The following is a 69449-nucleotide window of genomic DNA, read 5'->3' as shown; positions in this document are numbered from 1 at the left end:
GAGAGAGAGACAGACAGACAGACAGAGAGAGAGAGAGAGAGAGTGCGAGGGAGAGAGAGGGAGATTGAGCGAGAGAGGGAGCGAGAGAGAGAGAGGGAGAGAGAGAGGTCAATGATCGTTTGATACAGTATTCTGTAAATAACACAAAAACATTGTGAATGGGAAGTTAGTATCATTCCTTTGAGTCTGGATTTGAAATCAGTTCAATGAAATTCGAGTCAAAGTTGGCTGGAGAAGGTCAAACGTGAAACGAGGTTTACAGACAGACATAAATGTTGAAATAAATTGAAGACATCTCTAAAAGAGTATTCTAGTGTCATAAAGTAAATGATAATAACACGTTCAGTACACTGAAATGTTCTTGTGTTAAAATAATTAAGGGCGATAGGCATCGTCATCCGGATTTAAAGATTAACCTCTAACTGAAAAATGAAGGTTATTACGCTCTTCCTACAGTTCCAATTAGAAACTCCTTATAGACAAGATAAGGATCTGTCCCATTGTAATGGAAAGCTGTTTTGCACCAACATCCATGTTTTTTTCCGGGAAGCGAGGGACACTCAGTGTGAGACATCCAAGCTTCTGATTCAAGGACTGTTCCGATTTCAGTTGTGGAGTTGGCATAAAACACAAAAGTGAGCGAAAATTAGACTAGGGCAAAAAGAGTTATTACAAATATTGGATTATGCAAACATTCCAAAATTATATAAAAAAAAATTTGCATCGGCCGGGAATCGAACCCGGGCCGCCCGCGTGGCAGGCGAGCATTCTACCACTGAACCACCGATGCACATTATTCCCTTGCTTCGTAAGGGCCTATCTCCCCACCGTGTCTTTACCTTAACTGCCTAATGTCATTTATATGTCTGTGTCATCTAATTCAGTAGGCGTTGATTTATTGATTGACTGCCTATGGGGTTACAATGCATGCTGTTAGAGTAAACCGACACAACACATCTCTTTATTTGATTCTGAAACGGCGTAGATTACTTGGATTGAAGCACTTTCTAAATTGGAGACAGCCACATGATTTCTCACTTGCTAGTCTCTTCAAAGGTCTTGTCTGCTTGAATTTCATCTCACATCTATCCACAAGATGCATTTTAGTAGAAAACGGTATTCGTTTTCAAGGAGGTTGTAAATAGAACAAAGTCTATCCGGAATTGGTTTTTAAGCAAAATATTGATGGACGAATTCATAATATTTGTACAGATTTCCTATCATATCTTTAACGAAAGATGAATGTGCTGCTTAGAGAGAACCTAAAACGAACCTTGCCTAATCCACCTACTGGAATTATCTTTTTTGTTGTTGTGAAAATCAACTGTCAAATTAATGGTATGACCGTCGACTAGAATGGCAAATTTGGCTTCCATCGACATACATCAGCATGCATTCATCTTTATGCATAATCCAAGTGTCAAACGGGGACGCCGGCGAATGGAGAATGCTGTTTGATCAACGAATTGTCCAAGGGTCTATCGGCAGCAATTAATATTATGTAGATCTGAAACTCTTGATTATTATCAACAGTAAAATTCAGATGAGTTGGATTTCATTTAGAAGCATGCAAATAAAATATCATTTTAATTCTAAATATGTCTTCGTCATCGGAAATCGACTTTATCTTAAAGCATGTTAGTCTAAACAAAGTCAACTAATTACTTTTCATTTATTACCCACAACAACAATCAGCTTGATTGCATAGTTTCGGTCTTGAATTTAGAGAACCAGTCTGTGTATACAACAATGAATAATGTCATCCATAAATTACATATATTACAAAACACAATCTTCAGAGAAAACTAAGAGAGAAAAAGAAAACACTTTATAGGAACATTAAGTTCCTTCCTATCATCTGGTCTTAAATGATGCAAAGATTATTAAAATTCATTAAATTTAGTTTGATCATGGGTCATTTGCGACAGTTTTTTCTCCTTGGAAGAAGGACTTATATGTGTATGTCTCATAGATTTGGGAGATTAGCTTTGAAGCAAACTGAATAGTAAATGATATCAAAAGACTGATATTTCGAAACAATACTATTTGTGCATGAAATGTACACAAGGAAATGAAATATGTACGTTTCATCTATGATATAATCTTTTCATGTGCAAGGATCTGAGTAACAGCAGCGCACTGATATCAAGCTGTAGATAAGGTACGGCTCGTATGCAGGACAAATATAAAGGCGGATAATGGCACGATTATTTCCCGTGTGAGGCTCGTTGGTCTAGGGGTATGATTCTCGCTTTGGGTGCGAGAGGTCCCGGGTTCAAATCCCGGACGAGCCCACCATTTTGGAAATGAAAGTTAATACTCATTTTGTAGTATCCTGGTAAATGGTTGAAGCAATCTCTCGGGACAGCCATGAGTGAAATATTTCATTTTCAATTATTCGTGTAAATGCAATACTTTTGACGGATTGATTTCGGAAACGCTGGTGAATTGTCATTTCTCCAAAACTTGAAATAGGTTTTCATATAGTTAGTCAAGTACAATTAATTGGAAGTTAACTTCCCAGAACCCCATTTACGACTTCAGCTTCAGAGGATGTACGGAAATTCTTGAACAAATATAACTACTGTATGGACCAGTGGATTAGCATAGTTTTTCATTGCACTCTTATCTTCCTCTGAACAAAGTTAACCTCCACACCCATACAGAAAAAGTTTGTTTTATACATCCTTATCAAAATGTATGCTAATAATTATTTAACTTCTGCCAGTTTTGATTGCATAGTTTCATTCTTGAATTTAGAGAACCAGTTTATGTATACAAGAAAGACTAATCTTAACCACAATTACATATGTCAGAAAACACCATCGTCAGAGAAAACTAAGAGAAAAAAAAACACTTTATAGTGACACTAAGTTCCTTCTTATCCTATGCAATAATGATTAAAATTCATTAAAATCAGTTTTTCCTTTGGTCATTTGCGACAGTTTTTTTTGGCCTTGGAATAAGGACTTATATTTGGGTCATTATCTTCATTATTTGGACATAATATCGACAAGTAACTGGAGAAGAAAGCCTGGCGATGAATGTAAAAACAAAAGTAATTTGAAGTTATTCTGTCTTCTTGTTCTGAAGCAAATTGAATAGTTTAATGACGACGAAAGACTAAGATTTTGAAACTTTACTAGTTGTGTATGAAATGTACTCATTCTCAAAAAGGAGCATGCCCATCAAGATATATAGACAGATAAAGCTATCGGTCAATCGATAGATTGATATATAGATATTTATTTCATCATTCCAACGAAGGAAGATACCCATCAAGAGAATCAAAATACTTGAACAGGCAATACAATAGACATATAGGCAGACAAACAGGCAGACAGGTTTACAGTGGATTGAGATTGAAACAGACATACAGTTATACATAGAGACAGACAGATAGATGCGAATGAATCTATGTACCATAAAGGTCCCGAAGAATGTTCATTAAAAGTAAATAAATTAAATGCCTTTTGGTTTCCTCTGCATTCTCTTTATACAGTTTAAACAATACATAACATAAAACAGTTTTCGCATCATATGAACTATATTTTTAACTTTACAATTTTCACTTGTTTTAACGTTAATTGCTAGGTCTGAATTAATTAGAAACATTCACCACTTACTACCATTCGATTTACACTTTTAAAAACCAGACTTGTCGATACTCGGAAGACTGGATCTCGCCCAAAATGCTCCTTATATTTTCATTTCCTTTGTAAGCTCTATTCAAAGTGTAACTTTGAAACGCATCAGGAAATTGTTGTTGCAAATCACACAAATATTCACACAAATATTCTCTTGCAAACTTTGATTCATATGCTGAACATCGATTGAAACTAACAAATAACGTAATTGTTATCTTTTGTTGTGTAAGGTTGTAAGGAATGCAAAGAAGAAAAAATAAGAACGTCGATTAAAACCAGCAAAGAACATGTGTGCGTGTGCGTGTGTGTGTGTGTGTGTGTGATTTGGATTTTTAACGTAGCTTTAATAATTTATCAGTCATATCGCTACGATGTCCGCAGTGCGACAAATTATAGTTATGTCTAGCACTGGGGCATCATGCCGCAGACATGTAGCATGATGTCCCACCCAGTCATATTATCCTGACACCAGGCGGACCAGTCCTAACACTAACCTCTTAATGCTGAGCGTGAAGCGAGGCAGCTGTTAGTAGCATTTTGTAAGTCTTTGGTATGACTCGACCGGGGATCAGCAAAGAACGTAATTGGTAGGTTGTGATTTTTCTTGTTGAGAATCTTTATTCTTCTTAAAACATCAAGTCTCAGTTTACCCACTTTCTTGATTTTCTAACCTATTTCACGAAAAGCAACAAGCAAACATCATTAAATGTTGTTGATTGTTACAAATTGTGTGGGAGATATGTATTGGGAATTTGACAATGCTCCTGAACGTACGACTTATTGGAAAACTATTTTACGTAACAATTGATGAACCTCCTTTAAAACTATTCTAGTGTCCAGATTATGTTTTAAAGTAAGTATATGATACTAGTTTAAGATGATGCGCCAAAGCATATTCACGCCTGAATTTTCAATCAAGTGTTCGGTTCATTAGAAAGCGAAACCATACAAAAGGCATATGGTCAATTAAGTGTTTTATCGTTGCAGTTCAAAGATGAACAAGTAAGTCAAATTAGGAAAACTTTGATGTTCAAAAAAATTCACATTTACTCTGCGAATGTATGTCTGTCCATATAATCAGTAAGAATTAAGAATAAAATGTCTTCAGTTAGTTCGCTCTAAAATTGTAAGACATGTTCATGAAACTTGGTCTGTCCTTATTTCAAAATCAACAAATTTCATTTTACTCCCGTTCTCTTATTGTGTGTGTCTGAAGGTGATAAATACCGACTACCACTTGATCAATATCATAAGTAGGTAACATCTTCGGCTAGAGAGTTTATTCTGTTTCTCGGATTTTCAAATGCAACTGTTTCTGCTATAACTATGCATCACCACGGCTCCTGTTCATTCACTGGCTTCGTATGTAACTGCACGTGTTACATTTCCAATAAGTACCATGTGCTTGAAGAGGGTTTCCGTTCTTTTAAATGTTTTGAACGCAACTGATCGTGCAAAAATTGTGATAATCACCATGTCCTGGAAGAGGTCTTCTGCTCTTGCTGAGGAGTATAATGCAGTGTATGGCTTCAGACACCATGTGCGGCCAGTGATTTCTCTCCCTTTAAAGGTTTCAATTGAAATAAATAGTCGCATAATTGCGATTCGAATTCAGTTGAATATATTATAATTTTCTTCCTAAGTTATGCTTTCGGTGAAAATAATATCGGTGTTTTCTCGTTGTGTATGTGACATATGTTGGGAAGTTATATTTGTAGTTGTAGATGGCTAGATGATCAACCTGTCTTGCATTTCTTTACCTTTCAGAGATCAATCTTCAGGACTTCAATCAGCCTCAGCTTTCAAAAGTTGACAACCCTATTAAGAATAAATATGCTTGATAAAGTTATATTTACAGTTATACGGTGCAACATTTTGGAATTGTTATCTTCACAGAGCTGTAACAACAATAAGTCATCTTGCAGATGCGGAACGTCGATTGAAACCAAAAAAGAACATAATTGTTAGTTTTAATTTGTAAGCTTGTAAAGAATGTGAGAAAGAAAAAAAGATCGACTTTAACCAACAAAGAACGTACTTGTTACATTTGTTTTGCAAGCTTTTAAGGAATGTAAAAGAAAAAAAGAACGTGGACTGAAACCAACATAGATCGTAATTGTTATTTTTTGTTTTGTAAAGTTGTATGGAATATAAAGGAGAAAAACTAAGAACGTCAAATGTAACTAACAAAAAACGAAATTGTTAGTTTTGTTTTGTTGAGAATATTTATTCTTCTTAAAACTTCAGGTCTCTGTTTAACCACTTGCTTGATTTTTCAACTTATTTCTCGAAATACATCGAACAAGCGTCATTAAATCTTGTTGATGTTGCAAAATCGTGTGGGAAATATGTGTTTGGAATTAACAATGCTCCTGAACCCATGCCTTACAGGAAAGGTATTTAACGTAACAATTGATGAATCTCCTTTAAATATATCCTAATGTCCCGATTATTCCCGTTTGCAAGTTTATTCTGTTGTATAATGTCAAATTTAGGAAATCTACTCCTTATTCCATTTCTTTTTCGTTTTAATTTTAATTGATGAATGTTGGTTGTTATATCCAGTCAGGAAACTATTTTTCCTCCACATGGGTCCAAACGAGGAAACTATCCTCAATACACCTAACGTACAAAAATGGTAATTTATGGCCGTTGCACACTTTTCTTTCTCCAAGTATACAGTTTTAAGAGGCTGTAAGTTTGGTCAGTTTTTTCCAGGAAATCATTTGTATCTTTAAAATATGGATAGTGTTTCTGCGCCAAAGTGTTTCGATTAAAATAAATCCGCTCGGCAACACGCTCAGTCTGTCTTGAACAATCTGAAACAATGTGCCACTTGTCCAAACTTCGCTTGGCATAGTCCAGTTCTAGACCGGTTTGTGACTTTTCAGATAAATATAACAATACCTTGGTATTGAATTCGGAATACAGCAGTCGAATTCCTTGTGTTCAGAAATCTACCTAAACATACTTTTCCAAGACTTCGTCTGATTTCCATTTACTATTGAAAAATATCGTCTGACTTCCATGTTTTCTGCAAGTTTCCGTCTGACTTTTATTGACCTTTTCAAGATTCAATCCGAGTCCCATTTCTGTCTCACTTCAAACTGGGTTTGTAATAGGCTGATAATATTGCAAAATCATTTCATTGTAGCTCTAATTCCAAAATGTACTGATGAAAGACATTGGTGGCATTACTTTTACTAGACTTCTTGATTGCCAGAGAATTGTTTTAGCATTAATTTTGCAACTCCCTATTTTATGATTTACTGAGGTTTGAGTTCTGGATAGAAACATCAGGTGTGCTTTTGTTTCGATAGGCAGAAATGCATTTCTGCACATTCTCAGGCATACAGTTCTATGAATACTGATGGAAGACTTTAAGTTGTGGCGTTGGCATACAAAACATAAGTGAGCGACAATTAGGTTACAGCGAAAAACGCTAGTACAATTTAGGACCATGCACACATTCTGAATGTAAAAGTATCCTTTCATCGACTTGGAATCAAATGAAGGCCCCCAGCGTCTGTATATATATATATATATGGCTCTTAGATCTTTATACAAGACACATGCAAGTAGAGAAATGGTGTTCATTTCTAAGGAGGTTGTGAATCAAATAAAATCCGTCCTGAATTAGTTTGTAAGCAAGACATTAATGGACGCAATTCGCACTATTGGTACAGTTTTCCTATCCTAAAGTTTGGTGTATTGCTTAGATAAAACCTGCAATCAACTTTGCCTAATGCATCTACTGCAAATATATTTGTTTCGTTTACTATAATATTCAACGCTGGCAGCAAGATCATGTATAATACTAAAGGTTTAGTAAAGAACATGCCAAATATCTGGTACACCAGGATTTCCTGAGGAAAAACTAATGATCTGATCTCAAATCCAAATAAAGATGTTTTCATACAAAATTAATAATCTTACTTTATAATCTACAACCATATACACAATAAGCCTTCAATATGTTATTGATAAAAAAGACATTATTCAGATAGGCCCAATCTCCTACCCGCAATTAAGGAGAAACTTCAATCACACAGTAGAAATACAGTATAGATAACAGTTTGCCTTTTAAAAAAAAAAATGATTGTATGTTGTTTACACATATATGTATGTTTGCGTGCGTGCATGTTTGCGCATGAGGATATAGTTTATCTTTCAAACGGTGTAATTGTAGATATAACAGTATGTCGTACATTTATTCTTAATGACGTTGTAGAGTTTTGAAATTGCAGGCTGATTATAGTTCTATTTGTTGTCCTCTGAAATGTAATGAAACCCATGACAGGTTGATCATCTAAACATTTACATCTCCAATGATGACTTTCCTACATATGACATTGTGCAGGCATAAACTTTGAACTCTTGTGTGATTTCGAGCGAGAGAGAGAGAGAGAGAGAGAGACAGACAGACAGACAGACAGAGAGAGAGAGAGTGCGAGGGAGAGAGAGGGAGATTGAGCGAGAGAGGGAGCGAGAGAGACAGAGGGAGAGAGAGAGGTCAATGATCGTTTGATACAGTATTCTGTAAATAACACAAAAACATTGTGAATGGGAAGTTAGTATCATTCCTTTGAGTCTGGATTTGAAATCAGTTCAATGAAATTCGAGTCAAAGTTGGCTGGAGAAGGTCAAACGTGAAACGAGGTTTACAGACAGACATAAATGTTGAAATAAATTGAAGACATCTCTAAAAGAGTATTCTAGTGTCATAAAGTAAATGATAATAACACGTTCAGTACACTGAAATGTTCTTGTGTTACAATAATTAAGGGCGATAGGCATCGTCATCCGGATTTAAAGATTAACCTCTAACTGAAAAATGAAGGTTATTACGCTCTTCCTACAGTTCCAATTAGAAACTCCTTATAGACAAGATAAGGATCTGTCCCATTGTAATGGAAAGCTGTTTTGCACCAACATCCATGTTTTTTTCCGGGAAGCGAGGGACACTCAGTGTGAGACATCCAAGCTTCTGATTCAAGGACTGTTCCGATTTCAGTTGTGGAGTTGGCATAAAACACAAAAGTGAGCGAAAATTAGACTAGGGCAAAAAGAGTTATTACAAATATTGGATTATGCAAACATTCCAAAATTATATAAAAAAAAATTTGCATCGGCCGGGAATCGAACCCGGGCCGCCCGCGTGGCAGGCGAGCATTCTACCACTGAACCACCGATGCACATTATTCCCTTGCTTCGTAAGGGCCTATCTCCCCACCGTGTCTTTACCTTAACTGCCTAATGTCATTTATATGTCTGTGTCATCTAATTCAGTAGGCGTTGATTTATTGATTGACTGCCTATGGGGTTACAATGCATGCTGTTAGAGTAAACCGACACAACACATCTCTTTATTTGATTCTGAAACGGCGTAGATTACTTGGATTGAAGCACTTTCTAAATTGGAGACAGCCACATGATTTCTCACTTGCTAGTCTCATCAAAGGTCTTGTCTGCTTGAATTTCATCTCACATCTATCCACAAGATGCATTTTAGTAGAAAACGGTATTCGTTTTCAAGGAGGTTGTAAATAGAACAAAGTCTATCCGGAATTGGTTTTTAAGCAAAATATTGATGGACGAATTCATAATATTTGTACAGATTTCCTATCATATCTTTAACGAAAGATGAATGTGCTGCTTAGAGAGAACCTAAAACGAACCTTGCCTAATCCACCTACTGGAATTATCTTTTTTGTTGTTGTGAAAATCAACTGTCAAATTAATGGTATGACCGTCGACTAGAATGGCAAATTTGGCTTCCATCGACATACATCAGCGTGCATTCATCTTTATGCATAATCCAAGTGTCAAACGGGGACGCCGGCGAATGGAGAATGCTGTTTGATCAACGAATTGTCCAAGGGTCTATCGGCAGCAATTAATATTATGTAGATCTGAAACTCTTGATTATTATCAACAGTAAAATTCAGATGAGTTGGATTTCATTTAGAAGCATGCAAATAAAATATCATTTTAATTCTAAATATGTCTTCGTCATTGGAAATCGACTTCATCTTAAAGCATGTTAGTCTAAACAAAGTCAACTAATTACTTTTCATTTATTACCCACAACAACAATCAGCTTGATTGCATAGTTTCGGTCTTGAATTTAGAGAACCAGTCTGTGTATACAACAATGAATAATGTCATCCATAAATTACATATATTACAAAACACAATCTTCAGAGAAAACTAAGAGAGAAAAAGAAAACACTTTATAGGAACATTAAGTTCCTTCCTATCATCTGGTCTTAAATGATGCAAAGATTATTAAAATTCATTAAATTTAGTTTGATCATGGGTCATTTGCGACAGTTTTTTCTCCTTGGAAGAAGGACTTATATGTGTATGTCTCATAGATTTGGGAGATTAGCTTTGAAGCAAACTGAATAGTAAATGATATCAAAAGACTGATATTTCGAAACAATACTATTTGTGCATGAAATGTACACAAGGAAATGAAATATGTACGTTTCATCTATGATATAATCTTTTCATGTGCAAGGATCTGAGTAACAGCAGCGCACTGATATCAAGCTGTAGATAAGGTACGGCTCGTATGCAGGACAAATATAAAGGCGGATAATGGCACGATTATTTCCCGTGTGAGGCTCGTTGGTCTAGGGGTATGATTCTCGCTTTGGGTGCGAGAGGTCCCGGGTTCAAATCCCGGACGAGCCCACCATTTTGGAAATGAAAGTTAATACTCATTTTGTAGTATCCTGGTAAATGGTTGAAGCAATCTCTCGGGACAGCCATGAGTGAAATATTTCATTTTCAATTATTCGTGTAAATGCAATACTTTTGACGGATTGATTTCGGAAACGCTGGTGAATTGTCATTTCTCCAAAACTTGAAATAGGTTTTCATATAGTTAGTCAAGTACAATTAATTGGAAGTTAACTTCCCAGAACCCCATTTACGACTTCAGCTTCAGAGGATGTACGGAAATTCTTGAACAAATATAACTACTGTATGGACCAGTGGATTAGCATAGTTTTTCATTGCACTCTTATCTTCCTCTGAACAAAGTTAACCTCCACACCCATACAGAAAAAGTTTGTTTTAGACATCCTTATCAAAATGTATGCTAATAATTATTTAACTTCTGCCAGTTTTGATTGCATAGTTTCATTCTTGAATTTAGAGAACCAGTTTATGTATACAAGAAAGACTAATCTTAACCACAATTACATATGTCAGAAAACACCATCGTCAGAGAAAACTAAGAGAAAAAAAAACACTTTATAGTGACACTAAGTTCCTTCTTATCCTATGCAATAATGATTAAAATTCATTAAAATCAGTTTTTCCTTTGGTCATTTGCGACAGTTTTTTTTGGCCTTGGAATAAGGACTTATATTTGGGTCATTATCTTCATTATTTGGACATAATATCGACAAGTAACTGGAGAAGAAAGCCTGGCGATGAATGTAAAAACAAAAGTAATTTGAAGTTATTCTGTCTTCTTGTTCTGAAGCAAATTGAATAGTTTAATGACGACGAAAGACTAAGATTTTGAAACTTTACTAGTTGTGTATGAAATGTACTCATTCTCAAAAAGGAGCATACCCATCAAGATATATAGACAGATAAAGCTATCGGTCAATCGATAGATTGATATATAGATATTTATTTCATCATTCCAACGAAGGAAGATACCCATCAAGAGAATCAAAATACTTGAACAGGCAATACAATAGACATATAGGCAGACAAACAGGCAGACAGGTTTACAGTGGATTGAGATTGAAACAGACATACAGTTATACATAGAGACAGACAGATAGATGCGAATGAATCTATGTACCATAAAGGTCCCGAAGAATGTTCATTAAAAGTAAATAAATTAAATGCCTTTTGGTTTCCTCTGCATTCTCTTTATACAGTTTAAACAATACATAACATAAAACAGTTTTCGCATCATATGAACTATATTTTTAACTTTACAATTTTCACTTGTTTTAACGTTAATTGCTAGGTCTGAATTAATTAGAAACATTCACCACTTACTACCATTCGATTTACACTTTTAAAAACCAGACTTGTCGATACTCGGAAGACTGGATCTCGCCCAAAATGCTCCTTATATTTTCATTTCCTTTGTAAGCTCTATTCAAAGTGTAACTTTGAAACGCATCAGGAAATTGTTGTTGCAAATCACACAAATATTCACACAAATATTCTCTTGCAAACTTTGATTCATATGCTGAACATCGATTGAAACTAACAAATAACGTAATTGTTATCTTTTGTTGTGTAAGGTTGTAAGGAATGCAAAGAAGAAAAAATAAGAACGTCGATTAAAACCAGCAAAGAACATGTGTGCGTGTGCGTGTGTGTGTGTGTGTGTGTGATTTGGATTTTTAACGTAGCTTTAATAATTTATCAGTCATATCGCTACGATGTCCGCAGTGCGACAAATTATAGTTATGTCTAGCACTGGGGCATCATGCCGCAGACATGTAGCATGATGTCCCACCCAGTCATATTATCCTGACACCAGGCGGACCAGTCCTAACACTAACCTCTTAATGCTGAGCGTGAAGCGAGGCAGCTGTTAGTAGCATTTTGTAAGTCTTTGGTATGACTCGACCGGGGATCAGCAAAGAACGTAATTGGTAGGTTGTGATTTTTCTTGTTGAGAATCTTTATTCTTCTTAAAACATCAAGTCTCAGTTTACCCACTTTCTTGATTTTCTAACCTATTTCACGAAAAGCAACAAGCAAACATCATTAAATGTTGTTGATTGTTACAAATTGTGTGGGAGATATGTATTGGGAATTTGACAATGCTCCTGAACGTACGACTTATTGGAAAACTATTTTACGTAACAATTGATGAACCTCCTTTAAAACTATTCTAGTGTCCAGATTATGTTTTAAAGTAAGTATATGATACTAGTTTAAGATGATGCGCCAAAGCATATTCACGCCTGAATTTTCAATCAAGTGTTCGGTTCATTAGAAAGCGAAACCATACAAAAGGCATATGGTCAATTAAGTGTTTTATCGTTGCAGTTCAAAGATGAACAAGTAAGTCAAATTAGGAAAACTTTGATGTTCAAAAAAATTCACATTTACTCTGCGAATGTATGTCTGTCCATATAATCAGTAAGAATTAAGAATAAAATGTCTTCAGTTAGTTCGCTCTAAAATTGTAAGACATGTTCATGAAACTTGGTCTGTCCTTATTTCAAAATCAACAAATTTCATTTTACTCCCGTTCTCTTATTGTGTGTGTCTGAAGGTGATAAATACCGACTACCACTTGATCAATATCATAAGTAGGTAACATCTTCGGCTAGAGAGTTTATTCTGTTTCTCGGATTTTCAAATGCAACTGTTTCTGCTATAACTATGCATCACCACGGCTCCTGTTCATTCACTGGCTTCGTATGTAACTGCACGTGTTACATTTCCAATAAGTACCATGTGCTTGAAGAGGGTTTCCGTTCTTTTAAATGTTTTGAACGCAACTGATCGTGCAAAAATTGTGATAATCACCATGTCCTGGAAGAGGTCTTCTGCTCTTGCTGAGGAGTATAATGCAGTGTATGGCTTCAGACACCATGTGCGGCCAGTGATTTCTCTCCCTTTAAAGGTTTCAATTGAAATAAATAGTCGCATAATTGCGATTCGAATTCAGTTGAATATATTATAATTTTCTTCCTAAGTTATGCTTTCGGTGAAAATAATATCGGTGTTTTCTCGTTGTGTATGTGACATATGTTGGGAAGTTATATTTGTAGTTGTAGATGGCTAGATGATCAACCTGTCTTGCATTTCTTTACCTTTCAGAGATCAATCTTCAGGACTTCAATCAGCCTCAGCTTTCAAAAGTTGACAACCCTATTAAGAATAAATATGCTTGATAAAGTTATATTTACAGTTATACGGTGCAACATTTTGGAATTGTTATCTTCACAGAGCTGTAACAACAATAAGTCATCTTGCAGATGCGGAACGTCGATTGAAACCAAAAAAGAACATAATTGTTAGTTTTAATTTGTAAGCTTGTAAAGAATGTGAGAAAGAAAAAAAGATCGACTTTAACCAACAAAGAACGTACTTGTTACATTTGTTTTGCAAGCTTTTAAGGAATGTAAAAGAAAAAAAGAACGTGGACTGAAACCAACATAGATCGTAATTGTTATTTTTTGTTTTGTAAAGTTGTATGGAATATAAAGGAGAAAAACTAAGAACGTCAAATGTAACTAACAAAAAACGAAATTGTTAGTTTTGTTTTGTTGAGAATATTTATTCTTCTTAAAACTTCAGGTCTCTGTTTAACCACTTGCTTGATTTTTCAACTTATTTCTCGAAATACATCGAACAAGCGTCATTAAATCTTGTTGATGTTGCAAAATCGTGTGGGAAATATGTGTTTGGAATTAACAATGCTCCTGAACCCATGCCTTACAGGAAAGGTATTTAACGTAACAATTGATGAATCTCCTTTAAATATATCCTAATGTCCCGATTATTCCCGTTTGCAAGTTTATTCTGTTGTATAATGTCAAATTTAGGAAATCTACTAATTATTCCATTTCTTTTTCGTTTTAATTTTAATTGATGAATGTTGGTTGTTATATCCAGTCAGGAAACTATTTTTCCTCCACATGGGTCCAAACGAGGAAACTATCCTCAATACACCTAACGTACAAAAATGGTAATTTATGGCCGTTGCACACTTTTCTTTCTCCAAGTATACAGTTGTAAGAGGCTGTAAGTTTGGTCAGTTTTTTCCAGGAAATCATTTGTATCTTTAAAATATGGATAGTGTTTCTGCGCCAAAGTGTTTCGATTAAAATAAATCCGCTCGGCAACACGCTCAGTCTGTCTTGAACAATCTGAAACAATGTGCCACTTGTCCAAACTTCGCTTGGCATAGTCCAGTTCTAGACCGGTTTGTGACTTTTCAGATAAATATAACAATACCTTGGTATTGAATTCGGAATACAGCAGTCGAATTCCTTGTGTTCAGAAATCTACCTAAACATACTTTTCCAAGACTTCGTCTGATTTCCATTTACTATTGAAAAATATCGTCTGACTTCCATGTTTTCTGCAAGTTTCCGTCTGACTTTTATTGACCTTTTCAAGATTCAATCCGAGTCCCATTTCTGTCTCACTTCAAACTGGGTTTGTAATAGGCTGATAATATTGCAAAATCATTTCATTGTAGCTCTAATTCCAAAATGTACTGATGAAAGACATTGGTGGCATTACTTTTACTAGACTTCTTGATTGCCAGAGAATTGTTTTAGCATTAATTTTGCAACTCCCTATTTTATGATCTACTGAGGTTTGAGTTCTGGATAGAAACATCAGGTGTGCTTTTGTTTCGATAGGCAGAAATGCATTTCTGCACATTCTCAGGCATACAGTTCTATGAATGCTATGGCATGCAGTTTAATACATCCTCAATGACAAAATAATTGCTTTTGATTTTTGGATTCACGGGGCATCCATCAAACGAGGGACATTCTGTATGAGAAACCCCATCTCCTGATGGAAGACTTTAAGTTGTGGCGTTGGCATACAAAACATAAGTGAGCGACAATTAGGTTACAGCGAAAAACGATAGTACAATTTAGGACCATGCACACATTCTGAATGTAAAAGTATCCTTTCATCGACTTGGAATCAAATGAAGGCCCCCAGCGTCTATATATATATATACATATATATATATATATATATATATATATATATATATATATATATATATATATATATATATATATATATATATATATATATATATATATATATATATATGGCTCTTAGATCTTTCTACAAGACACATGCAAGTAGAGAAATGGTGTTCATTTCTAAGGAGGTTGTGAATCAAATAAAATCCGTCCTGAATTAGTTTGTAAGCAAGACATTAATGGACGCAATTCGCACTATTGGTACAGTTTTCCTATCCTAAAGTTTGGTGTATTGCTTAGATAAAACCTGCAATCAACTTTGCCTAATGCATCTACTGCAAATATATTTGTTTCGTTTACTATAATATTCAACGCTGGCAGCAAGATCATGTATAATACTAAAGGTTTAGTAAAGAACATGCCAAATATCTGGTACACCAGGATTTCCTGAGGAAAAACTAATGATCTGATCTCAAATCCAAATAAAGATGTTTTCATACAAAATTAATAATCTTACTTTATAATCTACAACCATATACACAATAAGCCTTCAATATGTTATTGATAAAAAAGACATTATTCAGATAGGCCCAATCTCCTACCCGCAATTAAGGAGAAACTTCAATCACACAGTAGAAATACAGTATATATAACAGTTTGCCTTTTAAAAAAAAAATGATTGTATGTTGTTTACACATATATGTATGTTTGCGTGCGTGCATGTTTGCGCATGAGGATATAGTTTATCTTTCAAACGGTGTAATTGTAGATATAACAGTATGTCGTACATTTATTCTTAATGACGTTGTAGAGTTTTGAAATTGCAGGCTGATTATAGTTCTATTTGTTGTCCTCTGAAATGTAATGAAACCCATGACAGGTTGATCATCTAAACATTTACATCTCCAATGATGACTTTCCTACATATGACATTGTGCAGGCATAAACTTTGAACTCTTGTGTGATTTCGAACGAGAGAGAGAGAGAGAGAGAGAGAGACAGACAGACAGACAGACAGAGAGAGAGAGAGAGTGCGAGGGAGAGAGAGGGAGATTGAGCGAGAGAGGGAGCGAGAGAGAGAGAGAGGGAGAGAGAGAGGTCAATGATCGTTTGATACAGTATTCTGTAAATAACACAAAAACATTGTGAATGGGAAGTTAGTATCATTCCTTTGAGTCTGGATTTGAAATCAGTTCAATGAAATTCGAGTCAAAGTTGGCTGGAGAAGGTCAAACGTGAAACGAGGTTTACAGACAGACATAAATGTTGAAATAAATTGAAGACATCTCTAAAAGAGTATTCTAGTGTCATAAAGTAAATGATAATAACACGTTCAGTACACTGAAATGTTCTTGTGTTAAAATAATTAAGGGCGATAGGCATCGTCATCCGGATTTAAAGATTAACCTCTAACTGAAAAATGAAGGTTATTACGCTCTTCCTACAGTTCCAATTAGAAACTCCTTATAGACAAGATAAGGATCTGTCCCATTGTAATGGAAAGCTGTTTTGCACCAACATCCATGTTTTTTTCCGGGAAGCGAGGGACACTCAGTGTGAGACATCCAAGCTTCTGATTCAAGGACTGTTCCGATTTCAGTTGTGGAGTTGGCATAAAACACAAAAGTGAGCGAAAATTAGACTAGGGCAAAAAGAGTTATTACAAATATTGGATTATGCAAACATTCCAAAATTATATATAAAAAAATTTGCATCGGCCGGGAATCGAACCCGGGCCGCCCGCGTGGCAGGCGAGCATTCTACCACTGAACCACCGATGCACATTATTCCCTTGCTTCGTAAGGGCCTATCTCCCCACCGTGTCTTTACCTTAACTGCCTAATGTCATTTATATGTCTGTGTCATCTAATTCAGTAGGCGTTGATTTATTGATTGACTGCCTATGGGGTTACAATGCATGCTGTTAGAGTAAACCGACACAACACATCTCTTTATTTGATTCTGAAACGGCGTAGATTACTTGGATTGAAGCACTTTCTAAATTGGAGACAGCCACATGATTTCTCACTTGCTAGTCTCTTCAAAGGTCTTGTCTGCTTGAATTTCATCTCACATCTATCCACAAGATGCATTTTAGTAGAAAACGGTATTCGTTTTCAAGGAGGTTGTAAATAGAACAAAGTCTATCCGGAATTGGTTTTTAAGCAAAATATTGATGGACGAATTCATAATATTTGTACAGATTTCCTATCATATCTTTAACGAAAGATGAATGTGCTGCTTAGAGAGAACCTAAAACGAACCTTGCCTAATCCACCTACTGGAATTATCTTTTTTGTTGTTGTGAAAATCAACTGTCAAATTAATGGTATGACCGTCGACTAGAATGGCAAATTTGGCTTCCATCGACATACATCAGCATGCATTCATCTTTATGCATAATCCAAGTGTCAAACGGGGACGCCGGCGAATGGAGAATGCTGTTTGATCAACGAATTGTCCAAGGGTCTATCGGCAGCAATTAATATTATGTAGATCTGAAACTCTTGATTATTATCAACAGTAAAATTCAGATGAGTTGGATTTCATTTAGAAGCATGCAAATAAAATATCATTTTAATTCTAAATATGTCTTCGTCATCGGAAATCGACTTTATCTTAAAGCATGTTAGTCTAAACAAAGTCAACTAATTACTTTTCATTTATTACCCACAACAACAATCAGCTTGATTGCATAGTTTCGGTCTTGAATTTAGAGAACCAGTCTGTGTATACAACAATGAATAATGTCATCCATAAATTACATATATTACAAAACACAATCTTCAGAGAAAACTAAGAGAGAAAAAGAAAACACTTTATAGGAACATTAAGTTCCTTCCTATCATCTGGTCTTAAATGATGCAAAGATTATTAAAATTCATTAAATTTAGTTTGATCATGGGTCATTTGCGACAGTTTTTTCTCCTTGGAAGAAGGACTTATATGTGTATGTCTCATAGATTTGGGAGATTAGCTTTGAAGCAAACTGAATAGTAAATGATATCAAAAGACTGATATTTCGAAACAATACTATTTGTGCATGAAATGTACACAAGGAAATGAAATATGTACGTTTCATCTATGATATAATCTTTTCATGTGCAAGGATCTGAGTAACAGCAGCGCACTGATATCAAGCTGTAGATAAGGTACGGCTCGTATGCAGGACAAATATAAAGGCGGATAATGGCACGATTATTTCCCGTGTGAGGCTCGTTGGTCTAGGGGTATGATTCTCGCTTTGGGTGCGAGAGGTCCCGGGTTCAAATCCCGGACGAGCCCACCATTTTGGAAATGAAAGTTAATACTCATTTTGTAGTATCCTGGTAAATGGTTGAAGCAATCTCTCGGGACAGCCATGAGTGAAATATTTCATTTTCAATTATTCGTGTAAATGCAATACTTTTGACGGATTGATTTCGGAAACGCTGGTGAATTGTCATTTCTCCAAAACTTGAAATAGGTTTTCATATAGTTAGTCAAGTACAATTAATTGGAAGTTAACTTCCCAGAACCCCATTTACGACTTCAGCTTCAGAGGATGTACGGAAATTCTTGAACAAATATAACTACTGTATGGACCAGTGGATTAGCATAGTTTTTCATTGCACTCTTATCTTCCTCTGAACAAAGTTAACCTCCACACCCATACAGAAAAAGTTTGTTTTATACATCCTTATCAAAATGTATGCTAATAATTATTTAACTTCTGCCAGTTTTGATTGCATAGTTTCATTCTTGAATTTAGAGAACCAGTTTATGTATACAAGAAAGACTAATCTTAACCACAATTACATATGTCAGAAAACACCATCGTCAGAGAAAACTAAGAGAAAAAAAAACACTTTATAGTGACACTAAGTTCCTTCTTATCCTATGCAATAATGATTAAAATTCATTAAAATCAGTTTTTCCTTTGGTCATTTGCGACAGTTTTTTTTGGCCTTGGAATAAGGACTTATATTTGGGTCATTATCTTCATTATTTGGACATAATATCGACAAGTAACTGGAGAAGAAAGCCTGGCGATGAATGTAAAAACAAAAGTAATTTGAAGTTATTCTGTCTTCTTGTTCTGAAGCAAATTGAATAGTTTAATGACGACGAAAGACTAAGATTTTGAAACTTTACTAGTTGTGTATGAAATGTACTCATTCTCAAAAAGGAGCATGCCCATCAAGATATATAGACAGATAAAGCTATCGGTCAATCGATAGATTGATATATAGATATTTATTTCATCATTCCAACGAAGGAAGATACCCATCAAGAGAATCAAAATACTTGAACAGGCAATACAATAGACATATAGGCAGACAAACAGGCAGACAGGTTTACAGTGGATTGAGATTGAAACAGACATACAGTTATACATAGAGACAGACAGATAGATGCGAATGAATCTATGTACCATAAAGGTCCCGAAGAATGTTCATTAAAAGTAAATAAATTAAATGCCTTTTGGTTTCCTCTGCATTCTCTTTATACAGTTTAAACAATACATAACATAAAACAGTTTTCGCATCATATGAACTATATTTTTAACTTTACAATTTTCACTTGTTTTAACGTTAATTGCTAGGTCTGAATTAATTAGAAACATTCACCACTTACTACCATTCGATTTACACTTTTAAAAACCAGACTTGTCGATACTCGGAAGACTGGATCTCGCCCAAAATGCTCCTTATATTTTCATTTCCTTTGTAAGCTCTATTCAAAGTGTAACTTTGAAACGCATCAGGAAATTGTTGTTGCAAATCACACAAATATTCACACAAATATTCTCTTGCAAACTTTGATTCATATGCTGAACATCGATTGAAACTAACAAATAACGTAATTGTTATCTTTTGTTTTGTAAGGTTGTAAGGAATGCAAAGAAGAAAAAATAAGAACGTCGATTAAAACCAGCAAAGAACATGTGTGCGTGTGCGTGTGTGTGTGTGTGTGTGTGATTTGGATTTTTAACGTAGCTTTAATAATTTATCAGTCATATCGCTACGATGTCCGCAGTGCGACAAATTATAGTTATGTCTAGCACTGGGGCATCATGCCGCAGACATGTAGCATGATGTCCCACCCAGTCATATTATCCTGACACCAGGCGGACCAGTCCTAACACTAACCTCTTAATGCTGAGCGTGAAGCGAGGCAGCTGTTAGTAGCATTTTGTAAGTCTTTGGTATGACTCGACCGGGGATCAGCAAAGAACGTAATTGGTAGGTTGTGATTTTTCTTGTTGAGAATCTTTATTCTTCTTAAAACATCAAGTCTCAGTTTACCCACTTTCTTGATTTTCTAACCTATTTCACGAAAAGCAACAAGCAAACATCATTAAATGTTGTTGATTGTTACAAATTGTGTGGGAGATATGTATTGGGAATTTGACAATGCTCCTGAACGTACGACTTATTGGAAAACTATTTTACGTAACAATTGATGAACCTCCTTTAAAACTATTCTAGTGTCCAGATTATGTTTTAAAGTAAGTATATGATACTAGTTTAAGATGATGCGCCAAAGCATATTCACGCCTGAATTTTCAATCAAGTGTTCGGTTCATTAGAAAGCGAAACCATACAAAAGGCATATGGTCAATTAAGTGTTTTATCGTTGCAGTTCAAAGATGAACAAGTAAGTCAAATTAGGAAAACTTTGATGTTCAAAAAAATTCACATTTACTCTGCGAATGTATGTCTGTCCATATAATCAGTAAGAATTAAGAATAAAATGTCTTCAGTTAGTTCGCTCTAAAATTGTAAGACATGTTCATGAAACTTGGTCTGTCCTTATTTCAAAATCAACAAATTTCATTTTACTCCCGTTCTCTTATTGTGTGTGTCTGAAGGTGATAAATACCGACTACCACTTGATCAATATCATAAGTAGGTAACATCTTCGGCTAGAGAGTTTATTCTGTTTCTCGGATTTTCAAATGCAACTGTTTCTGCTATAACTATGCATCACCACGGCTCCTGTTCATTCACTGGCTTCGTATGTAACTGCACGTGTTACATTTCCAATAAGTACCATGTGCTTGAAGAGGGTTTCCGTTCTTTTAAATGTTTTGAACGCAACTGATCGTGCAAAAATTGTGATAATCACCATGTCCTGGAAGAGGTCTTCTGCTCTTGCTGAGGAGTATAATGCAGTGTATGGCTTCAGACACCATGTGCGGCCAGTGATTTCTCTCCCTTTAAAGGTTTCAATTGAAATAAATAGTCGCATAATTGCGATTCGAATTCAGTTGAATATATTATAATTTTCTTCCTAAGTTATGCTTTCGGTGAAAATAATATCGGTGTTTTCTCGTTGTGTATGTGACATATGTTGGGAAGTTATATTTGTAGTTGTAGATGGCTAGATGATCAACCTGTCTTGCATTTCTTTACCTTTCAGAGATCAATCTTCAGGACTTCAATCAGCCTCAGCTTTCAAAAGTTGACAACCCTATTAAGAATAAATATGCTTGATAAAGTTATATTTACAGTTATACGGTGCAACATTTTGGAATTGTTATCTTCACAGAGCTGTAACAACAATAAGTCATCTTGCAGATGCGGAACGTCGATTGAAACCAAAAAAGAACATAATTGTTAGTTTTAATTTGTAAGCTTGTAAAGAATGTGAGAAAGAAAAAAAGATCGACTTTAACCAACAAAGAACGTACTTGTTACATTTGTTTTGCAAGCTTTTAAGGAATGTAAAAGAAAAAAAGAACGTGGACTGAAACCAACATAGATCGTAATTGTTATTTTTTGTTTTGTAAAGTTGTATGGAATATAAAGGAGAAAAACTAAGAACGTCAAATGTAACTAACAAAAAACGAAATTGTTAGTTTTGTTTTGTTGAGAATATTTATTCTTCTTAAAACTTCAGGTCTCTGTTTAACCACTTGCTTGATTTTTCAACTTATTTCTCGAAATACATCGAACAAGCGTCATTAAATCTTGTTGATGTTGCAAAATCGTGTGGGAAATATGTGTTTGGAATTAACAATGCTCCTGAACCCATGCCTTACAGGAAAGGTATTTAACGTAACAATTGATGAATCTCCTTTAAATATATCCTAATGTCCCGATTATTCCCGTTTGCAAGTTTATTCTGTTGTATAATGTCAAATTTAGGAAATCTACTCCTTATTCCATTTCTTTTTCGTTTTAATTTTAATTGATGAATGTTGGTTGTTATATCCAGTCAGGAAACTATTTTTCCTCCACATGGGTCCAAACGAGGAAACTATCCTCAATACACCTAACGTACAAAAATGGTAATTTATGGCCGTTGCACACTTTTCTTTCTCCAAGTATACAGTTTTAAGAGGCTGTAAGTTTGGTCAGTTTTTTCCAGGAAATCATTTGTATCTTTAAAATATGGATAGTGTTTCTGCGCCAAAGTGTTTCGATTAAAATAAATCCGCTCGGCAACACGCTCAGTCTGTCTTGAACAATCTGAAACAATGTGCCACTTGTCCAAACTTCGCTTGGCATAGTCCAGTTCTAGACCGGTTTGTGACTTTTCAGATAAATATAACAATACCTTGGTATTGAATTCGGAATACAGCAGTCGAATTCCTTGTGTTCAGAAATCTACCTAAACATACTTTTCCAAGACTTCGTCTGATTTCCATTTACTATTGAAAAATATCGTCTGACTTCCATGTTTTCTGCAAGTTTCCGTCTGACTTTTATTGACCTTTTCAAGATTCAATCCGAGTCCCATTTCTGTCTCACTTCAAACTGGGTTTGTAATAGGCTGATAATATTGCAAAATCATTTCATTGTAGCTCTAATTCCAAAATGTACTGATGAAAGACATTGGTGGCATTACTTTTACTAGACTTCTTGATTGCCAGAGAATTGTTTTAGCATTAATTTTGCAACTCCCTATTTTATGATTTACTGAGGTTTGAGTTCTGGATAGAAACATCAGGTGTGCTTTTGTTTCGATAGGCAGAAATGCATTTCTGCACATTCTCAGGCATACAGTTCTATGAATACTGATGGAAGACTTTAAGTTGTGGCGTTGGCATACAAAACATAAGTGAGCGACAATTAGGTTACAGCGAAAAACGCTAGTACAATTTAGGACCATGCACACATTCTGAATGTAAAAGTATCCTTTCATCGACTTGGAATCAAATGAAGGCCCCCAGCGTCTGTATATATATATATATATGGCTCTTAGATCTTTATACAAGACACATGCAAGTAGAGAAATGGTGTTCATTTCTAAGGAGGTTGTGAATCAAATAAAATCCGTCCTGAATTAGTTTGTAAGCAAGACATTAATGGACGCAATTCGCACTATTGGTACAGTTTTCCTATCCTAAAGTTTGGTGTATTGCTTAGATAAAACCTGCAATCAACTTTGCCTAATGCATCTACTGCAAATATATTTGTTTCGTTTACTATAATATTCAACGCTGGCAGCAAGATCATGTATAATACTAAAGGTTTAGTAAAGAACATGCCAAATATCTGGTACACCAGGATTTCCTGAGGAAAAACTAATGATCTGATCTCAAATCCAAATAAAGATGTTTTCATACAAAATTAATAATCTTACTTTATAATCTACAACCATATACACAATAAGCCTTCAATATGTTATTGATAAAAAAGACATTATTCAGATAGGCCCAATCTCCTACCCGCAATTAAGGAGAAACTTCAATCACACAGTAGAAATACAGTATAGATAACAGTTTGCCTTTTAAAAAAAAAATGATTGTATGTTGTTTACACATATATGTATGTTTGCGTGCGTGCATGTTTGCGCATGAGGATATAGTTTATCTTTCAAACGGTGTAATTGTAGATATAACAGTATGTCGTACATTTATTCTTAATGACGTTGTAGAGTTTTGAAATTGCAGGCTGATTATAGTTCTATTTGTTGTCCTCTGAAATGTAATGAAACCCATGACAGGTTGATCATCTAAACATTTACATCTCCAATGATGACTTTCCTACATATGACATTGTGCAGGCATAAACTTTGAACTCTTGTGTGATTTCGAGCGAGAGAGAGAGAGAGAGAGAGAGAGAGAGACAGACAGACAGACAGAGAGAGAGAGAGTGCGAGGGAGAGAGAGGGAGATTGAGCGAGAGAGGGAGCGAGAGAGACAGAGGGAGAGAGAGAGGTCAATGATCGTTTGATACAGTATTCTGTAAATAACACAAAAACATTGTGAATGGGAAGTTAGTATCATTCCTTTGAGTCTGGATTTGAAATCAGTTCAATGAAATTCGAGTCAAAGTTGGCTGGAGAAGGTCAAACGTGAAACGAGGTTTACAGACAGACATAAATGTTGAAATAAATTGAAGACATCTCTAAAAGAGTATTCTAGTGTCATAAAGTAAATGATAATAACACGTTCAGTACACTGAAATGTTCTTGTGTTACAATAATTAAGGGCGATAGGCATCGTCATCCGGATTTAAAGATTAACCTCTAACTGAAAAATGAAGGTTATTACGCTCTTCCTACAGTTCCAATTAGAAACTCCTTATAGACAAGATAAGGATCTGTCCCATTGTAATGGAAAGCTGTTTTGCACCAACATCCATGTTTTTTTCCGGGAAGCGAGGGACACTCAGTGTGAGACATCCAAGCTTCTGATTCAAGGACTGTTCCGATTTCAGTTGTGGAGTTGGCATAAAACACAAAAGTGAGCGAAAATTAGACTAGGGCAAAAAGAGTTATTACAAATATTGGATTATGCAAACATTCCAAAATTATATAAAAAAAAATTTGCATCGGCCGGGAATCGAACCCGGGCCGCCCGCGTGGCAGGCGAGCATTCTACCACTGAACCACCGATGCACATTATTCCCTTGCTTCGTAAGGGCCTATCTCCCCACCGTGTCTTTACCTTAACTGCCTAATGTCATTTATATGTCTGTGTCATCTAATTCAGTAGGCGTTGATTTATTGATTGACTGCCTATGGGGTTACAATGCATGCTGTTAGAGTAAACCGACACAACACATCTCTTTATTTGATTCTGAAACGGCGTAGATTACTTGGATTGAAGCACTTTCTAAATTGGAGACAGCCACATGATTTCTCACTTGCTAGTCTCATCAAAGGTCTTGTCTGCTTGAATTTCATCTCACATCTATCCACAAGATGCATTTTAGTAGAAAACGGTATTCGTTTTCAAGGAGGTTGTAAATAGAACAAAGTCTATCCGGAATTGGTTTTTAAGCAAAATATTGATGGACGAATTCATAATATTTGTACAGATTTCCTATCATATCTTTAACGAAAGATGAATGTGCTGCTTAGAGAGAACCTAAAACGAACCTTGCCTAATCCACCTACTGGAATTATCTTTTTTGTTGTTGTGAAAATCAACTGTCAAATTAATGGTATGACCGTCGACTAGAATGGCAAATTTGGCTTCCATCGACATACATCAGCGTGCATTCATCTTTATGCATAATCCAAGTGTCAAACGGGGACGCCGGCGAATGGAGAATGCTGTTTGATCAACGAATTGTCCAAGGGTCTATCGGCAGCAATTAATATTATGTAGATCTGAAACTCTTGATTATTATCAACAGTAAAATTCAGATGAGTTGGATTTCATTTAGAAGCATGCAAATAAAATATCATTTTAATTCTAAATATGTCTTCGTCATTGGAAATCGACTTCATCTTAAAGCATGTTAGTCTAAACAAAGTCAACTAATTACTTTTCATTTATTACCCACAACAACAATCAGCTTGATTGCATAGTTTCGGTCTTGAATTTAGAGAACCAGTCTGTGTATACAACAATGAATAATGTCATCCATAAATTACATATATTACAAAACACAATCTTCAGAGAAAACTAAGAGAGAAAAAGAAAACACTTTATAGGAACATTAAGTTCCTTCCTATCATCTGGTCTTAAATGATGCAAAGATTATTAAAATTCATTAAATTTAGTTTGATCATGGGTCATTTGCGACAGTTTTTTCTCCTTGGAAGAAGGACTTATATGTGTATGTCTCATAGATTTGGGAGATTAGCTTTGAAGCAAACTGAATAGTAAATGATATCAAAAGACTGATATTTCGAAACAATACTATTTGTGCATGAAATGTACACAAGGAAATGAAATATGTACGTTTCATCTATGATATAATCTTTTCATGTGCAAGGATCTGAGTAACAGCAGCGCACTGATATCAAGCTGTAGATAAGGTACGGCTCGTATGCAGGACAAATATAAAGGCGGATAATGGCACGATTATTTCCCATGTGAGGCTCGTTGGTCTAGGGGTATGATTCTCGCTTTGGGTGCGAGAGGTCCCGGGTTCAAATCCCGGACGAGCCCACCATTTTGGAAATGAAAGTTAATACTCATTTTGTAGTATCCTGGCAAATGGTTGAAGCAATCTCTCGGGACAGCCATGAGTGAAATATTTCATTTTCAATTATTCGTGTAAATGCAATACTTTTGACGGATTGATTTCGGAAACGCTGGTGAATTGTCATTTCTCCAAAACTTGAAATAGGTTTTCATATAGTTAGTCAAGTACAATTAATTGGAAGTTAACTTCCCAGAACCCCATTTACGACTTCAGCTTCAGAGGATGTACGGAAATTCTTGAACAAATATAACTACTGTATGGACCAGTGGATTAGCATAGTTTTTCATTGCACTCTTATCTTCCTCTGAACAAAGTTAACCTCCACACCCATACAGAAAAAGTTTGTTTTAGACATCCTTATCAAAATGTATGCTAATAATTATTTAACTTCTGCCAGTTTTGATTGCATAGTTTCATTCTTGAATTTAGAGAACCAGTTTATGTATACAAGAAAGACTAATCTTAACCACAATTACATATGTCAGAAAACACCATCGTCAGAGAAAACTAAGAGAAAAAAAAACACTTTATAGTGACACTAAGTTCCTTCTTATCCTATGCAATAATGATTAAACTTCATTAAAATCAGTTTTTCCTTTGGTCATTTGCGACAGTTTTTTTTGGCCTTGGAATAAGGACTTATATTTGGGTCATTATCTTCATTATTTGGACATAATATCGACAAGTAACTGGAGAAGAAAGCCTGGCGATGAATGTAAAAACAAAAGTAATTTGAAGTTATTCTGTCTTCTTGTTCTGAAGCAAATTGAATAGTTTAATGATGACGAAAGACTAAGATTTTGAAACTTTACTAGTTGTGTATGAAATGTACTCATTCTCAAAAAGGAGCACGCCCATCAAGATATATAGACAGATAAAGCTATCGGTCAATCGATAGATTGATATATAGATATTTATTTCATCATTCCAACGAAGGAAGATACCCATCAAGAGAATCAAAATACTTGAACAGGCAATACAATAGACATATAGGCAGACAAACAGGCAGACAGGTTTACAGTGGATTGAGATTGAAACAGACATACAGTTATACATAGAGACAGACAGATAGATGCGAATGAATCTATGTACCATAAAGGTCCCGAAGAATGTTCATTAAAAGTAAATAAATTAAATGCCTTTTGGTTTCCTCTGCATTCTCTTTATACAGTTTAAACAATACATAACATAAAACAGTTTTCGCATCATATGAACTATATTTTTAACTTTACAATTTTCACTTGTTTTAACGTTAATTGCTAGGTCTGAATTAATTAGAAACATTCACCACTTACTACCATTCGATTTACACTTTTAAAAACCAGGCTTGTCGATACTCGGAAGACTGGATCTCGCCCAAAATGCTCCTTATATTTTCATTTCCTTTGTAAGCTCTATTCAAAGTGTAACTTTGAAACGCATCAGGAAATTGTTGTTGCAAATCACACAAATATTCACACAAATATTCTCTTGCAAACTTTGATTCATATGCTGAACATCGATTGAAACTAACAAATAACGTAATTGTTATCTTTTGTTGTGTAAGGTTGTAAGGAATGCAAAGAAGAAAAAATAAGAACGTCGATTAAAACCAGCAAAGAACATGTGTGCGTGTGCGTGTGTGTGTGTGTGTGTGTGATTTGGATTTTTAACGTAGCTTTAATAATTTATCAGTCATATCGCTACGATGTCCGCAGTGCGACAAATTATAGTTATGTCTAGCACTGGGGCATCATGCCGCAGACATGTAGCATGATGTCCCACCCAGTCATATTATCCTGACACCAGGCGGACCAGTCCTAACACTAACCTCTTAATGCTGAGCGTGAAGCGAGGCAGCTGTTAGTAGCATTTTGTAAGTCTTTGGTATGACTCGACCGGGGATCAGCAAAGAACGTAATTGGTAGGTTGTGATTTTTCTTGTTGAGAATCTTTATTCTTCTTAAAACATCAAGTCTCAGTTTACCCACTTTCTTGATTTTCTAACCTATTTCACGAAAAGCAACAAGCAAACATCATTAAATGTTGTTGATTGTTACAAATTGTGTGGGAGATATGTATTGGGAATTTGACAATGCTCCTGAACGTACGACTTATTGGAAAACTATTTTACGTAACAATTGATGAACCTCCTTTAAAACTATTCTAGTGTCCAGATTATGTTTTAAAGTAAGTATATGATACTAGTTTAAGATGATGCGCCAAAGCATATTCACGCCTGAATTTTCAATCAAGTGTTCGGTTCATTAGAAAGCGAAACCATACAAAAGGCATATGGTCAATTAAGTGTTTTATCGTTGCAGTTCAAAGATGAACAAGTAAGTCAAATTAGGAAAACTTTGATGTTCAAAAAAATTCACATTTACTCTGCGAATGTATGTCTGTCCATATTATCAGTAAAAATTAAGAATAAAATGTCTTCAGTTAGTTCGCTCTAAAATTGTAAGACATGTTCATGAAACTTGGTCTGTCCTTATTTCAAAATCAACAAATTTCATTTTACTCCCGTTCTCTTATTGTGTGTGTCTGAAGGTGATAAATACCGACTACCACTTGATCAATATCATAAGTAGGTAACATCTTCGGCTAGAGAGTTTATTCTGTTTCTCGGATTTTCAAATGCAACTGTTTCTGCTATAACTATGCATCACCACGGCTCCTGTTCATTCACTGGCTTCGTATGTAACTGCACGTGTTACATTTCCAATAAGTACCATGTGCTTGAAGAGGGTTTCCGTTCTTTTAAATGTTTTGAACGCAACTGATCGTGCAAAAATTGTGATAATCACCATGTCCTGGAAGAGGTCTTCTGCTCTTGCTGAGGAGTATAATGCAGTGTATGGCTTCAGACACCATGTGCGGCCAGTGATTTCTCTCCCTTTAAAGGTTTCAATTGAAATAAATAGTCGCATAATTGCGATTCGAATTCAGTTGAATATATTATAATTTTCTTCCTAAGTTATGCTTTCGGTGAAAATAATATCGGTGTTTTCTCGTTGTGTATGTGACATATGTTGGGAAGTTATATTTGTAGTTGTAGATGGCTAGATGATCAACCTGTCTTGCATTTCTTTACCTTTCAGAGATCAATCTTCAGGACTTCAATCAGCCTCAGCTTTCAAAAGTTGACAACCCTATTAAGAATAAATATGCTTGATAAAGTTATATTTACAGTTATACGGTGCAACATTTTGGAATTGTTATCTTCACAGAGCTGTAACAACAATAAGTCATATTGCAGATGCGGAACGTCGATTGAAACCAAAAAAGAACATAATTGTTAGTTTTAATTTGTAAGCTTGTAAAGAATGTGAGAAAGAAAAAAAGATCGACTTTAACCAACAAAGAACGTACTTGTTACATTTGTTTTGCAAGCTTTTAAGGAATGTAAAAGAAAAAAAGAACGTGGACTGAAACCAACATAGATCGTAATTGTTATTTTTTGTTTTGTAAAGTTGTATGGAATATAAAGGAGAAAAACTAAGAACGTCAAATGTAACTAACAAAAAACGAAATTGTTAGTTTTGTTTTGTTGAGAATATTTATTCTTCTTAAAACTTCAGGTCTCTGTTTAACCACTTGCTTGATTTTTCAACTTATTTCTCGAAATACATCGAACAAGCGTCATTAAATCTTGTTGATGTTGCAAAATCGTGTGGGAAATATGTGTTTGGAATTAACAATGCTCCTGAACCCATGCCTTACAGGAAAGGTATTTAACGTAACAATTGATGAATCTCCTTTAAATATATCTTAATGTCCCGATTATTCCCGTTTGCAAGTTTATTCTGTTGTATAATGTCAAATTTAGGAAATCTACTCCTTATTCCATTTCTTTTTCGTTTTAATTTTAATTGATGAATGTTGGTTGTTATATCCAGTCAGGAAACTATTTTTCCTCCACATGGGTCCAAACGAGGAAACTATCCTCAATACACCTAACGTACAAAAATGGTAATTTGTGGCCGTTGCACACTTTTCTTTCTCCAAGTATACAGTTTTAAGAGGCTGTAAGTTTGGTCAGTTTTTTCCAGGAAATCATTTGTATCTTTAAAATATGGATAGTGTTTCTGCGCCAAAGTGTTTCGATTAAAATAAATCCGCTCGGCAACACGCTCAGTCTGTCTTGAACAATCTGAAACAATGTGCCACTTGTCCGAACTTCGCTTGGCATAGTCCAGTTCTAGACCGGTTTGTGACTTTTCAGATAAATATAACAATACCTTGGTATTGAATTCGGAATACAGCAGTCGAATTCCTTGTGTTCAGAAATCTACCTAAACATATTTTTCCAAGACTTCGTCTGATTTCCATTTACTATTCAAAAATATCGTCTGACTTCCATGTTTTCTGCAAGTTTCCGTCTGACTTTTATTTACCTTTTCAAGATTCAATCCGAGTCCCATTTCTGTCTCACTTCAAACTGGGTTTGTAATAGGCTGATAATATTGCAAAATCATTTCATTGTAGCTCTAATTCCAAAATGTACTGATGAAAGACATTGGTGGCATTACTTTTACTAGACTTCTTGATTGCCAGAGAATTGTTTTAGCATTAATTTTGCAACTCCCTATTTTATGATTTACTGAGGTTTGAGTTCTGGATAGAAACATCAGGTGTGCTTTTGTTTCGATAGGCAGAAATGCATTTCTGCACATTCTCAGGCATACAGTTCTATCAATGCTATGGCATGCAGTTTAATACATCCTCAATGACAAAATAATTGCTTTTGATTTTTGGATTCACGGGGCATCTATCAAACGAGGAACATTCTGTGTGAGAAACCCCATCTCCTGATGGAAGACTTTAAGTTGTGGCGTTGGCATACAAAACATAAGTGAGCGACAATTAGCTTACAGCGAAAAACGATAGTACAATTTAGGACCATGCACACATTCTGAATGTAAAAGTATCCTTTCATCGACTTGGAATCAAATGAAGGCCGCCAGCGTCTGTATATATATATATATATGGCTCTTAGATCTTTCTACAAGACACATGCAAGTAGAGAAATGGTGTTCATTTCTAAGGAGGTTGTGAATCAAATAAAATCCGTCCTGAATTAGTTTGTAAGCAAGACATTAATGGACGCAATTCGCACTATTGGTACAGTTTTCCTATCCTAAAGTTTGGTGTATTGCTTAGATAAAACCTGCAATCAACTTTGCCTAATGCATCTACTGCAAATATATTTGTTTCGTTTACTATAATATTCAACGCTGGCAGCAAGATCATGTATAATACTAAAGGTTTAATAAAGAACATGCCAAATATCTGGTACACCAGGATTTCCTGAGGAAAAACTAATGATCTGATCTCAAATCCAAATAAAGATGTTTTCATACAAAATTAATAATCTTACTTTATAATCTACAACCATATACACAATAAGCCTTCAATATGTTATTGATAAAAAAGACATTATTCAGATAGGCCCAATCTCCTACCCGCAATTAAGGAGAAACTTCAATCACACAGTAGAAATACAGTATAGATAACAGTTTGCCTTTTAAAAAAAAATGATTGTATGTTGTTTACACATATATGTATGTTTGCGTGCGTGCATGTTTGCGCATGAGGATATAGTTTATCTTTCAAACGGTGTAATTGTAGATATAACAGTATGTCGTACATTTATTCTTAATGACGTTGTAGAGTTTTGAAATTGCAGGCTGATTATAGTTCTATTTGTTGTCCTCTGAAATGTAATGAAACCCATGACAGGTTGATCATCTAAACATTTACATCTCCAATGATGACTTTCCTACATATGACATTGTGCAGGCATAAACTTTGAACTCTTGTGTGATTTCGAACGAGAGAGAGAGAGAGACAGAGAGAGAGAGAGAGAGTGCGAGGGAGAGAGAGGGAGAGAGAGAGAGAGAGGGAGCGAGAGAGACAGAGGGAGAGAGAGAGGTCAATGATCGTTTGATACAGTAATCTGTAAATAACACAAAAACATTGTGAATGGGAACTTAGTATCATTCCTTTCAGTCTGGATTTGAAATCAGTTCAATGAAATTCGAGTCAAAGTTGGCTGGAGAAGGTCAAACGTGAAACGAGGTTTACAGACAGACATAAATGTTGAAATAAATTGAAGACATCTCTAAAAGAGTATTCTAGTGTCATAAAGTAAATGATAATAACACGTTCAGTACACTGAAATGTTCTTGTGTTAAAATAATTAAGGGCGATAGGCATCGTCATCCGGATTTAAAGATTAACCTCTAACTGAAAAATGAAGGTTATTACGCTCTTCCTACAGTTCCAATTAGAAACTCCTTATAGACAAGATAAGGATCTGTCCCATTGTAATGGAAAGCTGTTTTGCACCAACATCCATGTTTTTTCCGGGAAGCGAGGGACACTCAGTGTGAGACATCCAAGCTTCTGATTCAAGGACTGTTCCGATTTCAGTTGTGGAGTTGGCATAAAACACAAAAGTGAGCGAAAATTAGACTAGGGCAAAAAGAGTTATTACAAATATTGGATTATGCAAACATTCTAAAATTATATAAAAAAAAATTTGCATCGGCCGGGAATCGAACCCGGGCCGCCCGCGTGGCAGGCGAGCATTCTACCACTGAACCACCGATGCACATTATTCCCTTGCTTCGTAAGGGCCTATCTCCCCACCGTGTCTTTACCTTAACTGCCTAATGTCATTTACATGTCTGTGTCATCTAATTCAGTAGGCGTTGATTTATTGATTGACTGCCTATGGGGTTACAATGCATGCTGTTAGAATAAACCGACACAACACATCTCTTTATTTGATTCTGAAACGGCGTAGATTACTTGGATTGAAGCACTTTCTAAATTGGAGACAGCCACATGATTTCTCACTTGCTAGTCTCTTCAAAGGTCTTGTCTGCTTGAATTTCATCTCACATCTATCCACAAGATGCATTTTAGTAGAAAACGGTATTCGTTTTCAAGGAGGTTGTAAATAGAACAAAGTCTATCCGGAATTGGTTTTTAAGCAAAATATTGATGGACGAATTCATAATATTTGTACAGATTTCCTATCATATCTTTAACGAAAGATGAATGTGCTGCTTAGAGAGAACCTAAAACGAACCTTGCCTAATCCACCTACTGGAATTATCTTTTTTGTTGTTGTGAAAATCAACTGTCAAATTAATGGTATGACCGTCGACTAGAATGGCAAATTTGGCTTCCATCGACATACATCAGCATGCATTCATCTTTATGCATAATCCAAGTTTCAAACGGGGACGCCGGCGAATGGAGAATGCTGTTTGATCAACGAATTGTCCAATGGTCTATCGGCAGCAATTAATATTATGTAGATCTGAAACTCTTGATTATTATCAACAGTAAAATTCAGATGAGTTGGATTTCATTTAGAAGCATGCAAATAAAATATCATTTTAATTCTAAATATGTCTTCGTCATTGGAAATCGACTTTATCTTAAAGCATGTTAGTCTAAACAAAGTCAACTAATTACTTTTCATTTATTACCCACAACAACAATCAGCTTGATTGCATAGTTTCGGTCTTGAATTTAGAGAACCAGTCTGTGTATACAACAATGAATAATGTCATCCATAAATTACATATATTACAAAACACAATCTTCAGAGAAAACTAAGAGAGAAAAAGAAAACACTTTATAGGAACATTAAGTTCCTTCCTATCATCTGGTCTTAAATGATGCAAAGATTATTAAAATTCATTAAATTTAGTTTGATCATGGGTCATTTGCGACAGTTTTTTCTCCTTGGAAGAAGGACTTATATGTGTATGTCTCATAGATTTGGGAGATTAGCTTTGAAGCAAACTGAATAGTAAATGATATCAAAAGACTGATATTTCGAAACAATACTATTTGTGCATGAAATGTACACAAGGAAATGAAATATGTACGTTTCATCTATGATATAATCTTTTCATGTGCAAGGATCTGAGTAACAGCAGCGCACTGATATCAAGCTGTAGATAAGGTACGGCTCGTATGCAGGACAAATATAAAGGCGGATAATGGCACGATTATTTCCCGTGTGAGGCTCGTTGGTCTAGGGGTATGATTCTCGCTTTGGGTGCGAGAGGTCCCGGGTTCAAATCCCGGACGAGCCCACCATTTTGGAAATCAAAGTTAATACTCATTTTGTAGTATCCTGGTAAATGGTTGAAGCAATCTCTCGGGACAGCCATGAGTGAAATATTTCATTTTCAATTATTCGTGTAAATGCAATACTTTTGACGGATTGATTTCGGAAACGCTGGTGAATTGTCATTTCTCCAAAACTTGAAATAGGTTTTCATATAGTTAGTCAAGTACAATTAATTGGAAGTTAACTTCCCAGAACCCCATTTACGACTTCAGCTTCAGAGGATGTACGGAAATTCTTGAACAAATATAACTACTGTATGCACCAGTGGATTAGCATAGTTTTTCATTGCACTCTTATCTTCCTCTGAACAAAGTTAACCTCCACACCCATACAGAAAAAGTTTGTTTTAGACATCCTTATCAAAATGTATGCTAATAATTATTTAACTTCTGCCAGTTTTGATTGCATAGTTTCATTCTTGAATTTAGAGAACCAGTTTATGTATACAAGAAAGACTAATCTTAACCACAATTACATATGTCAGAAAACACCATCGTCAGAGAAAACTAAGAGAAAAAAAACACTTTATAGTGACACTAAGTTCCTTCTTATCCTATGCAATAATGATTAAACTTCATTAAAATCAGTTTTTCCTTTGGTCATTTGCGACAGTTTTTTTTGGCCTTGGAATAAGGACTTATATTTGGGTCATTATCTTCATTATTTGGACATAATATCGAGAAGTAACTGGAGAAGAAAGCCTGGCGATGAATGTAAAAACAAAAGTAATTTGAAGTTATTCTGTCTTCTTGTTCTGAAGCAAATTGAATAGTTTAATGATGACGAAAGACTAAGATTTTGAAACTTTACTAGTTGTGTATGAAATGTACTCATTCTCAAAAAGGAGCATGCCCATCAAGATATATAGACAGATAAAGCTATCGGTCAATCGATAGATTGATATATAGATATTTATTTCATCATTCCAACGAAGGAAGATACCCATCAAGAGAATCAAAATACTTGAACAGGCAATACAATAGACATATAGGCAGACAAACAGGCAGACAGGTTTACAGTGGATTGAGATTGAAACAGACATACAGTTATACATAGAGACAGACAGATAGATGCGAATGAATCTATGTACCATAAAGGTCCCGAAGAATGTTCATTAAAAGTAAATAAATTAAATGCCTTTTGGTTTCCTCTGCATTCTCTTTATACAGTTTAAACAATACATAACATAAAACAGTTTTCGCATCATATGAACTATATTTTTAACTTTACAATTTTCACTTGTTTTAACGTTAATTGCTAGGTCTGAATTAATTAGAAACATTCACCACTTACTACCATTCGATTTACACTTTTAAAAACCAGGCTTGTCGATACTCGGAAGACTGGATCTCGCCCAAAATGCTCCTTATATTTTCATTTCCTTTGTAAGCTCTATTCAAAGTGTAACTTTGAAACGCATCAGGAAATTGTTGTTGCAAATCACACAAATATTCACACAAATATTCTCTTGCAAACTTTGATTCATATGCTGAACATCGATTGAAACTAACAAATAACGTAATTGTTATCTTTTGTTGTGTAAGGTTGTAAGGAATGCAAAGAAGAAAAAATAAGAACGTCGATTAAAACCAGCAAAGAACATGTGTGCGTGTGCGTGTGTGTGTGTGTGTGTGTGTGTGATTTGGATTTTTAACGTAGCTTTAATAATTTATCAGTCATATCGCTACGATGTCCGCAGTGCGACAAATTATAGTTATGTCTAGCACTGGGGCATCATGCCGCAGACATGTAGCATGATGTCCCACCCAGTCATATTATCCTGACACCAGGCGGACCAGTCCTAACACTAACCTCTTAATGCTGAGCGTGAAGCGAGGCAGCTGTTAGTAGCATTTTGTAAGTCTTTGGTATGACTCGACCGGGGATCAGCAAAGAACGTAATTGGTAGGTTGTCATTTTTCTTGTTGAGAATCTTTATTCTTCTTAAAACATCAAGTCTCAGTTTACCCACTTTCTTGATTTTCTAACCTATTTCACGAAAAGCAACAAGCAAACATCATTAAATGTTGTTGATTGTTACAAATTGTGTGGGAGATATGTATTGGGAATTTGACAATGCTCCTGAACGTACGACTTATTGGAAAAGTATTTTACGTAACAATTGATGAACCTCCTTTAAAACTATTCTAGTGTCCAGATTATGTTTTAAAGTAAGTATATGATACTAGTTTAAGATGATGCGCCAAAGCATATTCACGCCTGAATTTTCAATCAAGTGTTCGGTTCATTAGAAAGCGAAACCATACAAAAGGCATATGGTCAATTAAGTGTTTTATCGTTGCAGTTCAAAGATGAACAAGTAAGTCAAATTAGGAAAACTTTGATGTTCAAAAAAATTCACATTTACTCTGCGAATGTATGTCTGTCCATATTATCAGTAAAAATTAAGAATAAAATGTCTTCAGTTAGTTCGCTCTAAAATTGTAAGACATGTTCATGAAACTTGGTCTGTCCTTATTTCAAAATCAACAAATTTCATTTTACTCCCGTTCTCTTATTGTGTGTGTCTGAAGGTGATAAATACCGACTACCACTTGATCAATATCATAAGTAGGTAACATCTTCGGCTAGAGAGTTTATTCTGTTTCTCGGATTTTCAAATGCAACTGTTTCTGCTATAACTATGCATCACCACGGCTCCTGTTCATTCACTGGCTTCGTATGTAACTGCACGTGTTACATTTCCAATAAGTACCATGTGCTTGAAGAGGGTTTCCGTTCTTTTAAATGTTTTGAACGCAACTGATCGTGCAAAAATTGTGATAATCACCATGTCCTGGAAGAGGTCTTCTGCTCTTGCTGAGGAGTATAATGCAGTGTATGGCTTCAGACACCATGTGCGGCCAGTGATTTCTCTCCCTTTAAAGGTTTCAATTGAAATAAATAGTCGCATAATTGCGATTCGAATTCAGTTGAATATATTATAATTTTCTTCCTAAGTTATGCTTTCGGTGAAAATAATATCGGTGTTTTCTCGTTGTGTATGTGACATATGTTGGGAAGTTATATTTGTAGTTGTAGATGGCTAGATGATCAACCTGTCTTGCATTTCTTTACCTTTCAGAGATCAATCTTCAGGACTTCAATCAGCCTCAGCTTTCAAAAGTTGACAACCCTATTAAGAATAAATATGCTTGATAAAGTTATATTTACAGTTATACGGTGCAACATTTTGGAATTGTTATCTTCACAGAGCTGTAACAACAATAAGTCATATTGCAGATGCGGAACGTCGATTGAAACCAAAAAAGAACATAATTGTTAGTTTTAATTTGTAAGCTTGTAAAGAATGTGAGAAAGAAAAAAAGATCGACTTTAACCAACAAAGAACGTACTTGTTACATTTGTTTTGCAAGCTTTTAAGGAATGTAAAAGAAAAAAAGAACGTGGACTGAAACCAACATAGATCGTAATTGTTATTTTTTGTTTTGTAAAGTTGTATGGAATATAAAGGAGAAAAACTAAGAACGTCAAATGTAACTAACAAAAAACGAAATTGTTAGTTTTGTTTTGTTGAGAATATTTATTCTTCTTAAAACTTCAGGTCTCTGTTTAACCACTTGCTTGATTTTTCAACTTATTTCTCGAAATACATCGAACAAGCGTCATTAAATCTTGTTGATGTTGCAAAATCGTGTGGGAAATATGTGTTTGGAATTAACAATGCTCCTGAACCCATGCCTTACAGGAAAGGTATTTAACGTAACAATTGATGAATCTCCTTTAAATATATCTTAATGTCCCGATTATTCCCGTTTGCAAGTTTATTCTGTTGTATAATGTCAAATTTAGGAAATCTACTCCTTATTCCATTTCTTTTTCGTTTTAATTTTAATTGATGAATGTTGGTTGTTATATCCAGTCAGGAAACTATTTTTCCTCCACATGGGTCCAAACGAGGAAACTATCCTCAATACACCTAACGTACAAAACTGGTAATTTATGGCCGTTGCACACTTTTCTTTCTCCAAGTGTACAGTTTTAAGAGGCTGTAAGTTTGGTCAGTTTTTTCCAGGAAATCATTTGTATCTTTAAAATATGGATAGTGTTTCTGCGCCAAAGTGTTTCGATTAAATAAATCCGCTCGGCAACACGCTCAGTCTGTCTTGAACAATCTGAAACAATGTGCCACTTGTCCGAACTTCGCTTGGCATAGTCCAGTTCTAGACCGGTTTGTGACTTTTCAGATAAATATAACAATACCTTGGTATTGAATTCGGAATACAGCAGTCGAATTCCTTGTGTTCAGAAATCTACCTAAACATATTTTTCCAAGACTTCGTCTGATTTCCATTTACTATTCAAAAATATCGTCTGACTTCCATGTTTTCTGCAAGTTTCCGTCTGACTTTTATTGACCTTTTCAAGATTCAATCCGAGTCCCATTTCTGTCTCACTTCAAACTGGGTTTGTAATAGGCTGATAATATTGCAAAATCATTTCATTGTAGCTCTAATTCCAAAATGTACTGATGAAAGACATTGGTGGCATTACTTTTACTAGACTTCTTGATTGCCAGAGAATTGTTTTAGCATTAATTTTGCAACTCCCTATTTTATGATTTACTGAGGTTTGAGTTCTGGATAGAAACATCAGGTGTGCTTTTGTTTCGATAGGCAGAAATGCATTTCTGCACATTCTCAGGCATACAGTTCTATGAATGCTATGGCATGCAGTTTAATACATCCTCAATGACAAAATAATTGCTTTTGATTTTTGGATTCACGGGGCATCTATCAAACGAGGGACATTCTGTGTGAGAAACCCCATCTCCTGATGGAAGACTTTAAGTTGTGGCGTTGGCATACAAAACATAAGTGAGCGACAATTAGGTTACAGCGAAAAACGCTAGTACAATTTAGGACCATGCACACATTCTGAATGTAAAAGTATCCTTTCATCGACTTGGAATCAAATGAAGGCCGCCAGCGTCTGTATATATATATATATGGCTCTTAGATCTTTATACAAGACACATGCAAGTAGAGAAATGGTGTTCATTTCTAAGGAGGTTGTGAATCAAATAAAATCCGTCCTGAATTAGTTTGTAAGCAAGACATTAATGGACGCAATTCGCACTATTGGTACAGTTTTCCTATCCTAAAGTTTGGTGTATTGCTTAGATAAAACCTGCAATCAACTTTGCCTAATGCATCTACTGCAAATATATTTGTTTCGTTTACTATAATATTCAACGCTGGCAGCAAGATCATGTATAATACTAAAGGTTTAGTAAAGAACATGCCAAATATCTGGTACACCAGGATTTCCTGAGGAAAAACTAATGATCTGATCTCAAATCCAAATAAAGATGTTTTCATACAAAATTAATAATCTTACTTTATAATCTACAACCATATACACAATAAGCCTTCAATATGTTATTGATAAAAAAGACATTATTCAGATAGGCCCAATCTCCTACCCGCAATTAAGGAGAAACTTCAATCACACAGTAGAAATACAGTATAGATAACAGTTTGCCTTTTAAAAAAAAAATGATTGTATGTTGTTTACACATATATGTATGTTTGCGTGCGTGCATGTTTGCGCATGAGGATATAGTTTATCTTTCAAACGGTGTAATTGTAGATATAACAGTATGTCGTACATTTATTCTTAATGACGTTGTAGAGTTTTGAAATTGCAGGCTGATTATAGTTCTATTTGTTGTCCTCTGAAATGTAATGAAACCCATGACAGGTTGATCATCTAAACATTTACATCTCCAATGATGACTTTCCTACATATGACATTGTGCAGGCATAAACTTTGAACTCTTGTGTGATTTCGAACGAGAGAGAGAGAGAGACAGAGAGAGAGAGAGAGTGCGAGGGAGAGAGAGGGAGAGAGAGAGAGAGAGGGAGCGAGAGAGAGAGAGGGAGAGAGAGAGGTCAATGATCGTTTGATACAGTAATCTGTAAATAACACAAAAACATTGTGAATGGGAACTTAGTATCATTCCTTTCAGTCTGGATTTGAAATCAGTTCAATGAAATTCGAGTCAAAGTTGGCTGGAGAAGGTCAAACGTGAAACGAGGTTTACAGACAGACATAAATGTTGAAATAAATTGAAGACATCTCTAAAAGAGTATTCTAGTGTCATAAAGTAAATGATAATAACACGTTCAGTACACTGAAATGTTCTTGTGTTAAAATAATTAAGGGCGATAGGCATCGTCATCCGGATTTAAAGATTAACCTCTAACTGAAAAATGAAGGTTATTACGCTCTTCCTACAGTTCCAATTAGAAACTCCTTATAGACAAGATAAGGATCTGTCCCATTGTAATGGAAAGCTGTTTTGCACCAACATCCATGTTTTTTCCGGGAAGCGAGGGACACTCAGTGTGAGACATCCAAGCTTCTGATTCAAGGACTGTTCCGATTTCAGTTGTGGAGTTGGCATAAAACACAAAAGTGAGCGAAAATTAGACTAGGGCAAAAAGAGTTATTACAAATATTGGATTATGCAAACATTCTAAAATTATATAAAAAAAAATTTGCATCGGCCGGGAATCGAACCCGGGCCGCCCGCGTGGCAGGCGAGCATTCTACCACTGAACCACCGATGCACATTATTCCCTTGCTTCGTAAGGGCCTATCTCCCCACCGTGTCTTTACCTTAACTGCCTAATGTCATTTACATGTCTGTGTCATCTAATTCAGTAGGCGTTGATTTATTGATTGACTGCCTATGGGGTTACAATGCATGCTGTTAGAATAAACCGACACAACACATCTCTTTATTTGATTCTGAAACGGCGTAGATTACTTGGATTGAAGCACTTTCTAAATTGGAGACAGCCACATGATTTCTCACTTGCTAGTCTCTTCAAAGGTCTTGTCTGCTTGAATTTCATCTCACATCTATCCACAAGATGCATTTTAGTAAAAAACGGTATTCGTTTTCAAGGAGGTTGTAAATAGAACAAAGTCTATCCGGAATTGGTTTTTAAGCAAAATATTGATGGACGAATTCATAATATTTGTACAGATTTCCTATCATATCTTTAACGAAAGATGAATGTGCTGCTTAGAGAGAACCTAAAACGAACCTTGCCTAATCCACCTACTGGAATTATCTTTTTTGTTGTTGTGAAAATCAACTGTCAAATTAATGGTATGACCGTCGACTAGAATGGCAAATTTGGCTTCCATCGACATACATCAGCATGCATTCATCTTTATGCATAATCCAAGTTTCAAACGGGGACGCCGGCGAATGGAGAATGCTGTTTGATCAACGAATTGTCCAATGGTCTATCGGCAGCAATTAATATTATGTAGATCTGAAACTCTTGATTATTATCAACAGTAAAATTCAGATGAGTTGGATTTCATTTAGAAGCATGCAAATAAAATATCATTTTAATTCTAAATATGTCTTCGTCATTGGAAATCGACTTTATCTTAAAGCATGTTAGTCTAAACAAAGTCAACTAATTACTTTTCATTTATTACCCACAACAACAATCAGCTTGATTGCATAGTTTCGGTCTTGAATTTAGAGAACCAGTCTGTGTATACAACAATGAATAATGTCATCCATAAATTACATATATTACAAAACACAATCTTCAGAGAAAACTAAGAGAGAAAAAGAAAACACTTTATAGGAACATTAAGTTCCTTCCTATCATCTGGTCTTAAATGATGCAAAGATTATTAAAATTCATTAAATTTAGTTTGATCATGGGTCATTTGCGACAGTTTTTTCTCCTTGGAAGAAGGACTTATATGTGTATGTCTCATAGATTTGGGAGATTAGCTTTGAAGCAAACTGAATAGTAAATGATATCAAAAGACTGATATTTCGAAACAATACTATTTGTGCATGAAATGTACACAAGGAAATGAAATATGTACGTTTCATCTATGATATAATCTTTTCATGTGCAAGGATCTGAGTAACAGCAGCGCACTGATATCAAGCTGTAGATAAGGTACGGCTCGTATGCAGGACAAATATAAAGGCGGATAATGGCACGATTATTTCCCGTGTGAGGCTCGTTGGTCTAGGGGTATGATTCTCGCTTTGGGTGCGAGAGGTCCCGGGTTCAAATCCCGGACGAGCCCACCATTTTGGAAATCAAAGTTAATACTCATTTTGTAGTATCCTGGTAAATGGTTGAAGCAATCTCTCGGGACAGCCATGAGTGAAATATTTCATTTTCAATTATTCGTGTAAATGCAATACTTTTGACGGATTGATTTCGGAAACGCTGGTGAATTGTCATTTCTCCAAAACTTGAAATAGGTTTTCATATAGTTAGTCAAGTACAATTAATTGGAAGTTAACTTCCCAGAACCCCATTTACGACTTCAGCTTCAGAGGATGTACGGAAATTCTTGAACAAATATAACTACTGTATGGACCAGTGGATTAGCATAGTTTTTCATTGCACTCTTATCTTCCTCTGAACAAAGTTAACCTCCACACCCATACAGAAAAAGTTTGTTTTAGACATCCTTATCAAAATGTATGCTAATAATTATTTAACTTCTGCCAGTTTTGATTGCATAGTTTCATTCTTGAATTTAGAGAACCAGTTTATGTATACAAGAAAGACTAATCTTAACCACAATTACATATGTCAGAAAACACCATCGTCAGAGAAAACTAAGAGAAAAAAAACACTTTATAGTGACACTAAGTTCCTTCTTATCCTATGCAATAATGATTAAACTTCATTAAAATCAGTTTTTCCTTTGGTCATTTGCGACAGTTTTTTTTGGCCTTGGAATAAGGACTTATATTTGGGTCATTATCTTCATTATTTGGACATAATATCGAGAAGTAACTGGAGAAGAAAGCCTGGCGATGAATGTAAAAACAAAAGTAATTTGAAGTTATTCTGTCTTCTTGTTCTGAAGCAAATTGAATAGTTTAATGATGACGAAAGACTAAGATTTTGAAACTTTACTAGTTGTGTATGAAATGTACTCATTCTCAAAAAGGAGCATGCCCATCAAGATATATAGACAGATAAAGCTATCGGTCAATCGATAGATTGATATATAGATATTTATTTCATCATTCCAACGAAGGAAGATACCCATCAAGAGAATCAAAATACTTGAACAGGCAATACAATAGACATATAGGCAGACAAACAGGCAGACAGGTTTACAGTGGATTGAGATTGAAACAGACATACAGTTATACATAGAGACAGACAGATAGATGCGAATGAATCTATGTACCATAAAGGTCCCGAAGAATGTTCATTAAAAGTAAATAAATTAAATGCCTTTTGGTTTCCTCTGCATTCTCTTTATACAGTTTAAACAATACATAACATAAAACAGTTTTCGCATCATATGAACTATATTTTTAACTTTACAATTTTCACTTGTTTTAACGTTAATTGCTAGGTCTGAATTAATTAGAAACATTCACCACTTACTACCATTCGATTTACACTTTTAAAAACCAGGCTTGTCGATACTCGGAAGACTGGATCTCGCCCAAAATGCTCCTTATATTTTCATTTCCTTTGTAAGCTCTATTCAAAGTGTAACTTTGAAACGCATCAGGAAATTGTTGTTGCAAATCACACAAATATTCACACAAATATTCTCTTGCAAACTTTGATTCATATGCTGAACATCGATTGAAACTAACAAATAACGTAATTGTTATCTTTTGTTGTGTAAGGTTGTAAGGAATGCAAAGAAGAAAAAATAAGAACGTCGATTAAAACCAGCAAAGAACATGTGTGCGTGTGCGTGTGTGTGTGTGTGTGTGTGTGTGATTTGGATTTTTAACGTAGCTTTAATAATTTATCAGTCATATCGCTACGATGTCCGCAGTGCGACAAATTATAGTTATGTCTAGCACTGGGGCATCATGCCGCAGACATGTAGCATGATGTCCCACCCAGTCATATTATCCTGACACCAGGCGGACCAGTCCTAACACTAACCTCTTAATGCTGAGCGTGAAGCGAGGCAGCTGTTAGTAGCATTTTGTAAGTCTTTGGTATGACTCGACCGGGGATCAGCAAAGAACGTAATTGGTAGGTTGTCATTTTTCTTGTTGAGAATCTTTATTCTTCTTAAAACATCAAGTCTCAGTTTACCCACTTTCTTGATTTTCTAACCTATTTCACGAAAAGCAACAAGCAAACATCATTAAATGTTGTTGATTGTTACAAATTGTGTGGGAGATATGTATTGGGAATTTGACAATGCTCCTGAACGTACGACTTATTGGAAAACTATTTTACGTAACAATTGATGAACCTCCTTTAAAACTATTCTAGTGTCCAGATTATGTTTTAAAGTAAGTATATGATACTAGTTTAAGATGATGCGCCAAAGCATATTCACGCCTGAATTTTCAATCAAGTGTTCGGTTCATTAGAAAGCGAAACCATACAAAAGGCATATGGTCAATTAAGTGTTTTATCGTTGCAGTTCAAAGATGAACAAGTAAGTCAAATTAGGAAAACTTTGATGTTCAAAAAAATTCACATTTACTCTGCGAATGTATGTCTGTCCATATTATCAGTAAAAATTAAGAATAAAATGTCTTCAGTTAGTTCGCTCTAAAATTGTAAGACATGTTCATGAAACTTGGTCTGTCCTTATTTCAAAATCAACAAATTTCATTTTACTCCCGTTCTCTTATTGTGTGTGTCTGAAGGTGATAAATACCGACTACCACTTGATCAATATCATAAGTAGGTAACATCTTCGGCTAGAGAGTTTATTCTGTTTCTCGGATTTTCAAATGCAACTGTTTCTGCTATAACTATGCATCACCACGGCTCCTGTTCATTCACTGGCTTCGTATGTAACTGCACGTGTTACATTTCCAATAAGTACCATGTGCTTGAAGAGGGTTTCCGTTCTTTTAAATGTTTTGAACGCAACTGATCGTGCAAAAATTGTGATAATCACCATGTCCTGGAAGAGGTCTTCTGCTCTTGCTGAGGAGTATAATGCAGTGTATGGCTTCAGACACCATGTGCGGCCAGTGATTTCTCTCCCTTTAAAGGTTTCAATTGAAATAAATAGTCGCATAATTGCGATTCGAATTCAGTTGAATATATTATAATTTTCTTCCTAAGTTATGCTTTCGGTGAAAATAATATCGGTGTTTTCTCGTTGTGTATGTGACATATGTTGGGAAGTTATATTTGTAGTTGTAGATGGCTAGATGATCAACCTGTCTTGCATTTCTTTACCTTTCAGAGATCAATCTTCAGGACTTCAATCAGCCTCAGCTTTCAAAAGTTGACAACCCTATTAAGAATAAATATGCTTGATAAAGTTATATTTACAGTTATACGGTGCAACATTTTGGAATTGTTATCTTCACAGAGCTGTAACAACAATAAGTCATATTGCAGATGCGGAACGTCGATTGAAACCAAAAAAGAACATAATTGTTAGTTTTAATTTGTAAGCTTGTAAAGAATGTGAGAAAGAAAAAAAGATCGACTTTAACCAACAAAGAACGTACTTGTTACATTTGTTTTGCAAGCTTTTAAGGAATGTAAAAGAAAAAAAGAACGTGGACTGAAACCAACATAGATCGTAATTGTTATTTTTTGTTTTGTAAAGTTGTATGGAATATAAAGGAGAAAAACTAAGAACGTCAAATGTAACTAACAAAAAACGAAATTGTTAGTTTTGTTTTGTTGAGAATATTTATTCTTCTTAAAACTTCAGGTCTCTGTTTAACCACTTGCTTGATTTTTCAACTTATTTCTCGAAATACATCGAACAAGCGTCATTAAATCTTGTTGATGTTGCAAAATCGTGTGGGAAATATGTGTTTGGAATTAACAATGCTCCTGAACCCATGCCTTACAGGAAAGGTATTTAACGTAACAATTGATGAATCTCCTTTAAATATATCTTAATGTCCCGATTATTCCCGTTTGCAAGTTTATTCTGTTGTATAATGTCAAATTTAGGAAATCTACTCCTTATTCCATTTCTTTTTCGTTTTAATTTTAATTGATGAATGTTGGTTGTTATATCCAGTCAGGAAACTATTTTTCCTCCACATGGGTCCAAACGAGGAAACTATCCTCAATACACCTAACGTACAAAACTGGTAATTTATGGCCGTTGCACACTTTTCTTTCTCCAAGTGTACAGTTTTAAGAGGCTGTAAGTTTGGTCAGTTTTTTCCAGGAAATCATTTGTATCTTTAAAATATGGATAGTGTTTCTGCGCCAAAGTGTTTCGATTAAATAAATCCGCTCGGCAACACGCTCAGTCTGTCTTGAACAATCTGAAACAATGTGCCACTTGTCCGAACTTCGCTTGGCATAGTCCAGTTCTAGACCGGTTTGTGACTTTTCAGATAAATATAACAATACCTTGGTATTGAATTCGGAATACAGCAGTCGAATTCCTTGTGTTCAGAAATCTACCTAAACATATTTTTCCAAGACTTCGTCTGATTTCCATTTACTATTCAAAAATATCGTCTGACTTCCATGTTTTCTGCAAGTTTCCGTCTGACTTTTATTTACCTTTTCAAGATTCAATCCGAGTCCCATTTCTGTCTCACTTCAAACTGGGTTTGTAATAGGCTGATAATATTGCAAAATCATTTCATTGTAGCTCTAATTCCAAAATGTACTGATGAAAGACATTGGTGGCATTACTTTTACTAGACTTCTTGATTGCCAGAGAATTGTTTTAGCATTAATTTTGCAACTCCCTATTTTATGATTTACTGAGGTTTGAGTTCTGGATAGAAACATCAGGTGTGCTTTTGTTTCGATAGGCAGAAATGCATTTCTGCACATTCTCAGGCATACAGTTCTATGAATGCTATGGCATGCAGTTTAATACATCCTCAATGACAAAATAATTGCTTTTGATTTTTGGATTCACGGGGCATCTATCAAACGAGGGACATTCTGTGTGAGAAACCCCATCTCCTGATGGAAGACTTTAAGTTGTGGCGTTGGCATACAAAACATAAGTGAGCGACAATTAGGTTACAGCGAAAAACGCTAGTACAATTTAGGACCATGCACACATTCTGAATGTAAAAGTATCCTTTCATCGACTTGGAATCAAATGAAGGCCGCCAGCGTCTGTATATATATATATATGGCTCTTAGATCTTTATACAAGACACATGCAAGTAGAGAAATGGTGTTCATTTCTAAGGAGGTTGTGAATCAAATAAAATCCGTCCTGAATTAGTTTGTAAGCAAGACATTAATGGACGCAATTCGCACTATTGGTACAGTTTTCCTATCCTAAAGTTTGGTGTATTGCTTAGATAAAACCTGCAATCAACTTTGCCTAATGCATCTACTGCAAATATATTTGTTTCGTTTACTATAATATTCAACGCTGGCAGCAAGATCATGTATAATACTAAAGGTTTAGTAAAGAACATGCCAAATATCTGGTACACCAGGATTTCCTGAGGAAAAACTAATGATCTGATCTCAAATCCAAATAAAGATGTTTTCATACAAAATTAATAATCTTACTTTATAATCTACAACCATATACACAATAAGCCTTCAATATGTTATTGATAAAAAAGACATTATTCAGATAGGCCCAATCTCCTACCCGCAATTAAGGAGAAACTTCAATCACACAGTAGAAATACAGTATAGATAACAGTTTGCCTTTTAAAAAAAAAATGATTGTATGTTGTTTACACATATATGTATGTTTGCGTGCGTGCATGTTTGCGCATGAGGATATAGTTTATCTTTCAAACGGTGTAATTGTAGATATAACAGTATGTCGTACATTTATTCTTAATGACGTTGTAGAGTTTTGAAATTGCAGGCTGATTATAGTTCTATTTGTTGTCCTCTGAAATGTAATGAAACCCATGACAGGTTGATCATCTAAACATTTACATCTCCAATGATGACTTTCCTACATATGACATTGTGCAGGCATAAACTTTGAACTCTTGTGTGATTTCGAACGAGAGAGAGAGAGAGACAGAGAGAGAGAGAGAGTGCGAGGGAGAGAGAGGGAGAGAGAGAGAGAGAGGGAGCGAGAGAGAGAGAGGGAGAGAGAGAGGTCAATGATCGTTTGATACAGTAATCTGTAAATAACACAAAAACATTGTGAATGGGAACTTAGTATCATTCCTTTCAGTCTGGATTTGAAATCAGTTCAATGAAATTCGAGTCAAAGTTGGCTGGAGAAGGTCAAACGTGAAACGAGGTTTACAGACAGACATAAATGTTGAAATAAATTGAAGACATCTCTAAAAGAGTATTCTAGTGTCATAAAGTAAATGATAATAACACGTTCAGTACACTGAAATGTTCTTGTGTTAAAATAATTAAGGGCGATAGGCATCGTCATCCGGATTTAAAGATTAACCTCTAACTGAAAAATGAAGGTTATTACGCTCTTCCTACAGTTCCAATTAGAAACTCCTTATAGACAAGATAAGGATCTGTCCCATTGTAATGGAAAGCTGTTTTGCACCAACATCCATGTTTTTTCCGGGAAGCGAGGGACACTCAGTGTGAGACATCCAAGCTTCTGATTCAAGGACTGTTCCGATTTCAGTTGTGGAGTTGGCATAAAACACAAAAGTGAGCGAAAATTAGACTAGGGCAAAAAGAGTTATTACAAATATTGGATTATGCAAACATTCTAAAATTATATAAAAAAAAATTTGCATCGGCCGGGAATCGAACCCGGGCCGCCCGCGTGGCAGGCGAGCATTCTACCACTGAACCACCGATGCACATTATTCCCTTGCTTCGTAAGGGCCTATCTCCCCACCGTGTCTTTACCTTAACTGCCTAATGTCATTTACATGTCTGTGTCATCTAATTCAGTAGGCGTTGATTTATTGATTGACTGCCTATGGGGTTACAATGCATGCTGTTAGAATAAACCGACACAACACATCTCTTTATTTGATTCTGAAACGGCGTAGATTACTTGGATTGAAGCACTTTCTAAATTGGAGACAGCCACATGATTTCTCACTTGCTAGTCTCTTCAAAGGTCTTGTCTGCTTGAATTTCATCTCACATCTATCCACAAGATGCATTTTAGTAAAAAACGGTATTCGTTTTCAAGGAGGTTGTAAATAGAACAAAGTCTATCCGGAATTGGTTTTTAAGCAAAATATTGATGGACGAATTCATAATATTTGTACAGATTTCCTATCATATCTTTAACGAAAGATGAATGTGCTGCTTAGAGAGAACCTAAAACGAACCTTGCCTAATCCACCTACTGGAATTATCTTTTTTGTTGTTGTGAAAATCAACTGTCAAATTAATGGTATGACCGTCGACTAGAATGGCAAATTTGGCTTCCATCGACATACATCAGCATGCATTCATCTTTATGCATAATCCAAGTTTCAAACGGGGACGCCGGCGAATGGAGAATGCTGTTTGATCAACGAATTGTCCAATGGTCTATCGGCAGCAATTAATATTATGTAGATCTGAAACTCTTGATTATTATCAACAGTAAAATTCAGATGAGTTGGATTTCATTTAGAAGCATGCAAATAAAATATCATTTTAATTCTAAATATGTCTTCGTCATTGGAAATCGACTTTATCTTAAAGCATGTTAGTCTAAACAAAGTCAACTAATTACTTTTCATTTATTACCCACAACAACAATCAGCTTGATTGCATAGTTTCGGTCTTGAATTTAGAGAACCAGTCTGTGTATACAACAATGAATAATGTCATCCATAAATTACATATATTACAAAACACAATCTTCAGAGAAAACTAAGAGAGAAAAAGAAAACACTTTATAGGAACATTAAGTTCCTTCCTATCATCTGGTCTTAAATGATGCAAAGATTATTAAAATTCATTAAATTTAGTTTGATCATGGGTCATTTGCGACAGTTTTTTCTCCTTGGAAGAAGGACTTATATGTGTATGTCTCATAGATTTGGGAGATTAGCTTTGAAGCAAACTGAATAGTAAATGATATCAAAAGACTGATATTTCGAAACAATACTATTTGTGCATGAAATGTACACAAGGAAATGAAATATGTACGTTTCATCTATGATATAATCTTTTCATGTGCAAGGATCTGAGTAACAGCAGCGCACTGATATCAAGCTGTAGATAAGGTACGGCTCGTATGCAGGACAAATATAAAGGCGGATAATGGCACGATTATTTCCCGTGTGAGGCTCGTTGGTCTAGGGGTATGATTCTCGCTTTGGGTGCGAGAGGTCCCGGGTTCAAATCCCGGACGAGCCCACCATTTTGGAAATCAAAGTTAATACTCATTTTGTAGTATCCTGGTAAATGGTTGAAGCAATCTCTCGGGACAGCCATGAGTGAAATATTTCATTTTCAATTATTCGTGTAAATGCAATACTTTTGACGGATTGATTTCGGAAACGCTGGTGAATTGTCATTTCTCCAAAACTTGAAATAGGTTTTCATATAGTTAGTCAAGTACAATTAATTGGAAGTTAACTTCCCAGAACCCCATTTACGACTTCAGCTTCAGAGGATGTACGGAAATTCTTGAACAAATATAACTACTGTATGGACCAGTGGATTAGCATAGTTTTTCATTGCACTCTTATCTTCCTCTGAACAAAGTTAACCTCCACACCCATACAGAAAAAGTTTGTTTTAGACATCCTTATCAAAATGTATGCTAATAATTATTTAACTTCTGCCAGTTTTGATTGCATAGTTTCATTCTTGAATTTAGAGAACCAGTTTATGTATACAAGAAAGACTAATCTTAACCACAATTACATATGTCAGAAAACACCATCGTCAGAGAAAACTAAGAGAAAAAAAAACACTTTATAGTGACACTAAGTTCCTTCTTATCCTATGCAATAATGATTAAACTTCATTAAAATCAGTTTTTCCTTTGGTCATTTGCGACAGTTTTTTTTGGCCTTGGAATAAGGACTTATATTTGGGTCATTATCTTCATTATTTGGACATAATATCGAGAAGTAACTGGAGAAGAAAGCCTGGCGATGAATGTAAAAACAAAAGTAATTTGAAGTTATTCTGTCTTCTTGTTCTGAAGCAAATTGAATAGTTTAATGATGACGAAAGACTAAGATTTTGAAACTTTACTAGTTGTGTATGAAATGTACTCATTCTCAAAAAGGAGCATGCCCATCAAGATATATAGACAGATAAAGCTATCGGTCAATCGATAGATTGATATATAGATATTTATTTCATCATTCCAACGAAGGAAGATACCCATCAAGAGAATCAAAATACTTGAACAGGCAATACAATAGACATATAGGCAGACAAACAGGCAGACAGGTTTACAGTGGATTGAGATTGAAACAGACATACAGTTATACATAGAGACAGACAGATAGATGCGAATGAATCTATGTACCATAAAGGTCCCGAAGAATGTTCATTAAAAGTAAATAAATTAAATGCCTTTTGGTTTCCTCTGCATTCTCTTTATACAGTTTAAACAATACATAACATAAAACAGTTTTCGCATCATATGAACTATATTTTTAACTTTACAATTTTCACTTGTTTTAACGTTAATTGCTAGGTCTGAATTAATTAGAAACATTCACCACTTACTACCATTCGATTTACACTTTTAAAAACCAGGCTTGTCGATACTCGGAAGACTGGATCTCGCCCAAAATGCTCCTTATATTTTCATTTCCTTTGTAAGCTCTATTCAAAGTGTAACTTTGAAACGCATCAGGAAATTGTTGTTGCAAATCACACAAATATTCACACAAATATTCTCTTGCAAACTTTGATTCATATGCTGAACATCGATTGAAACTAACAAATAACGTAATTGTTATCTTTTGTTGTGTAAGGTTGTAAGGAATGCAAAGAAGAAAAAATAAGAACGTCGATTAAAACCAGCAAAGAACATGTGTGCGTGTGCGTGTGTGTGTGTGTGTGTGTGTGTGTGATTTGGATTTTTAACGTAGCTTTAATAATTTATCAGTCATATCGCTACGATGTCCGCAGTGCGACAAATTATAGTTATGTCTAGCACTGGGGCATCATGCCGCAGACATGTAGCATGATGTCCCACCCAGTCATATTATCCTGACACCAGGCGGACCAGTCCTAACACTAACCTCTTAATGCTGAGCGTGAAGCGAGGCAGCTGTTAGTAGCATTTTGTAAGTCTTTGGTATGACTCGACCGGGGATCAGCAAAGAACGTAATTGGTAGGTTGTCATTTTTCTTGTTGAGAATCTTTATTCTTCTTAAAACATCAAGTCTCAGTTTACCCACTTTCTTGATTTTCTAACCTATTTCACGAAAAGCAACAAGCAAACATCATTAAATGTTGTTGATTGTTACAAATTGTGTGGGAGATATGTATTGGGAATTTGACAATGCTCCTGAACGTACGACTTATTGGAAAAGTATTTTACGTAACAATTGATGAACCTCCTTTAAAACTATTCTAGTGTCCAGATTATGTTTTAAAGTAAGTATATGATACTAGTTTAAGATGATGCGCCAAAGCATATTCACGCCTGAATTTTCAATCAAGTGTTCGGTTCATTAGAAAGCGAAACCATACAAAAGGCATATGGTCAATTAAGTGTTTTATCGTTGCAGTTCAAAGATGAACAAGTAAGTCAAATTAGGAAAACTTTGATGTTCAAAAAAATTCACATTTACTCTGCGAATGTATGTCTGTCCATATAATCAGTAAAAATTAAGAATAAAATGTCTTCAGTTAGTTCGCTCTAAAATTGTAAGACATGTTCATGAAACTTGGTCTGTCCTTATTTCAAAATCAACAAATTTCATTTTACTCCCGTTCTCTTATTGTGTGTGTCTGAAGGTGATAAATACCGACTACCACTTGATCAATATCATAAGTAGGTAACATCTTCGGCTAGAGAGTTTATTCTGTTTCTCGGATTTTCAAATGCAACTGTTTCTGCTATAACTATGCATCACCACGGCTCCTGTTCATTCACTGGCTTCGTATGTAACTGCACGTGTTACATTTCCAATAAGTACCATGTGCTTGAAGAGGGTTTCCGTTCTTTTAAATGTTTTGAACGCAACTGATCGTGCAAAAATTGTGATAATCACCATGTCCTGGAAGAGGTCTTCTGCTCTTGCTGAGGAGTATAATGCAGTGTATGGCTTCAGACACCATGTGCGGCCAGTGATTTCTCTCCCTTTAAAGGTTTCAATTGAAATAAATAGTCGCATAATTGCGATTCGAATTCAGTTGAATATATTATAATTTTCTTCCTAAGTTATGCTTTCGGTGAAAATAATATCGGTGTTTTCTCGTTGTGTATGTGACATATGTTGGGAAGTTATATTTGTAGTTGTAGATGGCTAGATGATCAACCTGTCTTGCATTTCTTTACCTTTCAGAGATCAATCTTCAGGACTTCAATCAGCCTCAGCTTTCAAAAGTTGACAACCCTATTAAGAATAAATATGCTTGATAAAGTTATATTTACAGTTACACGGTGCAACATTTTGGAATTGTTATCTTCACAGAGCTGTAACAACAATAAGTCATATTGCAGATGCGGAACGTCGATTGAAACCAAAAAAGAACATAATTGTTAGTTTTAATTTGTAAGCTTGTAAAGAATGTGAGAAAGAAAAAAAGATCGACTTTAACCAACAAAGAACGTACTTGTTACATTTGTTTTGCAAGCTTTTAAGGAATGTAAAAGAAAAAAAGAACGTGGACTGAAACCAACATAGATCGTAATTGTTATTTTTTGTTTTGTAAAGTTGTATGGAATATAAAGGAGAAAAACTAAGAACGTCAAATGTAACTAACAAAAAACGAAATTGTTAGTTTTGTTTTGTTGAGAATATTTATTCTTCTTAAAACTTCAGGTCTCTGTTTAACCACTTGCTTGATTTTTCAACTTATTTCTCGAAATACATCGAACAAGCGTCATTAAATCTTGTTGATGTTGCAAAATCGTGTGGGAAATATGTGTTTGGAATTAACAATGCTCCTGAACCCATGCCTTACAGGAAAGGTATTTAACGTAACAATTGATGAATCTCCTTTAAATATATCTTAATGTCCCGATTATTCCCGTTTGCAAGTTTATTCTGTTGTATAATGTCAAATTTAGGAAATCTACTCCTTATTCCATTTCTTTTTCGTTTTAATTTTAACTGATGAATGTTGGTTGTTATATCCAGTCAGGAAACTATTTTTCCTCCACATGGGTCCAAACGAGGAAACTATCCTCAATACACCTAACGTACAAAACTGGTAATTTATGGCCGTTGCACACTTTTCTTTCTCCAAGTATACAGTTTTAAGAGGCTGTAAGTTTGGTCAGTTTTTTCCAGGAAATCATTTGTATCTTTAAAATATGGATAGTGTTTCTGCGCCAAAGTGTTTCGATTAAATAAATCCGCTCGGCAACACGCTCAGTCTGTCTTGAACAATCTGAAACAATGTGCCACTTGTCCGAACTTCGCTTGGCATAGTCCAGTTCTAGACCGGTTTGTGACTTTTCAGATAAATATAACAATACCTTGGTATTGAATTCGGAATACAGCAGTCGAATTCCTTGTGTTCAGAAATCTACCTAAACATATTTTTCCAAGACTTCGTCTGATTTCCATTTACTATTCAAAAATATCGTCTGACTTCCATGTTTTCTGCAAGTTTCCGTCTGACTTTTATTTACCTTTTCAAGATTCAATCCGAGTCCCATTTCTGTCTCACTTCAAACTGGGTTTGTAATAGGCTGATAATATTGCAAAATCATTTCATTGTAGCTCTAATTCCAAAATGTACTGATGAAAGACATTGGTGGCATTACTTTTACTAGACTTCTTGATTGCCAGAGAATTGTTTTAGCATTAATTTTGCAACTCCCTATTTTATGATTTACTGAGGTTTGAGTTCTGGATAGAAACATCAGGTGTGCTTTTGTTTCGATAGGCAGAAATGCATTTCTGCACATTCTCAGGCATACAGTTCTATGAATGCTATGGCATGCAGTTTAATACATCCTCAATGACAAAATAATTGCTTTTGATTTTTGGATTCACGGGGCATCTATCAAACGAGGGACATTCTGTGTGAGAAACCCCATCTCCTGATGGAAGACTTTAAGTTGTGGCGTTGGCATACAAAACATAAGTGAGCGACAATTAGGTTACAGCGAAAAACACTAGTACAATTTAGGACCATGCACACATTCTGAATGTAAAAGTATCCTTTCATCGACTTGGAATCAAATGAAGGCCGCCAGCGTCTGTATATATATATATATATGGCTCTTAGATCTTTATACAAGACACATGCAAGTAGAGAAATGGTGTTCATTTCTAAGGAGGTTGTGAATCAAATAAAATCCGTCCTGAATTAGTTTGTAAGCAAGACATTAATGGACGCAATTCGCACTATTGGTACAGTTTTCCTATCCTAAAGTTTGGTGTATTGCTTAGATAAAACCTGCAATCAACTTTGCCTAATGCATCTACTGCAAATATATTTGTTTCGTTTACTATAATATTCAACGCTGGCAGCAAGATCATGTATAATACTAAAGGTTTAGTAAAGAACATGCCAAATATCTGGTACACCAGGATTTCCTGAGGAAAAACTAATGATCTGATCTCAAATCCAAATAAAGATGTTTTCATACAAAATTAATAATCTTACTTTATAATCTACAACCATATACACAATAAGCCTTCAATATGTTATTGATAAAAAAGACATTATTCAGATAGGCCCAATCTCCTACCCGCAATTAAGGAGAAACTTCAATCACACAGTAGAAATACAGTATAGATAACAGTTTGCCTTTTAAAAAAAAAATGATTGTATGTTGTTTACACATATATGTATGTTTGCGTGCGTGCATGTTTGCGCATGAGGATATAGTTTATCTTTCAAACGGTGTAATTGTAGATATAACAGTATGTCGTACATTTATTCTTAATGACGTTGTAGAGTTTTGAAATTGCAGGCTGATTATAGTTCTATTTGTTGTCCTCTGAAATGTAATGAAACCCATGACAGGTTGATGACTTTCCTACATATGACATTGTGCAGGCATAAACTTTGAACTCTTGTGTGATTTCGAACGAGAGAGAGAGAGAGAGAGAGAGACAGAGAGAGAGAGAGAGAGAGAGAGAGAGAGAGAGTGCGAGGGAGAGAGAGGGAGAAAGAGAGAGAGAGGGAGCGAGAGAGAGAGAGAGGGAGAGAGAGAGGTCAATGATCGTTTGATACAGTAATCTGTAAATAACACAAAAACATTGTGAATGGGAACTTAGTATCATTCCTTTCAGTCTGGATTTGAAATCAGTTCAATGAAATTCGAGTCAAAGTTGGCTGGAGAAGGTCAAACGTGAAACGAGGTTTACAGACAGACATAAATGTTGAAATAAATTGAAGACATCTCTAAAAGAGTATTCTAGTGTCATAAAGTAAATGATAATAACACGTTCAGTACACTGAAATGTTCTTGTGTTAAAATAATTAAGGGCGATAGGCATCGTCATCCGGATTTAAAGATTAACCTCTAACTGAAAAATGAAGGTTATTACGCTCTTCCTACAGTTCCAATTAGAAACTCCTTATAGACAAGATAAGGATCTGTCCCATTGTAATGGAAAGCTGTTTTGCACCAACATCCATGTTTTTTTCCGGGAAGCGAGGGACACTCAGTGTGAGACATCCAAGCTTCTGATTCAAGGACTGTTCCGATTTCAGTTGTGGAGTTGGCATAAAACACAAAAGTGAGCGAAAATTAGACTAGGGCAAAAAGAGTTATTACAAATATTGGATTATGCAAACATTCTAAAATTATATAAAAAAAATTTGCATCGGCCGGGAATCGAACCCGGGCCGCCCGCGTGGCAGGCGAGCATTCTACCACTGAACCACCGATGCACATTATTCCCTTGCTTCGTAAGGGCCTATCTCCCCACCGTGTCTTTACCTTAACTGCCTAATGTCATTTACATGTCTGTGTCATCTAATTCAGTAGGCGTTGATTTATTGATTGACTGCCTATGGGGTTACAATGCATGCTGTTAGAATAAACCGACACAACACATCTCTTTTATTGATTCTGAAACGGCGTAGATTACTTGGATTGAAGCACTTTCTAAATTGGAGACAGCCACATGATTTCTCACTTGCTAGTCTCTTCAAAAGTCTTGTCTGCTTGAATTTCATCTCACATCTATCCACAAGATGCATTTTAGTAGAAAACGGTATTCGTTTTCAAGGAGGTTGTAAATAGAACAAAGTCTATCCGGAATTGGTTTTTAAGCAAAATATTGATGGACGAATTCATAATATTTGTACAGATTTCCTATCATATCTTTAACGAAAGATGAATGTGCTGCTTAGAGAGAACCTAAAACGAACCTTGCCTAATCCACCTACTGGAATTATCTTTTTTGTTGTTGTGAAAATCAACTGTCAAATTAATGGTATGACCGTCGACTAGAATGGCAAATTTGGCTTCCATCGACATACATCAGCATGCATTCATCTTTATGCATAATCCAAGTGTCAAACGGGGACGCCGGCGAATGGAGAATGCTGTTTGATCAACGAATTGTCCAAGGGTCTATCGGCAGCAATTAATATCATGTAGATCTGAAACTCTTGATTATTATCAACAGTAAAATTCAGATGAGTTGGATTTCATTTAGAAGCATGCAAATAAAATATCATTTTAATTCTAAATATGTCTTCGTCATCGGAAATCGACTTTATCTTAAAGCATGTTAGTCTAAACAAAGTCAACTAATTACTTTTCATTTATTACCCACAACAACAATCAGCTTGATTGCATAGTTTCGGTCTTGAATTTAGAGAACCAGTCTGTGTATACAACAATGAATAATGTCATCCATAAATTACATATATTACAAAACACAATCTTCAGAGAAAACTAAGAGAGAAAAAGAAAACACTTTATAGGAACATTAAGTTCCTTCCTATCATCTGGTCTTAAATGATGCAAAGATTATTAAAATTCATTAAATTTAGTTTGATCATGGGTCATTTGCGACAGTTTTTTCTCCTTGGAAGAAGGACTTATATGTGTATGTCTCATAGATTTGGGAGATTAGCTTTGAAGCAAACTGAATAGTAAATGATATCAAAAGACTGATATTTCGAAACAATACTATTTGTGCATGAAATGTACACAAGGAAATGAAATATGTACGTTTCATCTATGATATAATCTTTTCATGTGCAAGGATCTGAGTAACAGCAGCGCACTGATATCAAGCTGTAGATAAGGTACGGCTCGTATGCAGGACAAATATAAAGGCGGATAATGGCACGATTATTTCCCATGTGAGGCTCGTTGGTCTAGGGGTATGATTCTCGCTTTGGGTGCGAGAGGTCCCGGGTTCAAATCCCGGACGAGCCCACCATTTTGGAAATGAAAGTTAATACTCATTTTGTAGTATCCTGGTAAATGGTTGAAGCAATCTCTCGGGACAGCCATGAGTGAAATATTTCATTTTCAATTATTCGTGTAAATGCAATACTTTTGACGGATTGATTTCGGAAACGCTGGTGAATTGTCATTTCTCCAAAACTTGAAATAGGTTTTCATATAGTTAGTCAAGTACAATTAATTGGAAGTTAACTTCCCAGAACCCCATTTACGACTTCAGCTTCAGAGGATGTACGGAAATTCTTGAACAAATATAACTACTGTATGGACCAGTGGATTAGCATAGTTTTTCATTGCACTCTTATCTTCCTCTGAACAAAGTTAACCTCCACACCCATACAGAAAAAGTTTGTTTTAGACATCCTTATCAAAATGTATGCTAATAATTATTTAACTTCTGCCAGTTTTGATTGCATAGTTTCATTCTTGAATTTAGGGAACCAGTTTATGTATACAAGAAAGACTAATCTTAACCACAATTACATATGTCAGAAAACACCATCGTCAAAGAAAACTAAGAGAAAAAAAAACACTTTATAGTGACACTAAGTTCCTTCTTTTCTTATGCAATAATGATTAAAATTCATTAAAATCAGTTTTTCCTTTGGTCATTTGCGACAGTTTTTTTTTGGCCTTGGAATAAGGACTTATATTTGGGTCATTATCTTCATTATTTGGACATAATATCGACAAGTAACTGGAGAAGAAAGCCTGGCGATGAATGTAAAAACAAAAGTAATTTGAAGTTATTCTGTCTTCTTGTTCTGAAGCAAATTGAATAGTTTAATGATGACGAAAGACTAAGATTTTGAAACTTTACTAGTTGTGTATGAAATGTACTCATTCTCAAAAAGGAGCATGCCCATCAAGATATATAGACAGATAAAGCTATCGGTCAATCGATAGATTGATATATAGATATATATTTCATCATTCCAACGAAGGAAGATACCCATCAAGAGAATCAAAATACTTGAACAGGCAATACAATAGACATATAGGCAGACAAACAGGCAGACAGGTTTACAGTGGATTGAGATTGAAACAGACATACAGTTATACATAGAGACAGAAAGATAGATGCGAATGAATCTATGTACCATAAAGGTCCCGAAGAATGTTCATTAAAAGTAAATAAATTAAATGCCTTTTGGTTTCCTCTGCATTCTCTTTATACAGTTTAAACAATACATAACATAAAACAGTTTTCGCATCATATGAATTATATTTTCAACTTTACAATTTTCACTTGTTTTAACGTTAATTGCTAGGTCTGAATTAATTAGAAACATTCACCACTTACTACCATTCGATTTACACTTTTAAAAACCAGGCTTGTCGATACTCGGAAGACTGGATCTCGCCCAAAATGCTCCTTATATTTTCATTTCCTTTGTAAGCTCTATTCAAAGTGTAACTTTGAAACGCATCAGGAAATTGTTGTTGCAAATCACACAAATATTCACACAAATATTCTCTTGCAAACTTTGATTCATATGCTGAACATCGATTGAAACTAACAAATAACGTAATTGTTATCTTTTGTTGTGTAAGGTTGTAAGGAATGCAAAGAAGAAAAAATAAGAACGTCGATTAAAACCAGCAAAGAACATGTGTGCGTGTGCGTGTGTGTGTGTGTGTGTGTGATTTGGATTTTTAACGTAGCTTTAATAATTTATCAGTCATATCGCTACGATGTCCGCAGTGCGACAGATTATAGTTATGTCTAGCAATGGGGCATCATGCCGCAGACATGTAGCATGATGTCCCACCCAGTCATATTATCCTGACACCAGGCGGACCAGTCCTAACACTAACCTCTTAATGCTGAGCGTGAAGCGAGGCAGCTGTTAGTAGCATTTTGTAAGTCTTTGGTATGACTCGACCGGGGATCAGCAAAGAACGTAATTGGTAGGTTGTCATTTTTCTTGTTGAGAATCTTTATTCTTCTTAAAACATCAAGTCTCAGTTTACCCACTTTCTTGATTTTCTAACCTATTTCACGAAAAGCAACAAGCAAACATCATTAAATGTTGTTGATTGTTACAAATTGTGTGGGAGATATGTATTGGGAATTTGACAATGCTCCTGAACGTACGACTTATTGGAAAAGTATTTTACGTAACAATTGATGAACCTCCTTTAAAACTATTCTAGTGTCCAGATTATGTTTTAAAGTAAGTATATGATACTAGTTTAAGATGATGCGCCAAAGCATATTCACCCCTGAATTTTCAATCAAGTGTTCGGTTCGTTAGAAAGCGAAACCATACAAAAGGCATATGGTCAATTAAGTGTTTTATCGTTGCAGTTCAAAGATGAACAAGTAAGTCAAATTAGGAAAACTTTGATGTTCAAAAAAATTCACATTTACTCTGCGAATGTATGTCTGTCCATATAATCAGTAAGAATTAAGAATAAAATGTCTTCAGTTAGTTCGCTCTAAAATTGTAAGACATGTTCATGAAACTTGGTCTGTCCTTATTTCAAAATCAACAAATTTCATTTTACTCCCGTTCTCTTATTGTGTGTGTCTGAAGGTGATAAATACCGACTACCACTTGATCAATATCATAAGTAGGTAACATCTTCGGCTAGAGAGTTTATTCTGTTTCTCGGATTTTCAAATGCAACTGTTTCTGCTATAACTATGCATCACCACTGCTCCTGTTCATTCACTGGCTTCGTATGTAACTGCACGTGTTACATTTCCAATAAGTACCATGTGCTTGAAGAGGGTTTCCGTTCTTTTAAATGTTTTGAACGCAACTGATCGTGCAAAAATTGTGATAATCACCATGTCCTGGAAGAGGTCTTCTGCTCTTGCTGAGGAGTATAATGCAGTGTATGGCTTCAGACACCATGTGCGGCCAGTGATTTCTCTCCCTTTAAAGGTTTCAATTGAAATAAATAGTCGCATAATTGCGATTCGAATTCAATTGAATATATTATAATTTTCTTCCTAAGTTATGCTTTCGGTGAAAATAATATCGGTGTTTTCTCGTTGTGTATGTGACATATGTTGGGAAGTTATATTTGTAGTTGTAGATGGCTAGATGATCAACCTGTCTTGCATTTCTTTACCTTTCAGAGATCAATCTTCAGGACTTCAATCAGCCTCAGCTTTCAAAAGTTGACAACCCTATTAAGAATAAATATGCTTGATAAAGTTATATTTACAGTTATACGGTGCAACATTTTGGAATTGTTATCTTCACAGAGCTGTAACAACAATAAGTCATCTTGCAGATGCGGAACGTCGATTGAAACCAAAAAAGAACATAATTGTTAGTTTTAATTTGTAAGCTTGTAAAGAATGTAAGAAAGAAAAAAAGATCGACTTTAACCAACAAAGAACGTACTTGTTACATTTGTTTTGCAAGCTTTTAAGGAATGTAAAAGAAAAAAAGAACGTGGACTGAAACCAACATAGATCGTAATTGTTATTTTTTGTTTTGTAAAGTTGTATGGAATATAAAGGAGAAAAACTAAGAACGTCAAATGTAACTAACAAAAAACGAAATTGTTAGTTTTGTTTTGTTGAGAATATTTATTCTTCTTAAAACTTCAGGTCTCTGTTTAACCACTTGCTTGATTTTTCAACTTATTTCTCGAAATACATCGAACAAGCGTCATTAAATCTTGTTGATGTTGCAAAATCGTGTGGGAAATATGTGTTTGGAATTAACAATGCTCCTGAACCCATGCCTTACAGGAAAGGTATTTAACGTAACAATTGATGAATCTCCTTTAAATATATCCTAATGTCCCGATTATTCCCGTTTGCAAGTTTATTCTGTTGTATAATGTCAAATTTAGGAAATCTACTCCTTATTCCCTTTCTTTTTCGTTTTAATTTTAATTGATGAATGTTGGTTGTTATATCCAGTCAGGAAACTATTTTTCCTCCACATGGGTCCAAACGAGGAAACTATCCTCAATACACCTAACGTAAAAAATGGTAATTTATGGCCGTTGCACACCTTTATTTCTCCAAGTATACAGTTTTAAGAGGCTGTAAGTTTGGTCAGTTTTTTCCAGGAAATCATTTGTATCTTTAAAATATGGATAGTGTTTCTGCGCCAAAGTGTTTCGATCAAAATAAATCCGCTCGGCAACACGCTCAGTCTGTCTTGAACAATCTGAAACAATGTGCCACTTGTCCGAACTTCGCTTGGCATAGTCCAGTTCTAGACCGGTTTGTGACTTTTCAGATAAATATAACAATACATTGGTATTGAATTCGGAATACAGCAGTCGACTTCCCTTGTGTTCAGAAATCTACCTAAACATACTTTTCCAAGACTTCGTCTGATTTCCATTTACTATTGAAAAATATCGTCTGACTTCCATGTTTTCTGCAAGTTTCCGTCTGACTTTTATTTACCTTTTCAAGATTCAATCCGAGTCCCATTTCTGTCTCACTTCAAACTGGGTTTGTAATAGGCTGATAATATTGCAAAATCATTTCATTGTAGCTCTAATTCCAAAATGTACTGATGAAAGACATTGGTGGCATTACTTTTACTAGACTTCTTGATTGCCAGAGAATTGTTTTAGCATTAATTTTGCAACTCCCTATTTTATGATTTACTGAGGTTTGAGTTCTGGATAGAAACATCAGGTGTGCTTTTGTTTCGATAGGCAGAAATGCATTTCTGCACATTCTCAGGCATACAGTTCTATGAATGCTATGGCATGCAGTTTAATACATCCTCAATGACAAAATAATTGCTTTTGATTTTTGGATTCACGGGGCATCCATCAAACGAGGGACATTCTGTATGAGAAACCCCATCTCCTGATGGAAGACTTTAAGTTGTGGCGTTGGCATACAAAACATAAGTGAGCGACAATTAGCTTACAGCGAAAAACGATAGTACAATTTAGGACCATGCACACATTCTGAATGTAAAAGTATCCTTTCATCGACTTGGAATTAAATGAAGGCCGCCAGCGTCTGTATATATATATATATATATATATATATATATATATATATATATATATATATATATATATATATATATATATATATATATATATATATATATATATATATGGCTCTTAGATCTTTATACAAGACACATGCAAGTAGAGAAATGGTGTTCATTTCTAAGGAGGTTGTGAATCAAATAAAATCCGTCCTGAATTAGTTTGTAAGCAAGACATTAATGGACGCAATTCGCACTATTGGTACAGTTTTCCTATCCTAAAGTTTGGTGTATTGCTTAGATAAAACCTGCAATCAACTTTGCCTAATGCATCTACTGCAAATATATTTGTTTCGTTTACTATAATATTCAACGCTGGCAGCAAGATCATGTATAATACTAAAGGTTTAGTAAAGAACATGCCAAATATCTGGTACACCAGGATTTCCTGAGGAAAAACTAATGATCTGATCTCAAATCCAAATAAAGATGTTTTCATACAAAATTAATAATCTTACTTTATAATCTACAACCATATACACAATAGGCCTTCAATATGTTATTGATTAAAAAGACATTATTCAGATAGGCCCAATCTCCTACCCGCAATTAAGGAGAAACTTCAATCACACAGTAGAAATACAGTATAGATAACAGTTTGCCTTTTAAAAAAAAAATGATTGTATGTTGTTTACACATATATGTATGTTTGCGTGCGTGCATGTTTGCGCATGAGGATATAGTTTATCTTTCAAACGGTGTAATTGTAGATATAACAGTATGTCGTACATTTATTCTTAATGACGTTGTAGAGTTTTGAAATTGCAGGCTGATTATAGTTCTATTTGTTGTCCTCTGAAATGTAATGAAACCCATGACAGGTTGATCATCTAAACATTTACATCTCCAATGATGACTTTCCTACATATGACATTGTGCAGGCATAAACTTTGAACTCTTGTGTGATTTCGAACGAGAGAGAGAGAGAGAGAGCGAGAGAGAGAGAGAGAGACAGACAGACAGACAGACAGAGAGAGAGAGAGTGCGAGGGAGAGAGAGGGAGATTGAGCGAGAGAGGGAGCGAGAGAGACAGAGGGAGAGAGAGAGGTCAATGATCGTTTGATACAGTATTCTGTAAATAACACAAAAACATTGTGAATGGGAAGTTAGTATCATTCCTTTGAGTCTGGATTTGAAATCAGTTCAATGAAATTCGAGTCAAAGTTGGCTGGAGAAGGTCAAACGTGAAACGAGGTTTACAGACAGACATAAATGTTGAAATAAATTGAAGACATCTCTAAAAGAGTATTCTAGTGTCATAAAGTAAATGATAATAACACGTTCAGTACACTGAAATGTTCTTGTGTTAAAATAATTAAGGGCGATAGGCATCGTCATCCGGATTTAAAGATTAACCTCTAACTGAAAAATGAAGGTTATTACGCTCTTCCTACAGTTCCAATTAGAAACTCCTTATAGACAAGATAAGGATCTGTCCCATTGTAATGGAAAGCTGTTTTGCACCAACATCCATGTTTTTTTCCGGGAAGCGAGGGACACTCAGTGTGAGACATCCAAGCTTCTGATTCAAGGACTGTTCCGATTTCAGTTGTGGAGTTGGCATAAAACACAAAAGTGAGCGAAAATTAGACTAGGGCAAAAAGAGTTATTACAAATATTGGATTATGCAAACATTCCAAAATTATATAAAAAAAAATTTGCATCGGCCGGGAATCGAACCCGGGCCGCCCGCGTGGCAGGCGAGCATTCTACCACTGAACCACCGATGCACATTATTCCCTTGCTTCGTAAGGGCCTATCTCCCCACCGTGTCTTTACCTTAACTGCCTAATGTCATTTATATGTCTGTGTCATCTAATTCAGTAGGCGTTGATTTATTGATTGACTGCCTATGGGGTTACAATGCATGCTGTTAGAGTGAACCGACACAACACATCTCTTTATTTGATTCTGAAACGGCGTAGATTACTTGGATTGAAGCACTTTCTAAATTGGAGACAGCCACATGATTTCTCACTTGCTAGTCTCTTCAAAGGTCTTGTCTGCTTGAATTTCATCTCACATCTATCCACAAGATGCATTTTAGTAGAAAACGGTATTCGTTTTCAAGGAGGTTGTAAATAGAACAAAGTCTATCCGGAATTGGTTTTTAAGCAAAATATTGATGGACGAATTCATAATATTTGTACAGATTTCCTATCATATCTTTAACGAAAGATGAATGTGCTGCTTAGAGAGAACCTAAAACGAACCTTGCCTAATCCACCTACTGGAATTATCTTTTTTGTTGTTGTGAAAATCAACTGTCAAATTAATGGTATGACCGTCGACTAGAATGGCAAATTTGGCTTCCATCGACATACATCAGCGTGCATTCATCTTTATGCATAATCCAAGTGTCAAACGGGGACGCCGGCGAATGGAGAATGCTGTTTGATCAACGAATTGTCCAAGGGTCTATCGGCAGCAATTAATATTATGTAGATCTGAAACTCTTGATTATTATCAACAGTAAAATTCAGATGAGTTGGATTTCATTTAGAAGCATGCAAATAAAATATCATTTTAATTCTAAATATGTCTTCGTCATTGGAAATCGACTTTATCTTAAAGCATGTTAGTCTAAACAAAGTCAACTAATTACTTTTCATTTATTACCCACAACAACAATCAGCTTGATTGCATAGTTTCGGTCTTGAATTTAGAGAACCAGTCTGTGTATACAACAATGAATAATGTCATCCATAAATTACATATATTACAAAACACAATCTTCAGAGAAAACTAAGAGAGAAAAAGAAAACACTTTATAGGAACATTAAGTTCCTTCCTATCATCTGGTCTTAAATGATGCAAAGATTATTAAAATTCATTAAATTTAGTTTGATCATGGGTCATTTGCGACAGTTTTTTCTCCTTGGAAGAAGGACTTATATGTGTATGTCTCATAGATTTGGGAGATTAGCTTTGAAGCAAACTGAATAGTAAATGATATCAAAAGACTGATATTTCGAAACAATACTATTTGTGCATGAAATGTACACAAGGAAATGAAATATGTACGTTTCATCTATGATATAATCTTTTCATGTGCAAGGATCTGAGTAACAGCAGCGCACGGATATCAAGCTGTAGATAAGGTACGGCTCGTATGCAGGACAAATATAAAGGCGGATAATGGCACGATTATTTCCCATGTGAGGCTCGTTGGTCTAGGGGTATGATTCTCGCTTTGGGTGCGAGAGGTCCCGGGTTCAAATCCCGGACGAGCCCACCATTTTGGAAATGAAAGTTAATACTCATTTTGTAGTATCCTGGTAAATGGTTGAAGCAATCTCTCGGGACAGCCATGAGTGAAATATTTCATTTTCAATTATTCGTGTAAATGCAATACTTTTGACGGATTGATTTCGGAAACGCTGGTGAATTGTCATTTCTCCAAAACTTGAAATAGGTTTTCATATAGTTAGTCAAGTACAATTAATTGGAAGTTAACTTCCCAGAACCCCATTTACGACTTCAGCTTCAGAGGATGTACGGAAATTCTTGAACAAATATAACTACTGTATGGACCAGTGGATTAGCATAGTTTTTCATTGCACTCTTATCTTCCTCTGAACAAAGTTAACCTCCACACCCATACAGAAAAAGTTTGTTTTAGACATCCTTATCAAAATGTATGCTAATAATTATTTAACTTCTGCCAGTTTTGATTGCATAGTTTCATTCTTGAATTTAGAGAACCAGTTTATGTATACAAGAAAGACTAATCTTAACCACAATTACATATGTCAGAAAACACCATCGTCAGAGAAAACTAAGAGAAAAAAAAACACTTTATAGTGACACTAAGTTCCTTCTTATCCTATGCAATAATGATTAAACTTCATTAAAATCAGTTTTTCCTTTGGTCATTTGCGACAGTTTTTTTTGGCCTTGGAATAAGGACTTATATTTGGGTCATTATCTTCATTATTTGGACATAATATCGACAAGTAACTGGAGAAGAAAGCCTGGCGATGAATGTAAAAACAAAAGTAATTTGAAGTTATTCTGTCTTCTTGTTCTGAAGCAAATTGAATAGTTTAATGATGACGAAAGACTAAGATTTTGAAACTTTACTAGTTGTGTATGAAATGTACTCATTCTCAAAAAGGAGCACGCCCATCAAGATATATAGACAGATAAAGCTATCGGTCAATCGATAGATTGATATATAGATATTTATTTCATCATTCCAACGAAGGAAGATACCCATCAAGAGAATCAAAATACTTGAACAGGCAATACAATAGACATATAGGCAGACAAACAGGCAGACAGGTTTACAGTGGATTGAGATTGAAACAGACATACAGTTATACATAGAGACAGACAGATAGATGCGAATGAATCTATGTACCATAAAGGTCCCGAAGAATGTTCATTAAAAGTAAATAAATTAAATGCCTTTTGGTTTCCTCTGCATTCTCTTTATACAGTTTAAACAATACATAACATAAAACAGTTTTCGCATCATATGAACTATATTTTTAACTTTACAATTTTCACTTGTTTTAACGTTAATTGCTAGGTCTGAATTAATTAGAAACATTCACCACTTACTACCATTCGATTTACACTTTTAAAAACCAGGCTTGTCGATACTCGGAAGACTGGATCTCGCCCAAAATGCTCCTTATATTTTCATTTCCTTTGTAAGCTCTATTCAAAGTGTAACTTTGAAACGCATCAGGAAATTGTTGTTGCAAATCACACAAATATTCACACAAATATTCTCTTGCAAACTTTGATTCATATGCTGAACATCGATTGAAACTAACAAATAACGTAATTGTTATCTTTTGTTGTGTAAGGTTGTAAGGAATGCAAAGAAGAAAAAATAAGAACGTCGATTAAAACCAGCAAAGAACATGTGTGCGTGTGCGTGTGTGTGTGTGTGTGTGTGATTTGGATTTTTAACGTAGCTTTAATAATTTATCAGTCATATCGCTACGATGTCCGCAGTGCGACAAATTATAGTTATGTCTAGCACTGGGGCATCATGCCGCAGACATGTAGCATGATGTCCCACCCAGTCATATTATCCTGACACCAGGCGGACCAGTCCTAACACTAACCTCTTAATGCTGAGCGTGAAGCGAGGCAGCTGTTAGTAGCATTTTGTAAGTCTTTGGTATGACTCGACCGGGGATCAGCAAAGAACGTAATTGGTAGGTTGTCATTTTTCTTGTTGAGAATCTTT

General features: G+C 35.3%; 18 non-coding genes across 18 annotated transcripts; 9 read left to right on the top strand and 9 right to left on the bottom strand.

The window, feature by feature from the left end:
* Positions 1-719: 719 nt before the first annotated feature.
* On the bottom strand, positions 720-790 carry Trnag-gcc (transfer RNA glycine (anticodon GCC)). Its single transcript has one exon. It is a non-coding gene; the product is annotated as a tRNA-Gly (tRNA).
* A 1432-nt stretch (positions 791-2222) lies between these two features.
* Positions 2223-2294, top strand: Trnap-ugg (transfer RNA proline (anticodon UGG)). The gene has a single exon. It is a non-coding gene; the product is annotated as a tRNA-Pro (tRNA).
* A 6477-nt stretch (positions 2295-8771) lies between these two features.
* Positions 8772-8842, bottom strand: Trnag-gcc (transfer RNA glycine (anticodon GCC)). The gene has a single exon. It is a non-coding gene; the product is annotated as a tRNA-Gly (tRNA).
* Positions 8843-10274: 1432 nt separating this feature from the next.
* Trnap-ugg (transfer RNA proline (anticodon UGG)) lies at positions 10275-10346 on the top strand. The gene has a single exon. It is a non-coding gene; the product is annotated as a tRNA-Pro (tRNA).
* Positions 10347-17032: 6686 nt separating this feature from the next.
* On the bottom strand, positions 17033-17103 carry Trnag-gcc (transfer RNA glycine (anticodon GCC)). Its single transcript has one exon. It is a non-coding gene; the product is annotated as a tRNA-Gly (tRNA).
* A 1432-nt stretch (positions 17104-18535) lies between these two features.
* Positions 18536-18607, top strand: Trnap-ugg (transfer RNA proline (anticodon UGG)). Its single transcript has one exon. It is a non-coding gene; the product is annotated as a tRNA-Pro (tRNA).
* A 6478-nt stretch (positions 18608-25085) lies between these two features.
* Trnag-gcc (transfer RNA glycine (anticodon GCC)) lies at positions 25086-25156 on the bottom strand. The gene has a single exon. It is a non-coding gene; the product is annotated as a tRNA-Gly (tRNA).
* A 1432-nt stretch (positions 25157-26588) lies between these two features.
* Positions 26589-26660, top strand: Trnap-ugg (transfer RNA proline (anticodon UGG)). The gene has a single exon. It is a non-coding gene; the product is annotated as a tRNA-Pro (tRNA).
* Positions 26661-33224: 6564 nt separating this feature from the next.
* Positions 33225-33295, bottom strand: Trnag-gcc (transfer RNA glycine (anticodon GCC)). Its single transcript has one exon. It is a non-coding gene; the product is annotated as a tRNA-Gly (tRNA).
* Positions 33296-34727: 1432 nt separating this feature from the next.
* On the top strand, positions 34728-34799 carry Trnap-ugg (transfer RNA proline (anticodon UGG)). The gene has a single exon. It is a non-coding gene; the product is annotated as a tRNA-Pro (tRNA).
* A 6563-nt stretch (positions 34800-41362) lies between these two features.
* On the bottom strand, positions 41363-41433 carry Trnag-gcc (transfer RNA glycine (anticodon GCC)). The gene has a single exon. It is a non-coding gene; the product is annotated as a tRNA-Gly (tRNA).
* A 1432-nt stretch (positions 41434-42865) lies between these two features.
* On the top strand, positions 42866-42937 carry Trnap-ugg (transfer RNA proline (anticodon UGG)). The gene has a single exon. It is a non-coding gene; the product is annotated as a tRNA-Pro (tRNA).
* Positions 42938-49500: 6563 nt separating this feature from the next.
* Trnag-gcc (transfer RNA glycine (anticodon GCC)) lies at positions 49501-49571 on the bottom strand. Its single transcript has one exon. It is a non-coding gene; the product is annotated as a tRNA-Gly (tRNA).
* Positions 49572-51003: 1432 nt separating this feature from the next.
* On the top strand, positions 51004-51075 carry Trnap-ugg (transfer RNA proline (anticodon UGG)). The gene has a single exon. It is a non-coding gene; the product is annotated as a tRNA-Pro (tRNA).
* Positions 51076-57644: 6569 nt separating this feature from the next.
* Trnag-gcc (transfer RNA glycine (anticodon GCC)) lies at positions 57645-57715 on the bottom strand. The gene has a single exon. It is a non-coding gene; the product is annotated as a tRNA-Gly (tRNA).
* Positions 57716-59147: 1432 nt separating this feature from the next.
* Trnap-ugg (transfer RNA proline (anticodon UGG)) lies at positions 59148-59219 on the top strand. The gene has a single exon. It is a non-coding gene; the product is annotated as a tRNA-Pro (tRNA).
* Positions 59220-65902: 6683 nt separating this feature from the next.
* Trnag-gcc (transfer RNA glycine (anticodon GCC)) lies at positions 65903-65973 on the bottom strand. Its single transcript has one exon. It is a non-coding gene; the product is annotated as a tRNA-Gly (tRNA).
* A 1432-nt stretch (positions 65974-67405) lies between these two features.
* Positions 67406-67477, top strand: Trnap-ugg (transfer RNA proline (anticodon UGG)). The gene has a single exon. It is a non-coding gene; the product is annotated as a tRNA-Pro (tRNA).
* Positions 67478-69449: the final 1972 nt, after the last annotated feature.

This window comes from Sinohyriopsis cumingii, chromosome 13, assembly GCF_028554795.1.
Source record: "Sinohyriopsis cumingii isolate HCF-2022 chromosome 13, ASM2855479v2, whole genome shotgun sequence".
Lineage (NCBI taxonomy): Eukaryota > Metazoa > Mollusca > Bivalvia > Unionida > Unionidae > Sinohyriopsis > Sinohyriopsis cumingii.
Note: the sequence above shows the minus strand (reverse complement) of the source record. Positions and strands in the feature narration are given on the sequence as shown.